Source organism: Benincasa hispida, chromosome 3 (assembly GCF_027475165.1).
Source record: "Benincasa hispida cultivar pf3 chromosome 3, pf3_genome.v1.1, whole genome shotgun sequence".
NCBI lineage: Eukaryota > Viridiplantae > Streptophyta > Magnoliopsida > Cucurbitales > Cucurbitaceae > Benincasa > Benincasa hispida.
The window spans coordinates 74,986,773-75,058,861 of NC_143480.1; the positions used below are offsets into that span (position 1 = coordinate 74,986,773).

Below are 72,089 nucleotides of genomic sequence, written 5' to 3' on the forward strand. Positions count from 1 at the left end.
TGAAGAGAATTCACGAGTAGATAATATCAATTGGAGGTTTCATCAAAGGTTGTTCACTGAAACCCTTTTACTGTTGTTGTAATGAATATGCATGTTTCCTTGCCAAAATTAATATAATTTAGTATTTAAGATCCTAATTGCTTCCGTTGGTTGATAGTTAACTCTATCAGTTGTTTGATCTGAAATCCGAGAAATAGGACAGTTCTCCTACCATGATTATTTTGAATTCCTTCTGCATTTGTTTCACAAAGAGTTCTATCATCTCTTGTGACATCCCTCCAAAGACAATATCATCAACATAAAATTTGAACAATCACAAACTATTCATGAGATTTTTTTTAACAAATAGAGTTTTATAAACTCCATGACTCTACCCTTTGTTTAAAAGAAATTGGGTCAGGTGTTCATACAAGGCTCTCGTCACCAGTTTGAGTCCATAAAGGGCCTTGTTGAGTTTATACACATAATCAAGATGAGAATGATCCACAAATCCTTTGGGTTGTTCAACAAACACTTCCTCATTGAGGCATCCATTCAAGAAAGCAGTTTTTACATCCATTTGATACAGTTTGAACTTCAGAAGACAAGGTATTCCAAGCAGAAGTCTGATACCTCTAATCGAGTGACTGAATCACGGGTTTCATCAAAATCAACACCTTCTATTTGGGTATACTTCTGAGCAAATAATCTAGCTTTATTTCTAGTGACATTTTCATTCTCATTAGACTTGTTCTTGAATATTTATTTTGTGCCAATAATATTAACAGACTCTGACTGAGAGACAAGAGTCTAGATATTATTTCTCATAAATTTCCCAAGCTCTTCTTGACCCAATATTCATCCTTGAGAGCTTCTTTGATATTTCTTAGTTCAACAGAAGAGGGGAAGCAAATATTACTGATCCTCTCCAGATAATTCACTTTATCTTTGTTGTCACTCCTTCTTCAATACTACCAATGATGTTGCTAGAAGGATGATTTTTACGAACTCTACTGGAGGGTGCTTGTCATTTGTTTCATCCTCCTCAAATGCTGACTTGTTTTTCTCCATTCCTGTTTCGAAATGCATGTCAGATGAAATGTTAGATAAGATGCAAGCAACATATGCATTGAGAAGTAGAAGCACATTGGGATCTTCTTCTTCTTCAGTAGTAGAAACTGATAGATCTGCAGCATCATCAATCACAATATTGATTGATTCCACGACACAACGAGTTTGTTTATTATACACACGGTATGCATGACTATTTGTGGAATATCCAAGAAATATGCCTTCATCAGATCTAGAATCACATTTTCGCCTAGCTTCCCTATCAACCAAGATGTAACAAGTACTTTGAAGTGTCCATTGCGTAGAGCTCGGACCAATGATCTCAACGCAATCTAAATCACTCAAATTGAAGTTAAAATGAAGAAGATATGACCGAAACAAACTTAAGAGAAAAATCTCAAGTTGATGACTTGGCAGATTTTTTTTATCAAAGTAGACCAATAGAAAGGTGTCACTTGAAGCATAGGAGGTGACACGTGGTGGGCTTTTGATTTTGGATTGGTGTTAAAAAGAAAATGAATTTAAAAAGAATGTGAATTTAAAATTATTTTATGTTGTTTGTGTCTAATGGTTAGTTGAATACATGGTGGACTTTTATTTTTGTTGGATTTTAAAAGAAAATGATTTTTTCAAAAAATTATATTATGTTTGAGTTTAATGGCTAGTTGAGTTTAAATCTCCACCATTCAATTTTCTTTTACCAACACCCAATGGTTCAAATTGAATTTGGTTTTTACCTATCCACATCTATTTTTAAACTCTTCATCTTCTCCAAGACCATAACAACAATTTTGCTTCTTTTTATAATCCTCCATAATTCATTAAGCCTCCATTGTTGCTCTCTCCAAGCTTCAATTTTCTTATTTTTCATCTTAATGTTGAGAGAGATTTATGTATGGTGAGGATTTATTTGTTGTGAGCTTAAAATTTGTAAATACACTCTTTTAGAGAGTTTCTCAAGTGTGTTCTTTAACCTTTTCAAATATTTTGTAAGAGTTGCTCTTGATCTGAAAAAGAGCAGTTGTAACGATTTGATCCTAATATGTGGAAAGAATTGAGTTTTCTCTTGAACTCACAAAAAAAGTGACGTAGCGGTTTGGCTCTAATCTATGCAAAGAGTCGGTGAGATCCTGATTCAAAATCCCAAGAGGAGCTTGGTGATAACACCATAAAAGTGCTATGATTTCCGGCTTAGCTTTCCATTGTTCGTGTATTTTTATACATTAAATGTTGTATTTTATAGGAAATAATCATCCAAATGGTAAGATAGTCAATTTGGAACAAAAACGGACCAAAAGGAGTTAATTTGCAGCATTGGAGCATCAAATACCAAAAGTCAACAAAATTACTGAAGTGCCACTTACAGCATCGTTACAACGCCATGCACAGTGTAGAGTTACGCTAGAATAAAAAATGATCATTTTAAATGCATCGTCGTTGTTGGGTTGTATGTCATAAAACTCGTAGTTTGTAAACTTAAATATATTCTATTTGCAATAAAAATGTTCTTGAGGTTTTGTTCAATAAAACTGTTATTGAATATGTAAATTGCACTAAATCTAATAAACTAAGATATATATCTATTAAATGGGTACTTGGACTTTATGTGGAGACATAAGAGTGGATCAAGTTTTAGTAGATAGCTAAAATGATCTATAGTTTACGGATAAGGTCGGGTATGCTAGGTTGCGCACAAGGGTTGTGCGAGGGTGTGTGCGAGGCATTAAACGCATGCATGCTGGGTGTGCATTGTAACACGCAACTGTGTTAAAGGGGTGTGCCTTGATACATAAGGTGGTTTGGTGGCTGCATAGCTTAGCAACTTCACCCAAGAAATTTTCTAAGTGTTGAACGCATGAAGGAGGTATGCGTTAAGATGGGAAATGATGTTTTAAATTAAATGTTAAGCTTGTTTAAGAGTAGTCTCCCAAGAGGACTAATAGCATTGACCAAACATATTTATCATTTCCATAGGGTAAATGCCAATAGGGAAGGCTTATCAACCCTGGGAAGAGTTGGGATTGATGTCCTAATTCTCCCGGAGTCTCGTAGTTTGTAAACTGTACACATTGTTATGAATAAAATAAGAGTTATTTTATTTGGAATTTACTCATATCCAATAAACAAAGCTCCATGGTCATTGTATGTAAACTTAAGCATGTATATGAGATATAGAAGTGGATCATGCCTTAAGTGATAACCTTAAAAGATCTGTAGTATAAGGATTAAGAAGAGATATCTGATCCTTGTGGTACTACAGATACGGCCCGCTTTGTAGAGGTTTACAAGTGTTATGAACTACTATAAATGGTAGATCCTGACCATTCATGTGGAGACATGCGAGCGGAGGTGTCCTATACAAAGAGTTTGTATAAAACTAGACCTCGAGGTGATTAGTCTCTTTATATAATGTCGTTGATACTTGAGACTTACATCTCACCTAAACAACCATAGGTGACATGACCTTAATCTTAAGTGTTTTGGGAACTGAGCCTTTGAGGGCAATCCTTTGATTAGTATGGGTGAGAGTTGTCAGATTGCCAACTCAACATGCCTACCTTTTTGGGGATTTGTCTGATTTGGGAGCTGGGAACTCAGTTACACAAGATGGAATTCACTCCTTCCCCGAAGTAGAGGTAAGTAGATAGATTGCTCCCTTAAGGGCTAATTCTGGGTCTTGAACATAGTGGCCATAGCTTCTCTTTGGAAGAGAGGACTCAGTCATAGTAAAACTATGACTTATGTTCATTAGAGGGATCAATGGTACTTAAGGAGTTAGATGTAACTACAGGGGCATAACGATTATTGACCCAGCTGTACTTACGAGCGATCTGTGAAGGGTTATTGCACTGCTGATTGGTTGATATGTACACAAAATATATCTATAGTAAGAAGAGTGCAAATTTGGGTCTTTAGTGAGGTGTCTGGCAGTTAACGGATGGTGGATCCCGTGGCTAAAGAGTTTAGTCAGTTATTCACGTACCGTTGGAGCTTCAAGCTACAGGTTTATAAGGTCCCCTTGGTAGCTTAATGAATTCAAGTTGAGAATCAGTTCTTGGTGTTGATTTGAAATGTTCAAATTGATAAGAGAAAATTCGATTATATATGATATGATCGGTGTGATGTATAAGATATATCGAGTGGATGATTAATGTAAATGAGATTTACATTAAGTACCATAAAATAGAAAAAGTGCTATGGTTTATATGTTTCATGAGATGAAATATTAAAACTATAGGTTATAAATATAATATGGTAAGTTGGTTATCATATATATTTATAATATTAATTATTGAATAATTATCTCTTTTTCTCTAATAACCAATTGAGTGGGAGGTTATTGGTGGTTTCATGGTAACTGTGAGATAAAAAGGGAAAATGTTTTCCTAAATTTAGTAAATTTTGCAAGAGTTGCTATTCTCGAAAATAACTCACGGTTTGCTGTCAAGTGAATTGGATTCACTAAACGATGACTGAAAGAGAGACTAAACGATCGTGGAGTAACACTATACGATAGTTCACTCAGCTGGTCATAGTTAAACGATCGTGGATCATTTTCTATACGATCACGGAGCATTTGCTATACGATTGAGCATTTGCTATACTTGGAGTGACTTGTGAAGACTTGCCAAGATGCTTGGAAGCAAGTGTTGCCAAGAGGGGGCAACCATGCGTTGGAGGTAGTCCAATTGAGGAGAGTGCATCACACCTTAAGCTAGATTAGTAGGCCATGTGGTATAATGAACAAGGGAATACAAGAGATGGTTTGCCAATCTAATTAAAAGCAAGGAAAAGTCATCCATGCGTTGAAAGCATGGACAAGAGAGAGTTTAACGCATAAGTAGGAATCAAAGAGTTCGAGAGTGCAGAAGGCCATCTTTGGAGCATAGGCAAAGCATGAAACAACCACTTGAAAAGGAGTTACACCAAGAAACACCAAGGAAGGCCAAATGGATGCATACCCTAAGGAAAATAGCCTACTTGGACGAAAAACACAATGAAAAACACAAGAACTATGCTTTGAACTCAAGTAGAGGAACCATGCTTTAACGAGGAGTTTAAAAACTAAGGAAGGAGGAAAAAAGGGGAAGTTGAACGCATAGCAAGGGATATCATGCGTCCAAAGAAGTCCTAGGAAGGTTAAAATTAATGTACCATGCGTTGAATAAAGGATACCCAAGAAGTAAGACCAAGTCGAACATGTAAGACACCCCAAACAAGCTCCATGTGTTGGAAGTTAGGTAATAACCATGTGTAGATGGCTACCATGCATTGAAGAACCAAGGAAATAAGTTATGAAGTAAGGGATGCTCATTTTGAAGAGCTGGACTTAAGGAAGAAGCAAGCCATGTATTTGAATGGCTTGCCAAAGGAATTAAGTTGGCATAGAGACAAGGCATCCATTGAAGAGCTTCAAACATAGTGATGCGTTGAGAGCAAAGGAATATCTATGCACTGAAGCAAGCCCCTATGTGTTGGAAGTAAAGTTTTGGGCAGTCAAAGACACCTAATATAGCTGAAGCATGAGGTGGATTCATGAGACTGAGCTAAATTTGAGGAAAAGTCTAGCTAGGGAGGTTACATGGCAAAGTATGAAGGCTGGGAATTCATGCAGAGTTTTCTATATATATATGAGCTGATAAGAAGAGATCAGTTTGGCTCTTTTTACTCAGCCAAATTAGGATATTCCACGAAATTTGAAAGCTGAATGAGAGAGGATGAATATATGAGGCTTCTGAAAAGCAACTCCCACGAAATGATGCTGAAAATCAAAGAAGATTCAAGGTAGTGTAGATTCTGAGTTCAATCGAGCAGTCTGTGATTTTTGGTGAATTCTGGGCGATTTAAGAAGAGTTAAGAGCTTAAATTTTTAGGTAAGATAAATTTCTTACAAGGAAGTTTTATAAATTTCATACAAGAAATTTTTGAATTTTAAGGAATATATTTCGAGTCATATGTTCTTAAAGTTGAATCTGGAATATAGGTGATGAAGAAGCAAGTAGCTGACTTAGGGTTGAAAGAAGCAAATGGTGTGAGCATTTCACTTGTGCTAAGAAGGATATTTTCAACTATGTTGAATATCTTTGAGTGTAGAATATAAATCTGGGCTTCCATGACAAGATTTGGCCAGAAAGATGCCCAAATGTGAAGGGAACCCGATGAAGGTCAGAATTCAAAGCCTCCAAAGCAGATCGAGGTATTTGAAGCATTATGAGCCCAGGCTCAAATTTGGATGTAAGCTTCTTGAGATAACTATTAACAAATTTCATGAAGGAATTTTTGTCTAATTTGAGCTGTAAATGATGCTATAATTGTTAGAAAATGAAGGGAAGCAGAAAGGGTTGGCATTGAGGCAGCAGTGGCTGCAAGATTGAACATCAACTTCTACCATGCGACCAACTACGTCACAGAATGAAGGAAGTATGTTTTGGCCTAAGGATACTCAAGGCTTAAAAGACTATGAAGGGAGCTAACTATGTGTGAGTGCCTTCTAACTCTTGAAGTATTTCAACATAATGCTTTTACTAGTTTTCAAGTCATAGCATGTTTGAAAATGACTAAGTATACTATGTAAATTTTTCAAAAGCATGCTTTAAATGAATTAGTACTCAAACATGTTCAAGTTTTCTTAAAGGCTGGAGTTAAACGTAAAAGAGTTTTATAAAGAATAAGTTCATAGAATGTTTTATCTTATGAGCCCAATGCATATATTGCTAAGTTTTAAAGATGTTTTACTTTTAAGAGGTTTCATGTGTGAGCTTTAGTTTATGATGACTTTTCTAAGTAAACATGATTTCTTCAAGCTCTATTTGAATGCATGATAAGGCACTTATGAACGCATGGCATAAGATTTTCTAACTCTAGTTCATGAAGCATGTGTCGTTTAGCATTCCTTTATTTCATGCTAGTTATTACAATAAATGCTTTTAAGGCTTTTTTTAGTAGAATGCTTGATGTTTTAAATTGAATGATCTTCCTAGAAATTTAACTAGTATGATGTGATGAGGAAGCCAATACTGAAGGACTATGAGAAGGTATCTAGCTTATGATGAGGAAACTAATACAAAAGGAATATGAGAAGGTATCTAGCCCCCTAGTACCTAAGGTACGACGGTACCCAGAATATTACCTCGTGAACGTAGGTATAATTTGATGTTGGTTGTATCGAGATTACTTCACACCAACTAGGAATTTTGACGTTGAGTGATTGAGCAAAATGGGCTCTCCTCAACTAGGTTATGAGATGATGAACTCTATTTGAGATTTTCAGGGCTTTACGCATTATGATGATTTACATGTTTTATGGCATAAGTTTTTTAAAAAAACGTTGGGCTTTAGAAGACTTATATGGTTTTCAAAAGGAAAGATATGCTTTGAGCTATTTGAGTTATTTGAGTCATTTGAATATGGATTTCATAGTTGTTTGAAAACATATATTTTTATGGTAAACGCATATGTTTTTAAGTATGCCACTCACTAGGCTTCTTAGCTCACGTTTTCCAATATTTTTGTTTTCCCTCAGGTAGTAGAAGAGTTCCAAGATTCCAGGGTTGCGGGCTGTTTGACAAAGATGGTTTAGTCTGCCACTGATGTAAAAGAGTTTGATAGTCAGGTGTAAATCTAGTAGTGTCCATAATTAGTTAGGCTCTACAGGATTTGAGCCGGGGTTGATCTATAATAAATTATCTTTAAGTGATGATCTGGAAATAATATAAAGTGATGATAATTTATGTTGAGTTTTGGAATGGTTATGATGTTTTACAAGTTCAGTTGGCAGAAGATGTCATAAGAGGGTTGTCATCTGCTGTCTTCACATCTCCTCTCGGATTAAACAGGTAATTCGAGAAGGGGTGTGACACTCTCTTGGCTCGAAAATGGTTCAGTTTTAGTTGGATTATGACTAATTGTTCACAAGAGAGATTAGTGGTACTTAAGATGTTAGAACGACATGGGTAAAATAGTAATTTTGACCCAGGTGTACTTATGAGAAATTTATGAAAGGTCAACGCACTATTGATTGCTTATATCAAATGGATACAGGAATATATCTACAATGCAAAGAATGTAGCTGTCGGACTTTAGTGAAGTGACTGACAGTTAAAGAGGATTAATTTAATTAAAGAGTTTAATTAATTAATCTCTTACCATTGAAGCTTCAATCTGTAGGTTCATAAGGTTCTCTTGTTAACTCAATAAAGATAAGTGAGAATCAAATTAATTTTGGTTTAATTTAATTTGTTCAAATTAATTGTATATGATACAATTAATATAATATACGTGATATATCAGAATATAAAGTTTCAATGAGAGAAATAAGTATTTGAATATGATTCAAATATTAATTATTTAAATATAATTTATATAAAAACTAAAGTTAAAATTAATATGAATATGATTCATATTAATATTATAGGCTATATGAGAGCATTATAAATTATAGGTTATATTATATTATATAATATAAACCGTAGCTTATATGTTATATGTGATATAACATATGATTTAATATTAGTATATATTAAAGTAGTTAATATGTATTTAAAAAATCAAAATTTTGAATTTTGAAAATTAACTCCCAAGGGGAGTTAATTTCAATTAAGGGAGGGAGTTATTTTGATAATTCTCTCAACCCCCTGTCATATACATGGAAGACAAAGAAAGGGATTTAGCAATTGAACATGAAATTGGTTTCACAGATCCCACTCAATCTTCTTCTCCGCTACATTTCTCTCAAAGAAATGGTGTCCTCATTGTGATGTTTGAGTTTCTATAGTGTTGCTGCATTGGTGGTGCTGAGATCGAGAGAAGTGACTGATTGATTTGTGATCTACTCACCAAAGAGGAAACACGAAGAATTAGTTCTCCAATGGTTTGTTTCGATTTCCCTTTCCTCTCTATTTTCCAGTAGAAGCATGCTTAGTTTTAATTTTGTTTATCCTATTTCCATCGCCTTTGTAATTTTCAAGTTATATAAAATGAAATTTGAGACATAAGGCATTTATTTGCTTCCGCTACGGGAATTCCAATCCCTTCAATTAGTATCAAAGTCAAATCATGTCTCTGAAATTCGTTTTCTAACTTAATTGAAAAAAATTTGGTAGGTATTTTGTTCATTCTGCATTGTGAATGTATGATGGTTTGCACATGGATGTTTCAGAAATTAGCATAGATTTACTCTTTAAAAGGGTTTCAAGTTGTAAAGGTCCGGTGTTTTGGACATTTAATTTTCACTATCAAGTCTGTAAGACCATGTCTATGCATTTGCTTGGGTGCTGAAGAGTTTAGTGGCCATTGGAGCAAGAACAGGCTGCAGAACGAAACAAAGCAAAGCATTCTCTCTAGAGCGTAAGATGCAACGTAGTGACACTATGCGTTACACTGTAAGGCATAATGCCTAGTGTAGCTACCCTCGGCAGCAGCATTGCGATGCTAATGTAGAGTGTAGTAACATTGCATGCAGCATAAGGCTACGTTACGACAAAGCAAAAGTCAACATAACGACACTAGTGTCGAGCGTCGTTACGCTCCGAGGACAGACGCACGCATGCCAGATTGTTGTTGTTCGTGGGTTCGAGTCTTTCTGCGACAGTTTGAAGCAATTTTTTGCTTTTATTTGTATTAATTTGTAATTATTTTTAATTTAATTTTTTCAATCAATTAAATTAATATAAAATTTATATTAATTTAATTAATTGTTTAAGATGCCAATTTTTTGTCCAATGTTGTTGTTTAATATGTTATACATGTGATGTATGTTCTAATTTATTACATTGCATAATGTATGTCGTATAGTATAATCATAAAAACATGCACCGTTTTAATATAAGTGTTATATTATATAGTTGCATGATTTAACTAAGCATGCTCATGCATCATATTCAATATAATTGTTATAATATATGATTGCATGTATATATAACATGTCCATGCATCATTTTATATTATAATTGTTATAATATATAGTTTGGATGATGGATGTATGTTATAGTTTTCATTACTTTATAATAGGGAAGGTTTTAGATGTAATAAAAAGCCCAAAATATTTACGTGAATAACAAAAGTTGAACCCAGCCCAAAACGAATTAAATAAATGGAAGAAAAGTCCAGCCCATAGTAGTGAAATACCAAAAATGTCCCCAACCCACAAAAAAACACGTGGAAAACCCACAACCTGGCCGATTAATTATTACTAATCAGATTACCCATCAACTGGTCTGATATCCATGCACACGCACGCGTCTTCTTCTTCCCACGTCTTCTTCCAATGACTTCTTCTTCATCAAATAGTGCACGATAACTATTTATCGGAATCTAGCTCGCTTCTTCTTTTTCTGCTGCTGCTTCATCTCCATTTTCATCTTCTTCTTCTTCCTCTATCGCTACTGCTCAATCTTCTTTTCAAGTTGTTGTTGAATCTTCCGCTGCTTCTCCTCCAAGGTTACAATCTATCATCAAATCGACTCTTCAAGGTTATGATCATTCTCTTTTCTTTTCATTTCATCAACTCTTCCATTTAATCATAGTTATTAAACCTTATTAAACCTAATTTTGTTTAAATATATGGTAATCAAAAAATAAAAAGTGGTCAAAGTTGAATCATCAGCAAGCAAAGGAATCAAAGGAAAAGGAAAGAAAAATAATGAAAGTTGAATCATCAATAAGCAGAGGAAAATGAAACAAAATAAAATCTGAAGAGAAAAAGAAGGTAAAACTAAAGTAGTTGTGATAGAGAGTGATAGTGTTCTATCACTGTCTATCACAAATAGATAGTAAAAAACCATTAAACATTGTGTTGATTATTGATTTTTGTCAGTAAATAGTGTTAATGGTTTTCACTCTCTAAATATTTTTTTGTTGGTAGACAATATTATGTTTTGTTCATTGTCTACCTCCGTGTATTTATAGAACTTTAACATCAATACATACTTGTCTATCTAAGATAGAAAGAGATAGAATACTATCTTTATCTATCTGAGATAGGCAAAGATAGAGTTTTATCATTGTCTATCTGAGATAGATAGAGATAAAGTACTTGTTAGTGAGATAGAGAGTGATAGAGTTATATCATTGTCTATCTCAGATAGACAATGATAGACTTCAATGATAAATATTATATCAGTTTGCATATGGTTTGCACTTTATATTTTTTTGTTATTGATATTGTTATTTTCTATTCATTGTCTTGTTGTGCATCGAGGCTTATTTAATAATAATGTACTTGTTGGTACATAGTTGTCTATCTTAGTCTATCTATTAATACATGATGTTAAATTCATATAACTATCTATCTTAGGAACTTTAGCAACTATAGAAAAACTTTGACATCATAGGAGGTGTTCCGTAAATTATCAACTTAAATACCTCCAGCCTTAGACATGATTATAGACCGGTTGAGTTTGTAACCAAAGTTATACAAGATAACGACCTATTTTAACTAAAAACAAGTTGTTATTTGTTAACCCTAGGTGAGCATGCATCTTATCTTTGTTATAGATTTTAAATGTCTAATCCATTTTTATAACAACTTATAAAACTATTGACATGTTTTTCATCCATAATATACATCAAGAATTTCAGAATTTAATATAACACTTTATATTAAACACTTGAAACCCTAACGCATGCATAATATACATTATAACTATTTATAATATACTTTCAATGCATGTTGCATGCTTCCTATGGTGGGACTTTAAATCTATATGGCATAATATATGCATACAAAGGATTTATTTAATTATAACATACATTCACAATGCATAAATAATTAAACACACACTGATATGGACTAGTTTTGGCATTCTAAGTAAGAAAATAGCCTAAATTATAACAATAATAATTAAAAACATCTTCAAACTGCGTCTGGACTTCACGAACCAACCCAAACCACTCAAATCAAACCTCTAAGGCTCCAAAATTGGTTGAACCAGCCAAAATCGGGTTGAACCGGTCCTTCAAGACCCGAACCGATTCACTTGAATTGTCAGCCGAGTCATGCACGCGTCTTCTGGGCTAGGATGAGCAGCGTTGCAACGCTTCATCCCAGCATTGCAATGCCACAGGCTGTCTGAAGAACACCGTTGCAATGCTGCAAGACAGAAGCTTCAATTCTAGGTTTCTTCTACTGACCTTCCTTGCTTCTTTCTTCAAATAGAACCTAATTGAAACTCTAATAACTCTAACAAATTTACAGGCACTTAATCACACATTAAGGCCCAAAAACAAAGAGTCAATTACGACAATTATTACTGGATTGAAGCGAATTTAAATGCCAAAACTAAAATTATCCAATTACAACAAGTGAACCGGGTCTTGAACCGTTCGGGCCAAAAACGCATCTCCTTGATCGTGTAACAAATCCTTGTGATTGCCTAGCTACGCTATATGAGCATAAACGACGGTTTAGTAATGATCGTGTACCTTTGACTATGCGATGAAGCATGAAGGTCACGCGATCGTGCAGCGCGCATCGTGCAACGCAAGCCTTAAACGATCAAGTAAATGACAACGATGCAGTGAAGCATAATCATCTAAACGATCGTTGAGCAAGCATAAGGTATCGTATACCAGGTGATCGTGTAGTCAGTGACTATGTGATGAAGCATGCTGAACTACATAATCGTTTAGTGCACGCGCCTTTTATTAAACAACGAGAATCAAATACTCTATGCGATCGTTTACCTCAAGCGTCCACGCGATCGAGCAACCAACACCACACGATAAAGTAAACTCTTTACCCCATCATTTAGCATTAGCTAAACGATCGTTTAGTAAATACTACACGATCGGGCAGAACTTTTCTACACAATCGTTTAGCCAAATCTCAACGATCGTTTAGCTTGGGCTACACGATACGAAAAACCTTTTATCTTCTTCCTCGATGAGAACTGCATCTCCATGCTTCGAAACTTCATCACGAACGACTAAAAAAAAACTTCAAAAACTTTAAATACAGACTTGATTGCTTGTTAATTATGTCCAAAACCGCAGTGGCCCTTACAAATTAACACTTTGTAAACTTAAAGAAAGCTTTAAACAGAGGCAACCATCCCGTAAATATTCATCAACACATCCATAAAACATTTAACTCTTAAACGCATTGCAGAATACTTAAAACCCACCACGACTGTAAAAGAAGTTCAATACAACAATAGAATTTGGAATATCAGAACAACCTAGCTCTGATACCAATTAAAGGAAATCACAAACAGAGATCTCCATGAGCAGCGGAAGTGGATCATTCCAAACTCTATTTCGAATAAACACAATCAATCACAATCTTAAAATGGAAACTAACAGGTCATGTATAATCCGACATTACAGCATGCTATAACAGATTCAAGGGATAGAATATGCGTACCTTTGAAGAACCATTCTTCAAGTATCCCCCGATCAGTGTCCAATGCGTCCAACAATTCAATCGAACGCAACGACTGGAACAGCCAACAACACGAATACGAACATAAACTCCACGAACGTCTAAATGCTCCTCAAACCCAATCAAGTCCAACTTGATTCACGAACGGAGTAAGAACACCACCACAAGTGTTACCTTGGTATTCTCAGTGTGAGAATCCAGGAGTTGTGGGCTCTATATGATCCTGGCTTGAGGAAGAGAGGAGGTATGTGATCGAGTAGACGATCGAGTAAGTGGGAGATAAGAACACTGTCTATCACATAGACGATGTACTCGATCGTTTAGTAAACTGAAGCCTATCGTATAGACTTTTCTACTCTATCGTGTAGCAACAAACAGCTGAGTAACTATCGTATAGTTAACTCTTAAACGATCGTGTATGCTCTCAACGGCTATCGCTTAGTAAAAACAATTTTCACTTGATAGCCTATCCGTGAGAATTATCCGAATGGATTAACTACTAATTTTGGAAAACAATTTTTCTTTTATCTCACGGTTACCATAAAACTTCGAATAACCTCCCACTCAATCGGTTATTAGAGAAAAAGAAATAATTAACATATTATAAATAAATATGATAATCAACTTATCATATTATATTTATAACCTATGGTTTTAATATTTCATCATATGAAACATATAAACCACAGTTCTTTTTCTATTTTATGGTACTTAATATAAATTATATTTATATTAATTCCTCCATTTAATGTATCTAATACATCACACCAATTAATCACATATAATTGAATTTCCCCTTGTTAATTTGAACACTTCAAATTAATCCCATAATCTGATTCTCAACTTCAACCTATTGAGCTACAAAAGGGACCTTATGGACCTGTAGTTTAAAGCTCTAACGGTACGTGAATAACTGACCAAACTCTTTAGTCACGACATCCACCATTCGTTAACTGTTATAAAGACCGACAGTTGCACTCTTCTCACTACAGAAATATTGTTGTGTCCATATAACCAATCAACAATGCAATAACCCTTCACAAATCATTCATAAGTACAGTTGGGCCAATTTACTATTTTTCCCCTATAGTTACATCTAACTCCTTAAGTACTACTGATTCCTCTAATGAACAATAAGTCATGGTTCTACTAAGACTGAGTCCTCTCTTCCAAAGAGAGGGTGTGGCCACTATGTTCAAGACTCGGAATCATCTCTTAAGGGAGCAATTTATCTACTTACCCCTGCTTTGGGGAATGAGTGAATTCCATCTTGTGTAACTGAGTTCCCAGCTCCTCAATCAGATAAATCCCTAAAAAGGTAGGTTTGTTGAGTTGGCAATCTAGCCACTCTCACCCATACTAATCAAAGAACCGCCCTCATAAGCAAGAATTCCCAAAACACTCAGGATTAATGTCATGTCACCTATGGTCATTTTAGTGAAATGTAAGTCTCAATTATCAATGGAATTATATAAAGAGACTGATCATCTCGTGGTCCGGTCTTATACAAACTCTTTGTATAAGACACTCCCGCTCGCATGTCTCCACATGAATGGTCAAGATCAGACAATTTGTAGCACTTTACAACACTTGTAAATATCTACAAAGAGGGTCGTATTCATAGTGTCACCAAGATAAGGTATCCCTCCTTTATCCTTATACTACAGACCATTTAGGTTATTACTCAAGGGATGATCCACTTGTATGTCTCACATACATGCTTAAGTTACATAAAATAACCACGGATCTTTGTTTATTGGAAATGAGTAAATGCAAATAAAATAACATTTATTTTATTCATAACAGTGTGTATAAAAAGTTTACAAACTACGAGACTCCGCGAGAATTAGGACACCAATCCCAACAATCTCCCACTTTTCCTAATGCCTCGGGAGACTAATGTACAATACGAAAATAATATAATATACAATAAATTAGGGCATACTCTATACCCCAGTATCATCTCCCACTTGCCCTAGACAATGTGTCGCATGTCCCATTGAATCAGACTCTCCAAATGACCCTCGAACACTTGAGCCGTGAGAGTCTTTGTAAACGGATCAGCAACGTTGTGCTCCGACGCGATCTTCATGACTATCACATCACCGCGATGCACAATCTCCCTGATCAAATGAAACTTCCGTTCAATATGCTTGCCTCTACGGTTACTCTGAGGTTCCTTATAATTTTCCACAGCCCCGTTGTTATCACAATAGAGAGTGATCGGCAAAGACATATTTGGAAAAACTTCCAAATCTGTAATGTACTTCCTAAGCGAAATAGCCTCTTTAGAAACTTCATAAGTGGCTATGAATTAGGCTTCCATAGTGGAGCCCGAGATGCATCCTTGTTTGATGCTTCGCCTAACTACAACCCTCCCATTCAGAGTGAACACTGACCCTAATGTCGATTTTCGAGAATCTCTATCAGTCTGAAAGTCAGAGTCTGTGTATCCTGTAAGGATCAAATCCTTATCTCCATACACGAACATATAATCCCTCGTTCTCTGAAGATATTTGAGAATTTAATCCTGGATTGGACTGATATCGACTGGCAATCCTTACTGAATAGCAAATGTTAGGTCTAGTACATAACATTCATACATAAGGCTTCCAACAGCCGAAGCATTGGGAATCTGTCTCATTTCCTCAACCTCTTGAGGTGTCTTAGGACGTTGATCCTTAGACAAAACAATTCCAAGCTTGAAGGGTAATAAACCCCTCTTGAAATTCTTCATCAAGTACCTGATCAACATCTTGTCAACATACGATGCCTGAGACAATACTAACCTCTTGTTTTTACGATCTCGAATGATCTGGATCCCTAGAACATACTGCACCTCTCCCAAATCTTTCATGTAGAATTGGCAGCTAGCCACTTTTTAATGTCAGTCAGAAAACTTACATCATTCCCAATGAAGAGGATATCATCCACATACAGTACCAAGAAAGCTACTGAGTTGTTGATGATTTTCTTGTAAACATAAGGTTCATCAACATTTTGATCAAAGCCAAATGATTTGATCGCACTATCAAATCTAATATTCCACGATCTAGACGTCTGTTTCAGCACATAAATGGACACATTAAGCTTGCAAACCCTTTGCTCTTGATCTAGAACAATGTGCCCCTCTGGTTGAGCCATGTAGATGGTCTCCTCAAGATTACCATTCAGAAAGGCAGTCTTGACGTCCATTTTTCATATCTCATAATCATAAAATGTGGCTATGGACAGAAGAATCCTGATAGACTTCAACATAACAACAGGTGAGAAAGTTTCCTCTTCCGTATCTCATAATCATAATCCACTCCCTCGATCTGAGTATAACCCTTTGCCATGATTCGAGCCTTAAAGGTCTGCACCTTTCCATCTACACCTCGTTTTCTCTTGTAGATCCACTTACACCCTACAGATTTTACCCCCAGGTTAATCCACAAGTTCCCAGAGAGAATTGATGTATAGACTTCATCTCTTGATTCATGGCTTTAATCCATTCATCTTTGTCAACATCCTCCATTGCTTGCTTATAAGACAATGGATCCTCGACTCCATCATCAGACATGATGTTTTAGGCTTCAGTCAAGCCCATGTAACGTTTGGTGGGTTTACAACCCTCCCACTACGTCGAGGCAGTCTCAACTCTTGAGATGGTTGACTAGATGAACCGACATCAACAACTCTTGTTGATCTATCAGTCTGTTCAACAACTCTTGTTGAATTCTCAGTAGTCTCATTAGAAATCTCATATAAAAAAAGCTTGCTTCGTGGTTTATGATCCCTAATGTGGTCTTCTTCCAAGAAGATAGCATCGGTAGCCTACAAAGGGGCAAACTTTCGAACGCGGTTCCAACTTTTTAGGGTTAGCCACCAGCACATGGGCCGAACATCCCAAAATCATGAAGTGGCGTAAACTACTTTTACAGCCTCTCCACCGCTCAAAAGGCATTTCAGAAACACTCTTTGAGGGAACGTTGTTCAAAATATAACATGCGGTCTCCACTACAAATCCCCAAAAAGAGTCTGGAAGATGAGCATAACTCATCATAGATTGAACCATGTCTAATAGGGTTCTGTTTCTCCTTTTTGATACACCATTCTGCTGAGGTGTATCTGGGACCGAGAGTTGGGACATGATTCCATGTTCTATCATATAGTTTTGGAATTCTAAGTCCATATACTCTCTACCACGATCAAATCGTAGTATTTTTATCTTCTTACTTAACAAGTTTTCAACTTCAGCCTTATGCTCCTTGAACTTGTCAAGAGCGTCAGACTTATGTTGCATTAGGTATAGATACCCATATCTTGAATAATCATCTATGAAAAAGATGAAATATTCATACCCACCTTGAGCTCTAACACTCATTGGACCACAGAGGTCTGAATATATAAGCTCCAAAGTTTCATTCGCTCTATAACCTTTTCCAGTAAAAGGTTGTTTGGTCATCTTGCCGTCAAGGTATGATTCACATATCGGTAAGGAGTTTTCTTTTAAACCATTTAGAAGTCCACATTTCACCAACTTTTCAATCCTATTGAGGTTGATGTGACCTAACCTTAGATGCCAAAGATTGGCGTTTTCCTTAGGAGAAACCTTTGGTTTTTTTGCAGTTGTCGTTATTTTGAACATTTCAGTATTAAGCAAGGCTTTTATGTCTAACAGTTTTAGTACATACGAGTTATTTTCTATTGAACCAAAAAATAAACATTTTACTCTCAGAAAAGGGGACGATATAACCTTGTTCAATCAAACAAGAAACTGAAATTAAGTTTCTCTTGATATGAGAAACTACGAAAACATTATCCAATAACAGATAACATTTCTTGTCCAAAAATAACTTCAGTCTGCCTACAGCAACAACTGAAACAACCTCACCAGTACCGACTCGAAGAGTCAACTCTCCATCTTCCAATGTTTTCCAGGAACTAAATCCTTGATAGGAAGAACTTACATGATTAGTAGCACATGAATCAAGTATCCCGGCAAAATCATCATTCTCTACCAAACACATCTCCAAGACGAATAAATCACATTTACTGTCTTTAGACTTCTTCCTCTTCTAGAGAGTAGTGGGATCAATATCAGAACCTAAATAAGCTCCAAGTTCCATTTCAGAGAACAATTCTCGTCGATGAACTTTTCCAGAGTCAACAATACTTGCTTTCTCTGTTAGTCCCTTAACATTCAAGAAAGACTGGAGGTTATCTTAGGAACTGACACTACTGGTTTCTTTGTCATCCATTCTTTTGTGCTAAAAAAATGAGAACTGGCGTTCAAACAATTCTTGCAATGAGTCCATGATCTGACGTACAATGACCATGTTCTCAACTCTTTTGGCCAATGCATCAGGTATGCTGGCCAAAATGTGAAGTCGGGCCATCGAATTAGCCTTCATCCACACCTTATATGCATTACGAACATTTCACAGTGCATCAAGGGTCGGGATTTGAAGACACTCCTCAACCATGACAAACACGAGGTCATTTACCACGAAATATGTTTTAAGAGACTCTTTCCAATGTATGTAATCCATCAAATTAAAATAGGCAAATAACGAAAAACCATACATGTTGAAAAAACAAACATATTGATCTACATTAGATTTTAGCAATGGTTTAGCAAAATCTAAATGAACCTCGTGTGACATCTAGTTTTGCAATGACGCTTCAGTGGTTTATGACATCTAATTTTGCAAGAACACATGATCATCACATATACAATTAATGTATACTGCATATTCAACAGATTAACGCATGATCAGCGCATGACCATCAACGCAAATCCATTAACGCAATTAAAATTTCCTCACCATCCGATTTTTGGTGCCATCTTTTCAATTATTTTCAAAACCACACCTTAGTTTTTTTTTCATTTTTTTTTTTTTGTTGGGGAGGGGGAGCGTGGTTTGATCCTTATAATTTTTTTTTTTCTTTCCATGGGCATGTGTGAAATATATTTATAAGTGAGCTAATTACTTTCAAATATGTACGAGAAGTAAATACATAGCATATATAATTAATTGTTAATACAAATGAGAAAAAATGACTAGAAAATGACAGAATATATGACGAATGAGAAAGCGTTGCATAACTATGAATAATATTATTTTAAATTAATGCATAATTAAACATTAAAATATCTTGAAATTTTATTCTTGGCACTTTTTCTTACTTTGAAATTTCAAATCACTTGATATCATTGGAGAATCGCAACAAATACAAAGAAAAAATAAATAAATAAGAAAAAAATAATAAAATAAAACTTGACGGGGAATAAGCTCTAAACTGAATCTCTAAATCCCAATTTAGAAAATTTTGGAAACGGAGTCTCCTGGTGGAGGTAAGCTTTAAAATTAGAATGACCCATTCTCATCATTTTAAGAGCTTTCAAACCTTGAAAATAGAGATTACAACACGAGACCTGCTTAAAATTAGAATGATTTCAGAAACTTTTGGCCAAGGGCAATAGCCTAACAAATCTCTTTCATATGAAGTAATCTCAGGTCAATATGTGGATGAGTTGGAAAACAAGTCAGAAGTAAAGAAGCTTTTATGGCACCACTGAGTGGGTTACAAAATAACTTATTTACCCAAATACCACTCTCTTCAAGAAGAAATCCAATGCCTCCCATTTGCATATCAACAATCATTGCTTCCAGAAAAACTTCCCTTGGAGAGAATTAATCCAAACATAAATTAGTCACCTGAAAAAAGCAGGGATACTAAAAATTCACATTGGTATAAGCATTACGAATGCAACTCAGTTCTTTTCTAACACATCATGTCAGAACATCCATTTCTCAATGATCTTTCCTGAGCAGAAAGTTATAACCAATTCTCAAGGTCACAAAAAATATGGCTTTATCTAATCCAGGGATCAGACTAACCATGTTTCAAATGCCCATCCCTTGTGGAACCTCCCTCAAAAGTCATTCCTTGTCATTTATTTTACTAAACCCCTATTGGTGTTGCAACTCTTTCCCTTTATATGTCTCAATTTATTTGAGAACTTGGGTATTGTAATGTATTCCAGTGCCGAAATTTACGAGCATGCATTTTCTGTTTCGATAATTTTGTCTTTTAACATTACATCTTAGAGCGCCTTAAATAGATCAATACACCAATGCTTGTTAGAACAATGGCAGCAGCAAATGCACCAGAATATGAAGGCAACGGTCCACGTTTCTGGTCTATTGTTGCATCAATTTCAGGTTCTCTTTGCTGGATCGACTCAGGAAAATCCAAATGCAACCTTAACACCTGCAAGTGGTTTTCGAAGAATAAGAAGAAATTAGAGAGCAAGCACCAGTATCAAATATTAAATTCAGCAGTCCACTAGATATAAAAAAATCCCTTCGATTTCAGCATGAACATAAAGGGTTCTAAAATTTAGGGGTGGTCATTCAAACCATGAAAACCAAACCGATTGTGAAACCAAATCCAAACTGAACCAAATTAGGCTAGAAACCAAATTATGCAGTTCTATTCGATTTCGTATAATTTTCAAACTGAATGTAAAACCGAACAAAACCCCTTAGTTTTTAAAAAATATATATAAATATAAATATCAAATTTGGCCATTTAGAGATAAGTTACCACCAACCCCTCCCCCCAAAACTTCGTCATCGACCGTCAAATCTCCTTTCCATCCGACATCCCCTTCCAGTTTTCCTCTTGATCTCGTGACCTTGCCGCTCGTCTGAGACTCAGAACTCTCCGCCATCTCCGGTCGCCCCCACTCCTAGATCTCTCACCAGTCACTCAACAGTCGACCCAACGCTCATCAGATTTCTTCCTTTGTTATCTACTTTTCACCAATAGTTTAAAAAATCAAGCCAAATTTTGGGAACTAAAAAAAAGTAGCTTTCAAAAAGTTATTCTTGTTTTTGGAATTTGGTTAAGAATTCAACCATTGTACTTAAGAAAGATGTCAATCATTATAAGAAATATGGATGAAATAGGTTTAATTTTCAAAAACAAAAATAAACAACCAAATGGGGTACCAAACAGGGTCTAAATTTTTGGAAGAATTTGAGATTTGAAAACAAAAAGGGAAAGGAAAATGTATATATGAAAATTTAAATATATCTGTGCGTGTGCATGGTTTAGGGGTCAAAGAATGGAAAAAAGAATAAAAAGGAAAGGTCAATGCTCGCAACCCTAGGATTTTCCATCTTGTTCTCAATTTGCACAATATAGAGAGAGAAAACACACTACATTTTGGGCACCCACGCGCATCTGCCCATTGATCTCTCTCCCTCTCTCTCATCTAGCCACTTGCGACAACCCAATCGAAGGAGCTTCCGTCACCGTCAACCTGCAGTTTGCCGCCACGTTGTGTTTCGTCATCGCAACTGATGTGTGAGCCAGGCGATATAGACTGAATGATAATGTTTGTTTTGTTCGGATAATATTCAGAAGCATAACAAGTTATGTGAATAAAGTTTTACGAGCATGAAGTTATTTGCATGTGACCGAACGAATGTGTGACCCTGAGACATGTAGTTTGCCGCCACGTTGTGTTTCGTCATCGCAACTGATGTGTGAGCCAGGCGATATAGACTGAATGATAATGTTTGTTTTGTTCGGATAATATTCAGAAGCATAACAAGTTATGTGAATAAAGTTTTACGAGCATGAAGTTATTTGCATGTGACCGAACGAATATGTGTGACCCTGAGACATGTACCATGAGTGATGTTGTGAATGTTATTGATAATATGTTAAATGCTACGGTAAGAAAGTGACCAGTGTGCCCACCCAACACTATTACATTTTGCAGCTCCGTGGGCCGATGAGTTCATTATTATATTACAACTCCATGGATCGATGGGTTCACCATTGTATTAAAGTTCCGTGGATCGACAGGTTCACTACTATGTTATAGTTCCATGGACCAATGGGTTCACTTTCATGTTATTATGCAAGTCTTCAAGCCACCAGATATGTGGTAGGACGAGATAAACCATTCACTAGATGGCCATCTATGAATGGTTGAATTATGCATGTCCCACAAGCATGTTTGCGTTTATTGGACATAAATGCATAGCCTGACCCCAATAGTAAGGTTACTTATTGAGTACTTTTATACTCACCCTTTCTTATGATATGTTTTTCAGGTAAGGGCAAGGACATATCGATGAAAGACAAGAAGAATCCGTAACCATACCATTGGAACCAGACAAAAGCTTTCATAATTCTATGTTTAAAACGAGTCTTAGTATTTGAAATTCTAGAATCTTTTATGTTAAAACATTTAAATTCTTAACTATTTTCTAGTTTTATCTTATGTTTCTAGGGGGACCCTGAGCAAATGTTTTAAACTGTTCTAGTGATATTTTATTATTTCTATTTGATATATGAAATCCTTTTATCTTGTCTGAGCAAAGAGTAAAAATGTTTATTCGAGATTTATGCATGTATGTAATAATGTCCTAGTAAATATTAGAAAAGTCGTTACGGTCGGTATCAGAGCCTAAGCTTTTTGTAAACTAACTTACAATGTAAGTCCAGATTATTCCTTTTGGTCAATAGTGGATTCTTCGCCATCACCAGGTATGTTCCTTAAGAAAATGTTCCTAAAATAATATGCACAAGACCTTGTCGGATTTAATGCCATAATTGACATGTTTTCTTGACTGAGAATTGATATAGGTTGATAATGTATGGCTAGGAAATGGCACATACAGTCAGTAGAAGAGGTAGTCGGGGTAGAAATGCTAGAGAGGGATGAAATCCAGAACTTCGAGACCCACAAGTCCAAAACCCCTAGGTCTAAGACCCTCTTGCACTAGAAGGTCTCCTTCTGCCTCGTGACCCTTCTGGGTCAAGGGGAACAAGGAGTTTAAACGGGAAGTCAGACCCAGAATGCTACTACATGGGTGGTTGGGTCAAAGGCTTGCACCAAACCTCGCACCGCATCTAACTCCCTGAACAAATCTTTCTGCTATTTCCGACTCTATAGTGACCATCTTAGGAGCAAAGCGGGATAACTTATCGAACTCCTAGTCATACTCTTCTACGGCCATGACGCCTTGCTTCAAATCTAGAAATTCTCTTTGTTTGTTGTATCTCAGGTTAGCGGAGAAATATTTTTCGTAGAAGCATTCCTTGAATTGCTCCCACATTACCGGTCCACTACTAGTATCTATCATCCTCTCTGCTGATTGCCACACAATTTTGACACTATCTGTAAGCATGAAAATGACACACTGAAGCTTCTGGTCATCCGAATACTTTATATAACGGAAAATTCTCTATTGAAGACAACCATAGTTCTGCCTTGGTAGGGTCCTTCAATGACCCACTGAATGTACGAGAATTATATTTTCTGAAATCCTGCAAATGCTTTGCTTCTAGTGACAAGTCTTGAAAGTTTTGATTCTGAGTTTGAAACTGTGGCACTGGAACCTATTGGGGTAGTACTTGCTGAGACTGGGCATGCTGAGCTATCTGATCAACCACTATGTCCTTTATTTTCCCCATCACGACTATTGTAACAACTAATCCTATCTGCGCGGCCAATGCAGCATAATCGCATGGAAAGACAAGTGGAGTGCATGTCTGCAAAGGCACAGGTACATTCTGGGACTGACTTCCTGATGCAACTTCTTATTCCTCTAAACCTAAAGGATCACATGGCTGAGGAGGATCTTGCAATGCAAAAGGGTCTCGAACTTGAGAATCTTGTACTTGTGAGTTTTGTACTCCCCCTCTAACATTCCTACCTCATCTGTCTCTTCTTCTGACTCACTCGTGGTGCCATCTCCTAACAACCATGCATACCTAACCTATATCAAATTCTCAGTCAAGGGAAACATGCTCTATGAATGCATCAAGTCAATAAACCGTTAATGGGTCATACTTGACGAGGACAAAGAATCTGTTAATGGGTCATAAGGATATTCTGGACTTATATTGAAGTAATGTAGGATATTCTGGACTTGATTTACATTACTTACAATCTTAGACTCTGATACTAACTGTAACAACCCAACTTTTCTAAAATACTCAAATATCTTAAAATGTTTGCCCGAGGTCCCTAGAAAGAATAGATAAAATTAGAAAATATTTTTTAAAAAAATTGTTTGGACGAATCAAAGTGACGAAGGGTTGAATCTCAATTATTTTAAAAAGAATGTTGAAATGCAACAATAAAGATTCTAAAATTCGAACACTTAGACTTGTTTCAAAACATGAAAATACTAAGCGGAAGCTTTAAACTGGTCCCATGGCACAATCACAGATTCTTCTTGCCATGCTTTTCTTGAAAACATATACAATGAATGTTAAGCAAGGAAGCATGAACATGTCACTTTGGGCAAAGTGTCAATGTCGGACACCAGTCGGACACGGATAAGTCGGAAACGCTTCTAACGTGTCAGACAAACAAAAATCCATGTTCCCTTTTATTTATCATTTTTTTTTTTTTTGGACAAGTGAGAAGGTGTGGTACACATAGACAAAAGAAGAAAAAAAAAGGAAAGAAAAAAACTAAACCTATAAAAACAACCAGCAGCATTGGAGAGGGGTAGTCAGCGGAGGACGGTCGAATAACTTGGACGACAGTAGAGAGAGGTGGTCAACATACAACTTCGACACCGGGAGAAGGGAGTGAAGAATCAAAGAGGAGGGTGGAGGAGGGCAGCTATACATGGGAAGAAAGAATAGTGCAAGAATGAAAAAAGAAATATTATTTAGGTTTAGGGTTTTTGCTTTGGGCTTTGGGCCTTATTACATCCCATTCATGTGATGTAGCCATAGGATTTTTTTCCCTCAAATAGGCTCGGGGTTATTTTCTCTTTTAAATGACCTTTTCTTTCCTTTATTAATTTTTAAAAAAAAATGTTATTTGTAATAACTAATAAAGAAAGTAGTACTAGTGCTTAATAAAAAATAATATTTTAAATACTTAATAAAAAAATATTATTTTTAATAATTATATACATAATTATTAAAAATAATTAAAGAATAGTGTCCCCAACGTGTCGTGTCCTACATTTTCAGAGATCGACATGTTATCGTGTCACGTATCTCGCGTCCATGTTCATGCTTCCTAGATGGTGAGTATAAAAATACTCAGTAAGTAACCTCATTATCAGGGTAATAAATGCAATCATACTTGCAGGCAGGCATACATCAACTAATCGTTAATGGTTATCTGGGTGAATAATTCAATTTGTCCTAGCACAGGTGAGATGTACCCATAAATCTAGTGAATCTCAAAGGAAACACAAACCTCTATCTGGTGATCCCGAAGGAGCTCAAAGTCTCTAGTGAACCTGAAGGATCACAACCTCTAGTGAACCCAAAAGAACATAACCTCCAGTGAGCCCGAAGAATTACAACCTCTAGTGAACCCGAAGGAATACGCTAGTGAACTCAGAGGATCACAACCTCTAGTGAACTCAAAGGGTAACAAACCTCTAACAGAATATCCAAACTATTGGTTGGAGGGCAATTATCACTAACATATCTCACTTGCAACATATTTCGGGGTCCCACACATAATAATATGATGTCAAATACAAATTTTATCATGCTCATATAACTTCTGTAATGATGTAACATAACAATCTTCTCTATATCTACTAGGAAAAACCAATCACTATTATACTATCTGTGTCGTCTGGCTTAAAGACGATTCCAGTAGTAAGATTACCTACCTTGAAATTAAGGCTAAGTAACAAGAAACATAATTTTCCTCTTGGCTCAAAGTGCTCTTAGATCAAAGCCACTAACACAAAACAAAAACAAACTTAACTTCAAACTTTAGGACCTCATTCCAAAAGATAGGTTTAACTTATAAAAACTTCAAATTACTTATCCAACACGTGGTTTGATCCAAAACCACTTCAAAACTTCAATCCGATAGCCCAACCTGAACATGAACCACATCTATTAACACTCCAGATGGCCATGAAAGCACGAATACTTACCAAAATCTTGCAAAAATTGGCCTCCAACTTGCTGGACAGCACGTGTTCGACTTCAAAACTCCTCCAAAACTTGAATCGAAAGTTGAAACACAATGGACATCAACCAATTGGGCCATAAGTTAGTGGGTATTCAAGAATCTTCAAGAAAATCCTCAAACACCTACCAAAATACCAAAACCTTACCTAAATCCAAGATTCCGACAAAACCCACCGAAACAGCAACGACAAAGGGTTGGGCAGTGGTTGTCAGCATCAACAGAGGTCTGGGCGACCTAGAGGGGACTCAAACCAGCAATGAACGACTGTTGCAGTGGCGACTCGCAGATGGCGCCCTACTCGACAATGGTTGTTTGGCAGAGATGCACGGCAGCTATTGTTGGAGGTGGCCAACAAGCAGAGGCTGAAGCAGCATGAAGGACAACAGCAAAGAGCCCCTTCCCATTGCAACTCGGTCGCAAATGGCTTGTGAGGTTAAGAGGGAGGGAGACAGTGTGTAGGTGAGAGGGAAAGGAAGAAGAAGATGGCTTACTCGAGCTGCATGCGGCTAAGGTAGGTGGCTCCTCTTATCTTTTCTTTTTTTCCTTCAACACACACACACACACATATTTGTAACCCCAAGTGAAAACCCTACTTTGATTACTAACAAATACTTATTTTCCTTTTCCTTTTCCTTTTCCCCCTTAACTCACAATCTTATAATTCAAATTGAATTATCTTAACACAACAATTAAATTTAAACCCTTTTTTTACTCCTTACCTTCAGTTAAGGGTATCTTTTTCTCTTTTAGTACATTGATTTATCAGTGCAATTGTGTCTCGTATTAAAAAAATGTCCTTTAATATAATGAACAATTTGACATATACCAGTAATGTCGCACAAATAAAACTGCAAAAAACATTTGGGGAACCAAGAAATCTTAAGAATAACAAGAAAAACATGAAAGTTAAATACTTGAAAAAAAAAAAAAAAAAAAGAGTAAGAACATGAAAGTATACTTTTACTAAATTAACTACCTTTAGTCCTATGGACCTGGCATGGTTTACAGCACTGGAGAGATCGCCATCAGCAGCAAGAACTACTTTATCACCTTCATCATCTTCATACTTGTAAAAGAAACAAAACTCTTGACTTACACAATAAACTTTGAAAAAAATGCAGTCGGAAAAAGTTGCAAGAAACATACCAAAAGCAAGGGATGACTAGCACTATTAGTAGCACCAACCCTTTGCATCACAGTCGATACCAACTCATCCAAGGTCTCAGTGCCTAAGAGAACAATTATCAATAATTAGTTCCACTAAATAGAATCTAGTAATCTACCCTATAATTTCTATTCTTTAGGAGAAGATTAAAAACGATCTTTGCAAATCCACCATCCGTAGTGCTCACTATATATTTTTCTTACCAATATATTATTAGGATACTTCCTAACTAGAATAAGATCTGAATATATTGAAATATGATGATGAAGAAATACAAGATAAACCAAGTTCAAGGTACTTGGAAACCTCCCTCTTGAGCATACTAACTCAAGCCTTTAACCACTCTCAACTAACGTCTACCTTCACTCACTTGCCCTCCTCCTATTTATAAGAACATTCAATAACTTCCCATCTCGTTAAAGTAAATTTGGGGTTATGGCCTATTTAGTATTTTCCTTTATCTTTCTTGTATTCTTTAGTTGTTATTTATTCGCCCATGCACCTTTTTACTATATTCTAATTAAGTTGATTATTCAATATGATATACAAAATTAACATGGTACCAAAGCCTAGAATTTTGTCATATTGCTCAATGTTTTCAAAGCGCAAGGCACAGCTCAAGGCGACAAGTCTCTTGATCGCCTCCAAGCAAAAAGCAAAAAGAAGGAATCCCCTGAGTGAAGTGAGTCGCAATAAATAAATAAATAAATAATATATTTATAGAGAACATAAATTTATATAAATATAGTCACATAAATTGTTAAAGCCTTAAAAGTTAATCCTAAATAGTAAAAACATCCAAATGTCAATAACATCTGATAATAATAAAGTCGTTAAGAATGAACAATGAACAAAAACTTACTTAGAAACTAAATAAAAAATCATCTAGATAAAATAAAAGAATAGAAACTAAAGTACTAACCTTAAGAAAAAATCACCTAGATGCTACTGCCAAAGAAGTAACATGGAAAACAGTTTTAATATAATGTTTCAAATAATTTTATAATATTGAAACTAGAAACTAAACTTAAGAAATATCTCACCCCATCCACCGGAACTGAATAAAATAATATATAACATAATACTATAATATAGTTTTATAATTGAGAATTTTCTCAAGAATTCAGAATCACCCATGCCAAAGAAGATAATTTTATTATTTAAAGACTTACTTAGAAATCAAAATCAAACCCATGCAAATGTACACAAAAGCCCACACAAAGAAGAACCCAAGGAAGCTATTCGCAGAAGAGAAGCAGAAGTCATAAAGGAGAAGAGAAGATCTACTGAACCAGATGTCGAGAAAGAAGAATAAATCGAAAAAGATGAATCAGTCGAAGTTGAACCAGCCGTCGAAAGGTTTAATGTGTGCTTTGCTGATTAAGCTTCGTGCGTATCTAATATATTAAAAAAAAAAAAAAAAAAGGTTATATTCATGAGGCACTCACCTAGCACCTCCTTGAAGTAGCTCGCCCAGGCACTACAAGAAGCGCACTGACCCCATTTCGTTGTGCCCTTTTATCTTAGGCGAGCGCCTGGGGTCGCCTCAAGAACAATTGAACTCTAGCCTCCTCTGCCGCTGTCGACGGTCGTCGATGGAGGCAGATTCGAGCAAATCTGTCCCTTGCCACAAGTCCTACTCTCGCTGTCCAGATCTGTATAGCACCTTGGTCAATCAAATCCACTCAACCCACACCGCCGCCTTCCCAAGCTCCACATTGTCCTGCCCAAACCCGGCCATTCACGATTAGATCCACCGCATCTGTTCCAAACCCATCCACATCCTATCACCATTGATGGTTGGCCACCTTGCCCAACTCGAGCCGCCGTTCCAGCCAGCCTACCTCAATCGTTTGCCCAGATCTTAGCTCATGGGTCTCATAAATTCTCCCCTCGTCGACTTGCAACCCCATCACCCATGAAATCAGCCACCACGGATTCATCGCGCATAGGCCATCAATCTTAGATCCATCTTGCAAATTATCTCATCGACCATGGATCTGGCGCCTCAAACCACACACACTCGGATCCACCTCAAATTCTCATTCGCCTCAGTTCTACCTCCTTAGATTCACGTCCACTCAAATCTGCTGCTCAAATCCACGGAATTTGCTTCCAATTCGCTCGTGGGTTTTAGTATCATGACCCGGTTTTATGTTTTCACTCATATCGATGGGTTCAGATAGACCGGTTCAGTTTCAGTCGAACCAATTTGGTTCAGATAAACCTGTTCAATTTAGTTCATCTGCTTAATTGGTTACACGGTTTAGTTTTTGTTTTTCAGCCTCTGTTTTGCATTAGGTCTCTGTTTTCATATCTTTAGGGGTCTCTGTTCTGTTTTCAATTCGGTCTTTTCGTGGGTTCTGTTTTTAGATTTTTATCAATTCCAACCTAGAAGTTCGTGGGCCTTTGTTTCCAGCCCAGATCTACCGTGATTTGATTTGGAAGTTCACTTTAGTTTTTGTCATCTACCACCTTGATTTTCATCTAGCCGCTTCAATCATCACTTCACAAACTCAAGTAGTTTCTTCTACTGACTTGAGTTTGAGGGAGGGTGTTAAAATAAACCCTAATTAGTATTTTCTTTTTTAGTATTTTCCTTTATTAGATTTTCCTTTCTTGCATTCTTTGTTATTTATTCTCCCATGCACCTTTGTACTGTATTCTAATTAAGTTGATTATTCTAACATAATATACAAAACTAATACATCTAACTACCTGTATACCCCTTACTAATACTATACTAATATTCTTATCTAGGTACCTTACATATATTTTTTACCCCTGCTTGTTTAACGACTAACACCAAGGGTTAATGCCACCATACTCAATGGAAAGAAAGAGCGAGCCAGAGGAAGTAGGTGAAGGTATGAGCACAGGAGTTGCAGCACGTCCAAGATCAAGTTATTCCAATAACCTTGAATGTAAGCTACTAGTCGTTGGTGGTAGTTAATAGAGGTTTTGAGGTCTCTAGCTTCCTTTTCCTGAAGATTTTCAGGACTTATACAGGACAATCTTTGTTGAATCAATTTCAGTCAGAAAAGCAGCATTCTTTGACACGAGGTCAGGCTCTAGTGTCAAAGGTGGAAGTAGGGTTGGAACATTACAAAATAATTATTCTCAATCAAGCAAAAATTCATTTTTTATTGCCTCAATTTTGAGTCCACTGCTGAAGTTATTGTACTTGTAGCCATCATATCATGGGTTGATCTAGTGGAAAAAAAAGTTCATAGGTTTAATAAAGGACTTAGAGAGAATAGGTTTAATCTATGAAAGTCTACCTACTTAGGATTTAATGTCCTACGAGTTTCTTTATCATCCGAATATTGTAGTGTCTAGGTAGGTTTTTATGTGAGATTAGTCGAGGTACACGTAAACTAGTCTGCCTCATGATATCTAAAATCAAAGTTATTTTATCTATAACTGTCTCTTTTTCACTTTTTCCAACTAGAAAGTTTACACTACTTGGTTTCGAGGCTTTCCTCTCTTTGTATATTTCAGTTTCTCAATAAAATGGTTTCTTAAAGAAAACGCATTAAACCACCAGCACACTTGGTCTACATCTTGTTAACAATACATCAAACACACACATGTATATGCATACATATACGTAATAAAATTCTTCAAAAGCATAGCTCTAAAAAACCATCAACACTCACAGCAATTAACGCGATGTACCCGACCCTTCAGATCCTCAAATTTAAAAGCAAATGAGTTTCCAAGACCTAGAGATGGATAGTTTAGAGTCCCTTCAGAAGCCATGAAAGCAGACATTTCACTGCAAAATTCTCAAAAAGGCTTACTACAATCAGATAACCGCAGTCTGCAGAGCATCATAATTACTAAAGATAACTCATACCTATGAGTATCAAGATCATCAGGTGGTTCTAAAGCAAGGGCTGAATCCCAAAATTTTTGCATCATTGTGCTTGCCACATCATTAACAGAACCAGAACCACTCTCAACCTTGAATGACAAAAAACTTTATTAGCAATTGATATTCAATATCTCCTGATAAGAAAAGTAATTATCACAATTAAGGTGGAAGCTTTTTCAACGATTATAACTTTATGCAAAAATATAGAATATTTATGCATGAATGTTGCATACAGCTTCGCAAGATAATATTGCTGATCGACTTGGGAACAAAGGTTATACGAAACAGTTTAAATTTACAAAGCATCAGCAATGATTCAGAACTTTGCAGTTTAACAAAACCAGACTAATCAGTTTCAAAAATCATAATAGCCAACAGAATATTCCAAATCACCCCCAATTCAAGAGATGAGACCCTTTACCTTCACCCAACCACCTCCTCTCCCAAAGAGATCCCCTCATGAATATGTTCAAAATAAAATAGTCTCCTCTTTGTATTATAATATCCCCAATTGAAAAATAAAACAAAATAAAATAATAAAAATTGAACTCCTGTTTTTTTTTCTTTTAATAATTCAAAGCAGATGCAGTTACCGGGCTATGGGTTTTAGGGGGCTATTTTAAAGTTAGTCAAATAAAAATGACAAACTCCTAAGAAACGATTTTAATTTTGAACTTAGTCATATTTCGATAATAAGAAAGAAAAAAACAATTATTTTGAACTTAAATAGATCCATGAATTTGTGAACTTTTAATTTTTTTTTTTTTTTTTTTTTTTAAGGATAGTACGATGATTAAGATCATTTGAAGTTTGTAATGGATATTAGTGATGTTTGTGGATATTTCATATTTGATGTTTTGCCGACTTAATGTAGAAAAATAAATATTTTTTAAATAAATAATATTTAAACCAAATCCAGCATCATACTCCACATTCTCTGGCTTTAGAAATTTGCACCTCAAACAGAATTTGTCAAGACCCAAGCTCCGGTTTCCCTCAGACTAATGAAACTTGCAGCCCAAAATTCAACCTCTTAAAATTTGCACCTCAAACATAACTTCCCTAAACTTCAAGTGCTCGAAACATATACCACATTTAAATATTTAGTTCATCTTTTAATTTTGCATGTACACACACAGTGACACAGATATACAAATATTGTCTAAATCTTTAGTAAATTATTTTTTTAAAAAAATAATTGGATATAAAAAGTCCATTCTATTTCTAAAAAATCTTGTTAAATATTTAAAGTTCAATGATTTTGCAAATATATTTATGCAGATAATTTTATAATGATTTATCACAACTTTGTAATTAATATTAGAGAAATTTTTAATTTACACCCCCAAAAACTTTGGGGGTTGAATTAATTTAAATTTGAACTAATAATAGTATCAATTTAAACCCTGAACTTCCACAAGTATATTAATTAACACCTTCCATTATGTTCTATTTGGATAAACATTGAGTAAGACTTATAATTTTATCAACTAAACCCCTAAACTTTCATAAGCAAATCAATTTAGAGTCTTTATAAAAATTTCCTTTGAAAATTGTCCATACATCAATTTTAATTGTTCATTTTATTTGTTTTCAAATATAGGAAAATGAACCAAAATATTTACAACTAATAGTAAAATATCACAGTCTATTTGTGATAGACCGCAATAGACTCGGTGTCTATCTGTAAAATGTTTACAATTATACACAGATAGCAGTCTATAGTCGTCTATCGCGGTCTATCACAGATAGACTAATATTTTGCTATTAGTTGTAAATATTTTTTTTTTGGCAGTTTTGTCATTTAAAATATTTTCCCTTTTATTAATCTGACATTTGAAGAAGTCTACATGTATGTAAGAATTGAATGCATGGATGTTTTCAAACATAATCTTAATAAAGAGTGTGAATTAATTCACTTATAACACTTACTAAGTCTGAAGGAGGTGTCAATTGATATATTTATGAAAGTTTAAGGTTTAAATCGTTACAATTATTAGCTCATGGTTTAAATTGATACAACTCCTAAAGTTAACTATTAATCATGTATCCAATAGGTCTTATCATATTCGAAACTTTTAAAATTTACTTTTCTATCAAACATAAAAAATAATTTTATATCTAATTAGACCCTCAACTTTCAATTTTGCATCTGTTTGATACATGAATGTTATTGAAGGGCCTATTATACATAAAATTAAAATATTTTAGGGACATTAAACGTGAAATTAAACATTTAGGCTTATCAGATGCTTTATAAACTTTAGAATCCTATTAAAACAAAATTTAAAGTTTTGGGTCACCTATTTCTTCTTCCTCTTTTAATGATTTTTTTATTTTATTTTTTCATGCTTTGTATTGGTGTAAACATTATTAACCTTATTCTGAGTTTTTTTAAAACGGAAAAGTATTGATATGATGAAAAAAGTCAAAATCTAGACCTCAAAAATACAAGATACCAAGAACAACAAAGTGAACAAAGATACGAATCAAGTAAAACAAAGACATCAATTAAACTGAAGAAATAAAAGCATTCCAATTCAAATTAATGTCCTGAATGGAATAATTTGCAAAACTTTAGATTGAGAACACCATGATGAGGCAAGAAGACAAGTTGAGCACAACCAATCTGACCAATCAAGTGATTTTTCGTGAAAAACCCTATGACGTTCGAACCAAATCTTATATATTAGAGCCTTGACTATGTTGGACCATAATATTTGAGATTTAGAGGATAATAAGGGGCCAACCAAGATCTGAGTGATATTCTTCCAAAAAGAGCTTCCGAAGATCCAATGAAGATTAAAATATGATAATAAACGCCACCAACATGAACAAGAAAACAAGCAGTCAAAAAATAAGTGTTGTAATCTTCACTGCTCGCCATACATAATGGACAAATAGAAGGAGAAAGGTAATGTGCCGAGAGCTTATGTTGTAGAGTAGTGGAACAATGCAATGTTCCAAAAATCATTATCCACACCAGAATATTAATACCCTTAGGGCTCTAGTATTTGGATAAGGAGCTAACAGTAAATTTCCCTGAAAAATCCAATGACCACCGCCTGGTATTTGGTGATTGAGATAAATGCTTGTATGTGTGACCATTCCAAGTGACAGTCCATTCAAAATGGGTCCCTAGCTTTTTCGTATTGCTTCACTACCAAATGGTAATATTTGTAACCATTGGGATCCAGATACTTGGTCATGGAATTTGCTTTATCAAAAACAGATAAAAGATGAAGAAATTTTTTAATTTCAGCAGCTAATGAGTAGTTTATTGGGCAAAAGTCTCTCTTGAACCTGATTCTAAGCATTGGTCTTTGGACTCCTCTGGAAAATTTTCAGTGAAGTCTTTGTCAAAGCACTTGGTTTCATCATCTCCTCTTGATAAAGAGATTTTTCAAGCATTCTGGAAATCAAAAAGCCCTAAACAAATTAATATCCTTGTGTGGATTTTGATTTTTGGCTGTCCTAATTGCTCGGCCACCTTGCAGCATAAGCTCCAGTCTCACTACCTATCTCCTTCCATTTGTCCTCTATGTTTGGCTAATGGTGAAGATTTGCAACATTCGATTTATTGCTCGTTCCCAAGCCGCTGTTGATGGAAACTATTTTCTTATCTTAACCTCCATTGGGTATTTGGGCAATCTTTCCATGCGAATTGGATCACTACTACCCTCTACAGGAAAATGCAGTCAATGCCCTGATATCAAAGATTTGGTTCAAGCATAATCAGCGTGTTTTTCATGACAAGTATATAAATAGGTCTAATTGGTTGGGCTCAACTCGTTTTGTATCTGGCCTCTTCATGGTGTTCTCATATCCAAATTATTACTTTACCGTGGATATTACAGCGTGTGTGATCTGTAGAACATCTACACAAGCAACAACGAACCCATCTGCATAATAAATATTATCATTAAAGATCACTTCGATATTAGGGATTTTATTATTAAACATCTGGGATTTCAAAATATGGGTTTTAAATGTCTGAGATAATTATGTTTATGTCTAGATATGCAGGATAATTGATGTTTGAAAGTTAAATATATGTGTTCAATTTATCAATTTAGTATATGCAAACCAAAATTAAATAATTACTTAATTAAATGCAAGACCAATTTATGTATTCATGAATTAAATTTAAAATTACTCAATTATTTCAAGTGGGAAAACTGCTGAAAAAATTTACAATTGTAGCAAAATTTCATAATCAATCAATGATAGATACTGAGACACACCGATAGACCAGTGTCCATCAATGTCACTGATAGACATCGATACAAGTCTATCAATATCTATCAATGTCTATCATTGATAGATTCCGAAATGTTACTATATTTGTGAATATTTTGGTTCATTTTGCTATATTTGAAAACAACCCCTAAAAATAAATTAATACTTTTATATTAAATATTTATTAAACATAATTTAATTTTTTAAATTACTTACTAAAAAGGATTAAATTTATATAAATTAATTAGAATATTGATAATTAATAATAATAATTAAATTTATTAAGTCTAAATAAAATATTTATATTTAATAATTAATTCAAATGAATAGTAATGAATAATTGATATTAATGTATTAATTACTGAAGCTATATATTGTTCCATCTCCTAGGCATAAAAATCTCATCATTATGTAGGGTATGAAAAACGCATGTCAAATTCCCTGGTTAATAATATCTTGGGTTCGAAAACTTGTGAAACAAGCAGACCCTTTCTCACCTCTATCTAAAACCGGAAGATGCAAAAATTTCCCATCGTGCATTATGTGCAATGCATCAAGGATTGTCGTCTCTACGGTTGCACACTCAGGATTTGGGGTCATTACCTTGAGAATTGGGAGATTGGAAAAGATATCAAATACCCCTAGGATAAGTAAACACAAAATAGTACAACTTTTGAAGATTCAGCATTCGAAGAATAGAGAGAAATAAGAAAAAATAATAATTTTTCAAAAGCAAACCTTTTCCACCAGAGTCAACTCAGGAGAAAGATTATGTGCCACTACACGCATGAGAATATCCTTTGAACTGCAGTACAATTGCAGAAAACAGCCATAAGCAAATACACTAACATAACAACAAAGTAAATAAATATACAGGCCGATTAAAAAAATAGTATTAAATTTAAAACCTTCTGAATCATGATGTATCAACACAAATGCTAAAGTTCTGTACCAACATGCACATTAGACCAAGAGCCAAACAATCAATACAAATACATAAAGGATACGGTATAAAAAAACTGCTTATATCTGGAATTTAATATGTTGGAAACGAATGACCTGAACTGAATTCAAATCCTGGATTTTTAGAAGAGAACACCAAGAAAGCATAGTAGAGGCCCGCCAAAAGTATATCAACCAAAGAAGCTATGAACAACTTGTCTATGCATAGATGGCAGCTAGGGAGAGATAACCCGCATGACTAAAATATCATGATTTCTTTAAGAGGAATGGCATGAATAAAATATCAAACAGAGAGATTCTCATTATCTAGAAGCTATTGCCATTGTGGTCCAGCACGTGGAAGAGATATGAAATGTTCTAAATTTTAGTGCCTCCAGTCCAGCTTCAGTTTCTGATTTCTTTAAGGATATTCCTTCTGTTATCATGTCTCTTTTGAGGATTGGTTAGTACATTTTTGCTATTTACCATGAGTAACCAGTGTCGTGTTATTTTAATTCTTTGTGGCTTACTGGCTTGTAGATGTAGGGAGAATTAGGGAAGATCGGGTTAATCTTGGAAACCGAGGCATATATTTGATCGTCACCAAAGTTTGAACACTTCCATCTGTCATAAACCCATAAAAGATGTTGATCCCTTTACATTCAAGCTCAATCAGAGTTGTAATCAGAAGGTAATTCATCCAAAAATCACATGTAGAAGAAAACCCCTCGAAACTCTTCATGTAAGATGGTCTTCGGCAATGTGAAATTGTTAATAAACAAGGGCCTAGGGCATGCAAGTTGAGCAAAACAAATTAAAGACGACTTTTGTGCTTCTCGTTGGGTTAGGTCACTTCGATCTACATTGGAAAAAAACATACTCCATGTCTGAAAGGTATGGATCATGCAGGCTGGGTAGAATGGGTTGGGTCAAGAAGTTGTGGCTGTCGTCTTTTTCCCCATGCATGATGGCTGTCATTTTTTTCCCCATGCACGACTTCCTCATGCATGACACTGCTTAGGGTTCTAAGGGATTTCAAATTTGTCGTGCGTGCTTCTTCTTTGAATGCAGCTAGGGTCTCATCTTCTGTCACCCCCAATCATACATCAGTACAAGAGAAGAGGTAGCAAGGAAATTGAGGAAGGGAGTTAGTTATTTTGTGGAAGTGAGGGAGGGACCATTGTGAGCGTGGTGAGCATCTTCTAGGGAGGTTTTATATCTTAGTACGGGAGGTATTTCATTTTCAGCTTTAAGTTTAGTAGAGAACACTCATAGAGAGAGAGGAGTGTACTGCCTAAGGGCTTTTTTCATTCAATAACATCATAGTGTAACTGTTGACATACGTTGAATTAGCCCTAAGGGCATTTTTGTATTTTTACTATATTTGCTAAATTAGGGTTTCATCTCATTCTATTTATATCTGAGATTGGGTCTATTGTAAATATGACATAAAATAATAAGTCCTTTTCTACCGTGGTTTTTCTTCCCTGAATTAGGGTTTTCCACGTAAACTCCTTGTGTCGTCTTCTTTTTCTACTTCAATAGTGACTTATAAGGGTTACCTAACATATTGATATCAGAGCATTTCATTCTAGGCAATTCGAAGAAGATGGAGAAGAAATTTGAAGAACGTGTTGATGCAATCGACCAGGAGATTGAAGTGATCAAAGGAGTCAAGAAGATATTGGAAGTTTAAAGATCGTTAGCAAACCTAACCAAGAATATGGAGAAGTTGAGTATTCAAGTAGAACAACAACAGAAAAACTTCGACAAGACTATGAACCTTTTAGCAAAGTTGACGTAGAGCTTACGATGTTCCGGTGAAGTAGAGAGTCGACTATGGGTAAGGAAACAACACTGCAATCGAAGTTGGAAGGAGGAGAAGAGATATCACAACGGGTGGATGAAATCCTAAAATCGGCGATTAAGGAGAAGCTAGAAGGAGAAACGAATCATAGATAATTCAAGAAAGCAAAGATGCTCATGTTTAAGGGAGAGGATCCGTACTTGTGGCTCTTTCGCGCCAACAAGTATTTTCATATCCATAAGCTCTCTGATACTGAAAACTCAGTGTATCTGTGATTAGCTTCAACAGTGTAGCTCTCGACTAGTACTAATCGAAGGAGGAGAGGGAATCGTTAGCTGATTGAAGAGATCTTAAGATAGAGGTTGTTGGCACATTTCCAATCGGCAAGAACGGGAGCGGTGTGCGGTCAGCTTTTGAGAATCAAGCAAGAGACTACAGTGGAGGTTACTAGAATTTGTTCGATACATTGGTAGCTCCCATGACACAGCTCACAAATGAAGTATCGGAGGAGACATTCCTCAAAGGGCTTAATATGGTGATTTAGGCCGAGTTAGATGTGTTGGAACCGATTGGGTTGCCCAAATGATGCGTTTGGCCCAGAAAATAGAAGACCAGGAATTGGTTCGGTAGGAAGAAGGTAAAAGCCCAAAATGGGGGAAAAGCTCAAGGATAGATCCCAAAAGCAAACTCACGACGATCAAGCATGAAGTGTCGAAGCTGACTGAAACATTTCCGATGAGGATGATTACATTGTGATCTTCGGCTGCCAAAAGTGCTAAGAAAGAGGGACCTAGCCGCCGATTACTAGATGTGGAGTTCCAAGCGCGTAAAGAAAGAGGATAATGTTTTCGTTGCGATTAGAACTTTACTTCCGGGCATCGTTGTAAGTCTAAGGATATGCAGGAGAGTGCATCCAAACACCATGAATCAGAATTGTTCGTAAGATGAGTGAAGGAAACACCCTAAATTATAGATAGCGATAGTGACAACTGTCGAGGAGGTGGAAAATCTTGTAGGGTTGTCCTTAAATTCAATGGTTGGTTTATCGAATCCAAGCACCATGAAGTTGCGAGGTACTATTAATGAACGAATGGTGACCATTCTGATTGATTGCGCACAACGCACAACTTTATTGCTCAACATGTTGTGGACGAACTAGGATTGCCTTTGTTTGAAACCACGAACTATGGAGTTATTTTGAGTATGGACACAGTCGTAAAGATCAAGGGGGTTTGTAAGGGAGTTATGCTAAAGGTATGAGACCTTACAATTGTGGAAAGCTTTTTTGCCACTACGGTTGCAAGGGGTGGAAGTATGCAGTGGTTGTTTACCTTAGGAGTGACAAAGGTGGATTGGAGAGGACTCGCAATGAGTGTGAGATGGGTGATTCGACAGTGGTATTGAAAGGGGATCCCAATTTGACCAAAAGACAAAGTAACATTAAAGCATATGGCAAAGACCTCGAAGAGTGAGGATCAAGGATTCCTCGTTGAATTTGTGCTTTGAATGTGGAAATGCAAGGCGATGAGGAACACGGGGAGGAACTTGGGGAAAATGTAGCAAATAGAGATCTAATTCCTCAAGTGCACCCGGGTCTAGGAAATTTGTCACAAGAGTTTCGACAAGTCTTTTCTTATAAGAACAACTTTCATTGAGAAAAAATGAAAAAGAATACACGGGCATACAAAAACCAAGCCCACAAAAAAGAGGGGTCTCCCTCTACAGGAAGGGACTCCAACTATACAAAATCACGTCTAAAAGGATAGTTACAAAAAGCCTTCAAAATCAAAGGCCAATGAGAAACATGAAAACGAACAAGTGACCATATTTCTCTAGCCTTCCTCTCAACCCCCCAAATACCCTGCTATTCCTCTCACCCACAACACCCAAATAATAGCACAAACACTAGCACGCCAGAGAAAACAGCCTCTCTCCCCAAACGGCGGATTGAGGAGGAACTTCTCGAGCATATCCTAACATCTCTATGATGAGCATACATCATGCCAAACATCTGGAAAAAAGAATCCCAGACAAACCTCGCAAAATCACAATGCCAAAGAATATGGTCCAAGTCTTCCTCTGCCTTCCAACAAAGAATACAGCAGGGCATCTTTCTCACAAGCCTATTCAACATACTAATACAATTGTGAAAAACCTGTCAAGTGAAGAATCTCACCTTTCTAGGAACCTTAACCCTCCACAACGACGAAAAGCCCAATTCACTCAGAAGAGAAGGGTTAACCAAGCACTGGAAAAAAGATTTGATTGAGAACCCATCCAAAAGACTAGGGCTTCAAACTCTCATATCTCTCCTCCCCAGACAAAAAGGGTGACTCTCAAGAAGAGAAAGGAGAGCCACCACGTCCACCATTTCCCAATCGAAAAGAGCACGATGAAACCCGAAGGCTAACGTACAAGAGCTCCCTATCCACACAAAAAAATCAATCCCAAAATAATCTTTAAAAGAAGATAAATGATACAACCGGGGAAATAACCCGCAGAGGTGTCTCTTCCCCGACCAGTGATCTTCCTAGAAATCTCTCCCCCTTCCCCCACCACACACTGGACTCAAAGAACAAAGGCAGGGAGCTCTCCCAAGACATCTTTTCAAAGATTCCGATAGGTGCCTTTAATCCCTTTAGCCAACCATTCGAAAAGATGGAGGCCATGTTTTTTCACAATAATCCTACAGACAATTGGACTCGGCGGAAAAATGTCACAGCCATTTGGCTAAAAGAGCTTTGTTACAAGTCCTAAGGTTCACGGACATTTGGCTGAAGGGTGGCGCTTTTGAGAAAAGTTGAGTCTCTTCAGTCAATCTACACCAATCCAACTCAGAATTAATGCCCCACTTTTTTCCAACTGTTGGCCCCACCTTTCTTCTTGGCTCTATAGTCTTCCATAACCTCGTTAGCAACTAGAACCAGATCTAGGAACTTTCGTCCACTTAGAAATATACATGGAGTATTGGAAATTAGACTTGGCATGATTTGCTTAATACAAGAGTCAAAGAAAGAAGATTAACGTTGTGAGACAAGTGTAAGCTATCGGTTGCTGAAATTCTCAAAGGAGGATATTCACTTTCAGTTAAGTGCATTACAGTGTGCAAGAAGACATGTTAGGTTACAAAGGTGTATGGGCCAAATGTAAGGAGAGAAAATATGTTTGGCCAGAATTGCTTTCCCTCTTAGCGTATTGTCTAGAAGCATGATGCATTGGAGGAGATTTCAACATCACTAGATGGGCTCATGAACGTTTTCCTTTTGGTAGAGTCATCAAAGGTATGAGGAAGTTTAATAATTTTATTGATCAATCTAAACTCTTGAAAGTTCCTCTTTCCAAGAGGCAGGTACACTTGGTCCCAAGAAGGTAGTTCTGCTGCAACGTCACTAATTGACCGGTTTTTTGTTACTAAAGATTGGGATGAAGAGTTTGAAAATACTAGAGTTAGCCCACAAGCTCGATTATTTTCTAATCATTTCCCTCTGATACTTGAAATTGGATCCTCCAATTGGAGTCCTTCCCCTTTTCGATTCTGCAATTAATGGTTGCAAAATAAAGAATGCTCCAAGATCATTGAAAGGGCTTGGAAAAGCTGTAGCTCTGTTGGATGGGCTGGTTTTGCTCTTAGTACTAAAATGAGAAAGGTGAAAAGTGCAGTTAAAGCCTGGTTTGCTGAATATTAGGAGCTGCAAAAAAGAAAAGAAGAGGAGTTGTTAAAAGAAATTGAAAAATGGGATGCTTTGGCTGAAACAGTCAATTTTTCTGATCTGGAAAATGATTATAGAACATCTTTGAAGGCTTGAATTGATGTCTTTATACAGGATAGAGGAGCTAAGCTTATTGCAAAAGAGTAAGCTGAATTTGATAAGGTTGGGAGATGAAAATACAAGCTTTTTTCATCGGTTTCTAGCAGCTAAAAAGAGAAGGAATTTAATTACTGAATTGGTAAATGGTCAAGGGGAACCAACCAAGTCATTTCAGATTGAAAGTCTAATCTTGGGATTCTACGAGCACTTATACACTAGAATTCCCGGAATTCAACACATGCCCTTGAACTTTGATTGGCCGTGTATTACTTCAAATCAGAATGCTATTTTTACGGCAGTTTTTCAGAGGTAGAAATGAAGTCAGCATTGAAGGCACTCGGTAAGAGTAAAGCTCCAGGCCCAGAGGGATTCACAGTTGAATTTCTCCTAAAGTCTTGGGACTTAGTAAAGCCAAACTTCCATTCTTTATTTGAAGATTTTTACAAGAATGGCAAACTAAATGCATGCATTCAAGAAAATTTTATTTGCCTAATTCAGAAGAAAGAGAATGCTACTGCTGTTAAGGACTTCCAACCTATTAGTCTCACTACTTTAACTTACAAGGTTATTGCTAAGGTTCTTGCTAAGAGGTTGAAAAAAGTTATGCCTTCCATTTTTGCTCCAACACAAAGTATCGTCATAGAAGGAAGGCAAATCTTGGACCCAATTTTGATATCAAATGAGGTGGTGGAAGAGTATCGAACTAAAAAGAAGAAAGGATGGATTATGAAACTAGACCTTGAGAAAGCATTCGACCGTGTTGATTGGTGTTTTCTTAAGAAGATTTTGTTGAATAAAAAGTTTGATAAAAATGGATCAAGTGGATATTGGGATGTGTCAAGAATCGTAGACACTCAGTTTTCATTAACGATAGACCAAGAGGAAGAATCTTTGCATCAAGAGGAATTAGGCAAGGCGACCCCTTCTTTTTCTTCTTGTTAGTGAAGTCGTGGGAGCTCTGGTGGAAAACCTTCATCAAAATGGGCTATTTGAAGGTTTTGTGGTGGGCAAGAACAGGGTTCATGTCTCCATACTTCAATTTGCAGACAACGCATTAATTTATTGCAAGTTTGATAGTAATTTTTTGCAATTCGGTAATAATATGCTTGAAAAACTAAAGCAAGCTATTGATTTGTTTGAATGGTGTTCAGGTCAAAAGGTAAACTAGGAAAAATCAGCCTTGTGTGGAGTGAATGTGGATGATAATGAGCTGCTGTCTACAGCTACAAGGTTAAATTGTAAAGCTGAACTTTACCTATCCTGTATCATGGTTTACCATTGGAAGGATATCCTGTATCTAGAGAAGGGAGAGAGTTACCTTGTGTAAGTCAGTTTTATCCAGTCTTCACACTTGTGTAAGTCAGTTTTATCCAATCTTCACACATTATATGTCAACTTCCTTAATGCTAAAAACTGTCATCTCAACTTTGGAAAGAATTTTGAGGAATTTCTTTTGGGAAGGCCATAATGGTAGTAAGATCAATCATTTGGTGAAATGGGACCTTGTTACAAGGTCTCAAGTAGAAGGAGGCCTCAGCTTGGGGGGTCTTAAGGCAAAAAATCTGGCCCTCTTAGCCAAGTGGGGCTGGAGATATATTGAAGAGGAAGACTCTCTGGTATCAGGTAGTTAGAAGCATCCATGGTATAGACTCTTACAATTGACACACGATGGGTAGAGATGGAAGGAGCTTGAGAAGTCCTTCGATTAGCATCTCCAGAACTTGGCTGAAGATGGATGCTTTGGCTACCTTACTTGGAAATGGTAGACGGATTGCTTTTTGGTCAGATAATTGGAAGGTACAACTCCTTTTTGCATCCAATTTCCAAGACTTTATAAAGTAGCATTAGTTCCAAAAGGATCAGTAGCGAACCATTGGGATAATTCTTTGGCCACTTGGTCAGTCACCTTCCGACGTTCCACGGAGGAGGAAATTGTGGAGTTTCAAGGATTGATTGGCCAGCTTGCAAATAGGAGAGTGACAGATGCCTTTGATAGAAGATCGTGGTCATTAGAAGGTAACAGGATTTTTTTCAGTAAAATCTCTCTCAAAACATTTATCTCCCTCCTCCCCGTTGGACAAATTGACTTACAAAGTCTTATGGAAGTCCAATTGCCCAAGGCATGTCGACATTCTTGTGTGGATAATGATATTTGGCCACCTAAATGTTTCTTCAATAATGCAACATAAGCAGCTTGCTAGTTATCTTTCTCCATCCATGTGTTCATTATGTAAACAGCATGGAGAAGACCCACAACACCTCTTTTTCACTTCTCCTTACTCTGAACACAGTTGGTGGAAATTGTTCAACTTATCATGGGCTTCTAGTAATGACTTCAAAGGAAACTTGCAGCAGCTCCTTATTGGTTCACATTTAAATAGAAATTCCAGATTGATTAGGACCAATGCGGTCAAGGATTTGTTGAATGAAATATGGTTTGAAAGAAATCAAAGAATGTTTCATGATAGGTCCCTTTGTTGGTTGGATCGGTTTGAAGTTGCCCGTAGGAATGCCTCTTCGTGGTGCAAAACGTCGAAGCAATTTGAAGACTATTCTATTCAGGATTTCTGCTTAAATTGGCCAGCTTTTATTTTTCCAGCCCAATAATGGAGTCATGTATCGAATTAAGTTGTTTTCTGCTTTTTGTGGCTTTTTGTTTGTAGTATTTTGCTTGGAAGCTGTTTTTCTTGTTTGTAGTATTTTGCTTGGAAGCTGTCTTTCTTTTTGTTGGTAAGGGCTGAGTTTTAGCCTGGGATTCTTTTCCTTTTAAGTTTCAGCTGTAGGATATGATGAGGGCGCTAAAGGGGTGTCAACTTAGTTGAGATGCCTACGTGCAACTCCTGATCCATACGATTCATATTTCACTCTCTTTGTATAACTCTCTTGTACTTTAAGCATTAGTCTCACTTTATTAACATAATAAAGAGACATGTTTCCTTTAAAAAAAAAAAAGAAGAAGAAGAAGAAGAAGAGTTTTGTGGTTGTTATTCAGAAGAGGTTGGTTTTAACTATTTTGGCTCTGTTTTGTGATTGGGGTTTGATTCATTGAGGTTGATTATCTACACAGAAGAGTTTGGAGTTTGAAAAATTCTGGGCAGTTTTTGGTTAAATCATTTTCCAAGAAATTGACTGCATCTTCATCCATGGATACAAAGTTGTTTAAAACCTTGTGGAAATCAAGTTGTCCTAGAAGAGTAAATATTCAATTTGGGTGATGATATTTGGAGCTGTTAATTGTTCTCAAAGATTGCATCATGCTTAGTGGGCTCATCAATCTCAAGTTCAACATTTGAAAGATATTGCGGTGGAAGCTTTTCTTCTATTTGTTTCAGGCTTTTTCGAGTTTAAGTCTTCTAGATTTTGGGTTTCTCTTGAATGATGTGTTTAATTGGATTGTTTTATTTTCTCTCCAGAGTTTATCTCTATGATGTAATTTGGTCCTAGCCTTGTACTGGCATGCTTGAAGTTTTTTCTTTGTTTCCTCTCATGTATTTTGAGCATTACACTCTTTCATTATATCAATGAATAGTCTCGTTTCCATTTCAAAAAAAAAAAAAAAAAAATCAAACCCTTTTCCCAAGGGTGCCCTTTTTCACCCTCTATTTTTATAATATATCTAGTTTTTATAAAAGAAGAATTTTATTAGTTAAAAATTATAAGGAACAAGAATCAAGAAACATTGTCATAGAATAAATATTAGATAGAAATGTCATACGTGAGGATCCCCTGAATCTTGGTTCCCATTGTCATGACAACAGAATTAACTCGCAACTCCCGCATTTTTTTAGCAGCAACATATATAGGATCCGATGCCGAGACAATTGCAGGTCTGGAAACATATAAAGCTACAAAACTTGGTAATCATCCAAAGGTGTATTACATATCTTCTTCAACTTACAGAGAAATGAGAAGGCTAGACAAAGTACTTTGTATTTTCAGAAAGGATGGTTGATAAGGAAGGTTTAAACATCCGCTCCCTCAACGTCTCTATAAAAGCATAAGGAGCTGAAATGATGATTAGAAAATTTTAGTGAAAATTAAACCTAATATGAAAATGATTTGTTAAAGAACATAAAATAATATGGATTTGTAAGTGGTATTGTAATGACCGCCAAGTGAATGCAAAGGGCTTTTACTTCTACAATGAACATATTAAGCATCATGCGTATCCCACTAATTGTAGTCAAAGTCATTGTAAATAAATTAGTCTTCATTATAATATAAAGTTTTATAATCATAGAGTGGATTAATCAATAATGGATGAATGAACAATTCCATAATAGAAAGTTTATTATTATGCATCACAAACTAGGGAATTCAAAATAGTAAGACAATTGCTGACATTTTATGAAATTGAAATATATTCAATATTCAAGCAAATATAGGGAAGTTGAAATCCACCAATGTACACAAGTTGACGATGTATAGCTTTCACCAAACAAACAAGTAATTCCTCATGAATTAGAAAATGAATCACTCATTTCAAATTATGTTTATATAAATGTTCACTAGCAACAATGCTTTCTCCAGTTCATGTAAATTTTAGATAAACATCCTTCTATCTTTAGAAATCAAGTAGAGATAGCAACAATATAACTTTTAATCACTCATCTAATTCTGAGTTACATTCTTGGTGAACATAGATAAATATCCTTTTGTCATTAGAAGTTGAATAGAGAGAGATGCGATTTTCACTTCTACATTCAATAGTAAAATCATACATGTTTAGACCTCCAGTTGGATCTAACATCAATATCATTCGCAGCATTGCATAGCAATAATTACTATCAGACATTAAAATTTACTTCAATTGAGCCAATCCCTGATCATATCTAAGGATCCATGCATATCCTTCCCTTAACATTCATGAGAATGCTATTTCAAGCTATGGGACATTTAAAAATTTGATTGAATCCACCACCATAACACCAGTCAAAAAAAGGAAAAATAAGGAAAGACAAACGAAAAAGAAAAACACATCCAGACACAACAAGATCCACCCAGAGAAGCACCTAACAGGCACAACATACCAGAAAAATCACTTCCCCACTGGCGTTCCACTCCTTCAACAGCAGCAGCAATGGCGCTACCCTGTTCTGCAGCCTTCTCCATTCTCGATATGGCATCATAGAGGCACTTTGTAATATCCAACAAAGCAATAACTTCGCCATTTTCAACGACAGGAAGATGCCTGAATTTTCCTATTGAAAACGAAGGGTAAAGATGTAGGATGCTTAAGTGATCAGGTTCAAATATTTAATCAAAGAGGAAAGAACCCATTATGAACAAATACTAAGAAGGAGTTTGGGGTAAGGAGTTGGTTATTATAATCCTAAGTTATTATAGTTGGGTTATAATAGTTTGTGTCTGGGGTGTAAATTATTTTAGTTTAATAGTATGTGTTTGAGGTGTAAAATATTTTAGTTTGAGAAGGAAATAGTAAAGACTATAGCAAAGAATAAAAAAATGATAAACGTAAAATAGTAAAAACTGTAGCAAATGGTAAATATTGTAGCAAATGAGGATTTTAAAATAGTGTTGAGTGTCGCTAATTGGGAAATACAAAATAGTATTTACTATAGCACGAGATGGTTATTATAGTCTAGGATAGTCCTTGCCCCAAACACGCCCTAAATGATTAAAAATAGTCCAAAATACAACTACAATAGGAGTTCTTAGATGAATTATAGCTTGAACTTCAACTAATTACAGTTATTTCCCTACACCCTCCACTTATCTAGGTAATTTGCCATGAGTCATTAAGACAAAAGGAAGTCCTTGTAGACATTCGAGTATATGACGACAAAGAATGAATATACGGAAAACAAACCCTGGACCATTTTCTGAAGGGCTTCAATAGCAAGTGAATCTGAAGTAACAAAAATGGGATTCCGTGTCATAATTTTCGATACAACAGTCTGCTCTGGCCTCAGCCCCTCCGCTATAACCCTGGTAGCAACATCCTGCGAGCATCATGACCATAAACCAACTTAAAACACTACGATTAAATCAAAATACAGGAGAAAACAGGGAATGAGTAACAACATAACAACAACAACGTCCCAGAACAAACCTTGTCGGTAAGAATACCCGAAAGTAAAGCATTCGCATCCGTCAGCAGCACAGCATCAACACGACGAGCAGCCATCCTTCTACACGCTTCAGAAACCGTAGTCCCCTCAGGAATCGTAAGCGCTTTTGACAACCTCAGCTTCTTCACTGTCCTTTCCCCAACAGCAGCAGATCTAAATAAATAAACGAACCCCACCAAAGTCATTTCCGCCATAACATCATCAAAATTCAAAACAACAACGCATAAACAATGCAAAGAAAATAAATAAAAGGCGACTCACGTCAACTGAGGAGGAGAATCCGGTTTGGGAACATTGCCATTACTAGTGGTACCATTATCGGCGGCAACAGACTTCCTGGTAGAGGTAGAAGGAGCGCGTTTCTGAGCGAGAGAGTTCCTCCTTCCCGTAGGAACGAGTTGAGTAGTCATGTTGAAGGAAACAGTGAAACTAGGGCTCAATTTGGTTGAGAAACGATTCGGATATGGGATTTAAACATGAAGAAAGGGTTAATGGAAGTAGAATTGGGATTGAAAAGGTTGATTTGGGAGGAAGAAAGCGACCAAAGAGAGAGATTAGAGGTTTGAATGAAGGCTACGGTGGTTCTCTAATCTCTCCCGACCGTCGCAACCGTGAACCGCCGCGACCTTTTCTTCTTCCTCTTCCACCTCCGTTCCTCGCCTGATGTGATATTTGAAAATTACGTAACTCTCCATTTACTTATCTATGTTTTTTCTTTAATTTATGAAAATGGTTGGGTCAAGGATATGCGAATAAAACAAAAGCGAAGGGTTGGCTGACAAACAGCCGCATAGGATTTTTGTTTTGTTTTGTTTCTACAAAGCTACATACATTTTTTCAAAGTTGAGCAAAGGGACGATATAATGGTTAAATTAAGGTCACCTACCAAACCATAATAAAAATGAGTATAACCTCGATGGAATTCTATTGATGGATTAATTACAAAGAATTTGACTGGAAAATGTAATTGAATTACTTTTAATCGTGTTTATTTAAAATTATGAATTTTGTCACATATATTATTATCGTTATCGTTACCTCTGATGATCAAACGGCAATGATAACGGTAACAGTAAAAGTGTTAAAATTCATAATTTTTTCTTTAGGATAGTAACAATAATAGTAAAAGTAACGATAACGATACGACGTAATTTTCAAACGTAATTGGATTGAGCACGCTCCACTCGTCAATTAGTTTATGTTTTTCTATCACAAATCCCCAAGTGTCAGTGCGATGCATATCATAAGTAAATGTAACAACTCAACTTTCTAGGACTAGTATTGGACCGTTTCTACATTCATGTATAAATCTCAAAACTGACTCTTTCACAAAACATGACTAAAATAAAAAGAATTTCATAAAATAAATTACTTTTATAAAAATCTAAATAACTGAAAATTGTTGATTGGGATCCCCTAAAATGTAAATTCAAATAAGAACCATAATTTTAAAACTCCAAACATATGAAAACATAAAAAACATGTCCAGAAGTTTCTATCTGGTCCCATTGGCGCGGTTACAGATTCTTCTTGTCGTTTGACGGTTTGTCCTTATCCTTACCTGAAAAATATATCATAAGAAAAAGTGGGTATAAAAAATTCTTAGTAAATGACCCATTATTAGGCTCCCTAAATAATCGTTAAGTCTTTCTATCAAGACACGGGTGTACATCACATACCATAGGCATAAGCATAAGAGGTGAACCCAAATGTACGCTTTCATAGGTAGTGATCAAAATTTTTGGATACACAAGTCTTATCAACATTTTTATCAAAGCCATAAGATTTTATTGTAGTATCAAACCTTATGTTCCAAGATTGAGAAGCTTGCTTTAGTCCATAAATGGATCGATTAAGCTTGCAAATCTTTTGTTCTTGACCTTGGGTTTTGAATCCCTCGGGCTACTCCATAGGCATAAGCATAAGAGGTGAACCCAAAGGCACGCTTTCATAGGTAGTGATCAAAATTTTTGGATACACAAGTCTTATCAACATTTTTATCAAAGCCATAAGATTTTATTGTAGTATCAAACCTTATGTTCCAAGATTGAGAAGCTTGCTTTAGTCCATAAATGGATCGATTAAGCTTGCAAATCTTTTGTTCTTGACCTTGGGTTTTGAATCCCTCGGGCTACTCCATGTAAATGGTCTCCTCAAGATTTTCATTCAAAGGCAGTCTTGACTTCCATCTGCCAAATCTCATAGTCATAATATGAAGCAATGGACAAGAGTATTCTGATAGATTTAAGCATGGCAATGAAGGAAAATTTCGGAAAAAAACATTTGAGCGAAAGCAAAGATCTCTCAAATTCTATTTTTATTGAATATAAAGTTTTACAGTAAAACAACAACGAGATATGCATTTACTTAAAATTACAACATGTTTTAAAAAATTACAAAAGAGTTTCAGAAATCCCTTACCTTTGAAGAACCATTTCTTCAAGAAATCTCTCATACAAGTTACGAACTGAACTCCTTCTCCACGTGAATCTCCTTCTTCACAAAGACACCACCACTCGAGAACCCTCTGTATTCTCTTTGGGATAAAGGATTCAAGCAAGAGTTGTGAGCTTTTCTTGAATCCTTGGAAGAGGGAAGGATATGGAGAGGAGTAGAGGGATCAGAAGAACTTTTCTTCTTTGTATGTCTTCTTCCTTAGAGAGAACACTTCTTCTCTTAGAGAATTAAGGAAGAAGATGATTCCACAATTTCTTGAATCTCACGTTAGTCACTGAGAGAATAAAGGGAAAGAGTTATAACTCCTATTATTTTTCATAATATATATATATATATATATATATATATATATATATATATATATATATTATAACTACTTTATTATATATATATATATATATACACTATATGTTATATCAAATATAACATGTAGTCTACAGTTTTGTATTGCATCAAATACAACATAAACTATAGATTTTATTATCTCTCAACTATACATGGCATTTAAAATAAATCACATTTATATTAAATTCACTTATATGAATCTCATCCATATAAATGATATTTTGATCATATCCAAAGATTTAACTCCTCTCAATATAAATCATATTTATATTTAATTACATGAATCTCATTCATATAATTGGTATTTAAATCATATTCAAATTCCTATCATATATAATGTATCAAATACATTATAATTAATTATATCATATATAATAAATTCCCTCAATTAATTTGAACACTTCAAATTAATCCAAAGATTAAGTCATTATTGGGTTACATTGGGGACCTTATGGACCTGTAGATTGAAGCTTCAACGGTACTTAGATAATTAATTAAACTCTTTAATTAAATTACCCAACATCTGTTAATTGCTTGTTACTCCATTAAAGACCGACAACTGCACTCTTCGCGCTACAGATAAATTTCTGTGTCCATTGAATATAATCAATCAATAGTGCGATGACCCTTCATAAATTGTTTGTAAGTACAGTTGGGCCAAAATACCGTTTTGCCTATGTAGTTATATCTAACTTCTTAAGTACCACTGATTCCTCTAATGAACAATAAGTCATGGTCTCACTATGACCAAGTCTCTCTCGAGCCAAAAGAGGGTGTGGCCACTATGTTCAAGACCCGGAATCAACCTTTAAGTGAATTTATCTACTTGCCCCTGCCTCGGGGAATAAGTGAATTTTGTCTTATGTAACTGAGTTTCCAACTCCTCAGTCAGACGAATCCCCAAAATGGTAGGCTTGTTGGGTTGGCAATCTGACCACTCTCACTCATACAAATCAAAAGACCGACTTCATGAGCAGAAGTTCACAACTTACTCAGAATTCAGGTCATGTCACCTATGGTCATCCTAGTGAAACGTAAGTCTCTATTATTAACAGCATTATATAAAGAGACTGATCATTTTGTAGTTCGATCTTATACATGAAGGATCTCATACCGAGAGTTCCATGAGCGGGTTTAGATCGCTCCGATTTTGCAGTGACCGATACATAAACGATATACATTCCATACAAACAGTTAAGCATATTAAACTCATAATCGGCATGCTCATAATACAATACAACACAAGAAAAGGATTCATACCAGATGAAGACACTCTTCGAATGACTGAACCCAAAGAAGCGGAAACCTCCTACCGATCTACCAGCACCCGGCAACTCTGTCGACTGCAACAGCACGATCCAAATGTACACGAACAATGTTGCGGGGACGACACCACCATAAGAGAAACCCGGGTATCCTCGGCATCAAAAACCCAAAGAGTGGGCTCTGGTGATGTTTGGTAGAGGACGGAGGAGAAGGCGTCGTGTAGACAATAAGCAAGTGGGAGATGAACTCTGCTATCGTATAGCGGAAATGCTTATCGTATAGTAGAGCTACACGATCGTTTAGGAAAAATTGAACGATCGTTTAGAAAAGATGTATACGATCGTTTAGAGAACGCGTGAAGTAGATGATCGTTTAGACAAATGAGCTTCTATCGTATAGGCTCTCGCGATCGCTCTTTCATGGATTCTTTTGGGCGCTTGCGATACGAAATGCACGATTGAATAATTAAATGTAAACTATTTTCATTGCTTTAACCCGCTAGTTACCATAACCTTCGCAACCCCACTTACCACGTCCGAACGTGCATTAATCGGTTAATTATCAAATATTTAATAAATTAATTTAATTAATAAAAATAATCATATTATATTTATATCCTATAATTTGATATCATATATCTACCATAGTATTTTCTCCTCTACTTGATATAAATCATATTTATATCTAATTTCCTCCAAAATAATGTATCTCATACATTTAGCCAATTATATCATATATAATTGAACTTCCTCTTGTCAATTTGAACATTTCAAATTAACCTAAACACTGGTTCTCGACTTTATCAAAGCTACCCAGGTGACCTAATGAACCTGTGACTCGAAGCTCCAACGGTACGTGAATAGCTGACTAAACTCTTTAGCCACGATATTCACCATCCATTAACTATCAGTGATTCCACTAAAGACCAACAGCTGAATTCTTCTTACCACAGATATATATTTGTGTCCATCGGATATACCAATCATGAGTACAATGACCCTTCACAGATGCTCGTAAGTACAGCTAGGCCAATTTACCGTTTTACCCCTGTAGTTACATCTCACTTCTTAAGTACCACTGATTCCTCTAATGAACAGTACAACATAGTCCAACTATGTGTGAATACCTCTCGGGCCAAGAGAAGGTGTGTGGCGCCACATCGTTCAAGCCCTGGAATTAGCTCATAAGGGAGCCATCTATCTACTTACCTCTGCCTCGGGGAAGGAGTGAATTCCATCTTGTGTAGCTGAGTTCCCAACTCCAAAATCAGACGAATCCCCAAGATGGTAGGTTTGAATCGACGACTTGACCACTCGCACCCATATAAATAAAAGGATCGCCCTAAATAGCAGGAGTTCCCAACTCACTCAGGATTAAGGTCATGCTACTTATGGTCATCCAAGATCAGACCATTTGTGACAAGTCACAACACTTGTGACCATTCCACAAAGTGGGCCGCGTCCGTAGCATTACCCGGATAAGATTTCCTTCCTTTATTCATTTACTACAGACCATTTTGGTTATCACTCAAGACATGATCCACTTGTATGTCACCACATACATGCTAGAGTCACATACAGATAACCAGGGATTTTATGTTTATTGGTTTGTGGTAAAGCAAATAAAACAAGTAGTTGAGTAAAACAACAAGATGTGAAGTAAATATCATATATTAACAATACAGATGTTCGTATATATTGTTTACAAACTACAGGACACGAGACTTTAGGGTATCAACCCCAACAATCTTCCACTAGTCCTAAAGAGAAGTGGGATGTACAAAATACTTAGTACAAAACAATAAACTAGGGCATAAAAGCCCAATACAATAAAATCTCCCACTTGCCCTAGTTCAGCCGCAGGCTATCCTGTACACTCGTGCTCCGTAGGTGACCCTCAAACACTGTAGCCACGAGAGCCTTCGTAAACGGGTCAGAAACATTAAAATGGCCTGGGTTAGACTGAACTGTCTCATCTCCTCAACCTCTTGAGGCGTCTTAGGACACACTTCCTTAGACTAAGTGACTACATGCCTGAACAACAATAGGCCCCTTCTGGAGTCCTGCATCGAGTACTTGACCAACATCTTGTCAATGTACGATGCATGAGACAGTGCTAGCATTTTGTTCTTACGATCCCGAAAGATCTATATACCTAGAACAAACTGAGCCTCTCCTAAATCTTTCATTTGGAATTGGGTCGCTAGCTAGTTCTTAACTGCAGTCAGTAGACCTACATCATTTATAATGAGTAGGATATCGTCTACATACAACACTAAGAAGACTACTAAAGCGTTGATGATCTTCTTGTAGACACAAGGTTCATCAACATTTTGGTCAAAGCCATATGACTTGATCGCAGCATCAAATCGTATGTTCCAAGATCAAGATGCCTGTTTCAAACCATAAATGGAACGATTCAGTTTGCAAACCTTTTACTCTTAACCTTGGGCTATGAATCCCTCGGGCTGCACCATATAAATGGTCTCCTCAAGATTGCCATTCAGAAAGGCCGTTTTGACGTCCATTTGTGAGATCTTATAATTATAATAAGTTGCAATGGACAGGAGGATATGGATCGACTTTAACATGGCAACAAGTGAGAAAGTCTCCTCTTAGTCGACTTCCTCTACCTGGGTATAACCCTTTGCTACCAGTCGAGCCTTGAAGGTCTGTACCTTTCCATCAGCACCCCGTTTATGCTTGTAAATCCACTTATAACCTATAAGGCGACCCCTATCAAGCGGATCTACAAGATCCTATACTGAGTTGAAGTACGTCGACTCTATATCGAGATCCATGGCCTTGACCCGTTTATCCCGGTCAATATCCTCCATTGCCTTCTTATATGACAACGGATCCTCAAAGTCGCCATCTGCTACCATAGCAAGGATTTCTGTGAAACCCAGATAGCGAACGGGTGGGTTCACAACCCTCCCACTACGTCGAGGTTCCCTCAACTCTTGAGGTGGAACGAACCTACTGGATGAACTCCCATCAAAAACTCTTGTTGATGTAGCAGGCGCTTCAACAACTCTTGTTGAAGTTTCAGTAGTTTCATTGGAAAGCTCACGCAACACGACTTTGCTTCGTGGACTGTGCTCCCTTATATGATCCTCTGGAAAGTAGCATTTGTTGAAACAAACACCCTATTTTCCATCGGATCATAAAAATAACCCCCTCGTGCACCTTTGGGGTAGCCTACAAAGAGGTATAACCTCGACCATGGTTCCAACTTCTTGGGATTAGCCTCAAGCACATGTGCAGGGCAACCCCAAATGCAGAAGTGACGTAAACTAGCTTTACGCCCGTTCCACAGCTCCGGAGGTGTTCTTGTAACACTCTTGAAGGGAACACAGTTGAGTATGTACATTGCAGTCTCCACTACGAAACCCCAAAATGAGTCCGGTAAGGAAGCGTAATTGATCATCGAACGAACCATGTCTAACAAGGTCCTATTTCTCCTCTTCGCTACACCATTCTGTTGAGGTGTACCCGACGCTGAGAGTTGAAAAATTTCCATGTTCTATCAAATAGTCTTGGAATGCGGAGTCCAAAAACTCTCCACCTTGATCCGATCGAAGTGTTTTAATTCGTCTATCTAATGTGTTTTCAACTTTAGCCTTGAACTCTTTGAACTTTTCAAAAGATTCAGATTTCCGTTGCAAAAGATAAACATACCCGTACCTGGAGTAATCATCAGTAAAACTGATAAAATACTCATAGCCACCTCGGGCTCGCACATTCATAGGACCACAAAGGTCAGAATGTACTAACTCAAGAGGCTCCTTGGCTCTAAAACCTTTTCCAGTAAAAGGTCGTTTAGTCATCTTACCCTTAAGGCAAGATTCCCACATAGATAAAGAATTTTCTTCTAACTCACTTAGAAGTCCATTCTTCATCAATCTCTCAATCCTATTGAGATTGATGTGCCCTAAACGTAGGTGCCAAAGTTGGGCATTTTCTTTTGGAGAAATTCGTTGACGTTTTGATTGAGTTACGGCAGTTTTGAACATTTCAGTATTATGGAGGGAATTATTGGCTAATGGCCTTAGCCCATATAAATTCGATTCCAGATTTGCTGTGCAAATAAAGACACCATCTTTATGAATAAACGCTTTACTCAAATTGAAAGAAACAGTGTATTTTACATTGTAATAAACACTTTACAAAAATAAGGTTCCTTTTTTAGTTCAGGAATAATATATACATCATTTAAAATTAGAAACCTATTATGTAAAGTCAACTAGAGTCCTCCCACAGCCACAACTGAGACAACATGCCCGGTACCTACTCGCATTGTCATCTCACCAGCCTCCAATTGTCACCAATATCTAATCCCCTGAAAAGAAGAACAAACATGGTTAGTGGCGCCTGAATCAATTATCCAGGCAGAATCATCATTCTCCACTAAACAAATTTCGAGCACAAGTAAATCACATTTACCTTTATCCGCCTTGGCTGCTTTCTTCTCCTTCAGATATCGAGGACAGTTCCTCTTCCAATGTCCATCTTGGTTGGTATGGAAACACTTTCCCTTAGCAACTTATGGATGCCTCCTCAGGATGACAAGCGGTGGGTTAGCAGGTGCCTTCCTTTTTTTCCCTTACCACCCTTCTTCTTCTTCCCCTTTGCAGAGTTAAAAGTAGAAGGTACAAACTTCGTTCCTGAGGTCAAACCTCTATGGAACGTCCTGGACGATGAAGCAACATTTGCCTCACCCTCTGCCTCTCCTTACTGTTCAGTAAAGATTGATACGTCTGCAACTCGTTAAAGAGAGTTGTAAGGTATATTTCACTTTGTTAAGAATCACATTGCTAACAAAGTGCAAGAAGCTCTCCGGCAAAGAATGCAGGATTATACTAACCTGGCTGCTCTCATCGATGGTAGACCCATTCAACTCCGCCATTTTAAACTGGACCATCATGTTTAGCACATGTTCCCGAACAGAGGTGCCTTCTTTTATTTTGGAGTTGAATATGTATTTAAGAGCCTCGTGCATAAGTTGTTCAGACGATTGTCCAAACATCCCCCGCAAGGACTCCATTATCTCACGGGCTGAGATTATAGGCTCATGCTTCTTGGCCAAGATGTCAAAAAGTCTTGCCAAGATATAGGCTCGGGCCTTCTAATTCGCCCTTGTCCATCGCTCGTATGCCTCCCGAACATTTCGAGCGGCATTTGGAGTTGGAATAGGAGGACAAGCCTCCATGAGAGCGAATATGAGATCCTCGATGATTAGGATCGTCGTGATCATATGTTTCCATGTTGAAAAATTGTCCCCAATTAATTTTTCGATGCTTAGCAACGATAAAGTGGTTGTAGCCATTTGAAAAAGTTGCTGAAAATACGAACAAATCTTTATTAGATTTTGCTAAACCACTTTTCAAGTACTCTAAGTTATAGACTTCTATTTTGCAATGATGCCCCAGTGAGTCAGGACATACACCACCAGTGGGGTGATCAGTTGTCCCTTCACTGGGATGAGACATTCTCAACCATTAGGCAGAACCAACTCTTGGAACTGAACATAACAGCCACCATTTTTCGGTTCAAAATCGTTAACCATTAACTATTTCGTGTAAGTTTAACACCTTATTTTCGATGCCAGAGTCTTGCCCTAATGGGCTTACCATAGGGAAAAGACAGATTAGGACAAAAGACTAAATTACCTTATCCTCTTACGGGAGATCAAATAAAGAAATGCGCAAAACTGCCATTCTTTAAGGGAACACTCCCAGGATGCCTCGAGGCGATGCGTAGTAACTTTATTCAACATAACGAGGGAGATCGAGGGATATGCTGTTGCACTTCCCGCTCCCACTTACTATGAACATTCTCTCCATCCACCTTGATTTTGATCTACCCAAACACCATCCGTTGGGGGGACACGCCAAAGGTGCCGCGAGGCTGAGGATAGATCTCACGATGTGGACTATTTAGGAGAAAAGTGAAAGGTTTAAGTGAAACATCTCATGCCTCAAATACCTCCCACTGGATGTTCTACCTAGGGATTCATTAACCTAGACAATCCGGCTACTGATTTTAGTCTAAGTCATCTTTTTGAACTCTGCTCATAAACAACGATTGTCAATGAAATATGAACAAGTTCACGTAGTCACATTTAAACACTTTAATGGACTGTCCTTAACTTGCATGCATACATCAAATCTATCTAATTTACCTTTCTAGGCAAGTTCCCAGGTAGGGGTGTTACGTTTCCGTCAACTTAAATACCCCAGCCTAGACAGAACCCACCTTAGACAAAAGGTCCCTTATAGATAGATTTGCTACACTTTAACCTTTTATTAGCCAATTTAATCCTATTAAACTGATTAAAAGATTAAAGTCTTAGGGTTGTTAATCATATTAGAATCGTGATCTTAGGTCTATGTGATCCAAGTTTTATACATTTTAAAACCATGAATTAAACCTAAGTGAGCATACATGTCTTTCTTATTTCTTTTAGTTCGAATATCTATTTAACTCTTAAAAAGAAACAACTAAAAAGCATATTGCATATGACGAGGCGTTTATAACATTTATAAAGTAACCTATGTGTCATGTTTCATGCAATGCCCGGTCATTACTATAAACTTTTATATAATGTGTAATAACCAAGCAAACATGTTATCATTCACCCTTATACTATAACACTTATAATATAAAGATGATGCATGTCAATGCTTTTTATGCATGCATAAATATAACTCTTATATTATATGATGCATGAGCATGCTCTTACCTAATTAAATCATGCTTCTCTAAATTATAACAATTACAATAAAGAGATGATGCATGATTATTGCATAACCTAAGGTGGGATTTACTATATGTGCATACCATATGACACATAAAACATACATCGCATGTATTAATCAAAGAGATTAATGGATCGGGATGAGCCTTTAAACTAAAAAAATCGGAATGAAAAACCATATCTATTACATTTTTCATCGAGCAAACCGGTTCACATGCGAACCGGGTCTTGAACCGCCAGGAGGTCTTCATCGTGTAGCAATCTCCAACAGGTAAACGATCGTTCAGCGCGCACTAGACGATAGGTTCATATGTAAACGGTCGCGTAGACGACGACGAGGCTGCAAAGCCTGATCATCTATGCGATCGTGTAGCGCGTGATGGCAGGTAAACGATTTACCTTGAATTACTAAGCGATCGTTTAGTCAGTTTCTAAGTGATGAAGCTTGCTGACCTAAACGATCGTCTAGCGTGCGCTTTAAACAATACGCGAACGTCTCATTGTCTACACGATGCGTGCAAATTAGTAAACAATTTACCTTGCGATGCTTAGCGATCGTCTAGTCAGTTACTAAGCGATAAAGCTTGCTGACCTAAACGATCGTCTAGCTCGCGCACGCATCAAACGATACTCAAGGAACGCGTACCCGATCGTCAACACGATACGATTAAATCCTGATCGCATACCCCATCGTTTAAACGATGCGTTCAACACAATCGCATATTCTTTCATCTTCACGATGCGATGGACAACAATCGCATAGAACCTTTTCTGCATGATGCGATCAACCCTAGATCATCTCCTTCCTCGAAGAGCCACAACCTTTGTCCAGAACTTTGACGAACGACCCAAGACTCCAAACATTTTGAATACAGACTCGATTAGGGTTATTTATGCACAAAAACGCAGGGGCCTTTACAAACAACCACAAATGTAAAAGGAATTAAACAAACTGAGGCAATTCATCCTGAAAACATCCATTAATCTGGCACATCCACAGCAGAATTAACATTTAAAACAGAGTAAAAATGCACCCACCATCAATGTATACATTATTTCGTTGCAATAGATGAAATCGGAGTATCAGTAACCTGGCTCTGATACCAATTGAGGGATTTCATACCGAGAGTTCCATGAGTGGGATTAGATCGCTCCGATTTCATAGTGACCGATACATAAACGATATACATTCCATACAAATAGTTATGCATATTAAACTCATAATCGGCATGCTCAAAATACAATACAACACAAGAAAATGGTTCATACAAGAGGAAGACACTCTTCGAACGACTAAACCCAAAGCAGCGGAAAACCTCCTACCGATCTACCAGCACTCGACGAGTCTATCGACTGCAACAGCACGATCCGATCGTACATGAACAATGTTGCAGGGACGACACCACCACAAGAGAAACCCGAGTATCCTCGGCGTCAAAAACCCAAAGAGTGGGCTTTGGTGAGTTTGGTAGAGGGCGGAGGAGAAGACGTCGTGTAGACGATAAGCAAGTGGGAGATGAAGTCTGCTATCGTATAGCGGAAATGCTTATCATATAGCAGAACTACATGATCGTTTAGGAAAAACTGAACGATCGTTTAGAAAAGATGTATATGATCGTTTAGAGAACGCGTGAAGTAGACGATCGTTTAGATGAATGAGCTTCTATCGTATAGGCTCTCGCGATAGCTCTTTCACGGATTCTTTTGGGCACTTGCGATACGAAATGCACGATTGAATAATTAAATGAAAACTATTTTCATCACTTTAACCCGCCGGTTACCATAACCTTCGCAACCCCACTTACCACGTCCGAACGTGCATTAATCGGTTAATTATCAAATAATTAATCAATTAATTTAATTAATAAATATAATCATATTATATTTATATCCTATAGTTTGATGTCATATATCTACTATAGTATTTTATCCTCTACTTGATATAAATCATATTTATATCTAATTTCTTCCAAAATAATGTATCTTATACATTTAGCCAATTATATCATATATAATTAACCAGTTCAATTATATCATATATAATTGAACTTCCTCTTATCAATTTGAACATTTCAAATTAACTCAAACACTGGTTCTCGACTTTATCCAAGCTACCTAGGTGACCTAATGGATTTGTGGCTCAAACGGTACGTGAATAGCTGACTAAACTCTTTAGCCACGAGATTCACCATCCGTTAACTATCAGTAAATACACTAAAGACCAACAGCTGAACTCTTCTTACCACAGATATATTTCTGTGTCTATTGGATATAACTAATCATGAGTACGATGACCCTTCACAGATGCTCATAAGTACAGCTAGGCCAATTTACTGTTTTGCCCCTGTAGTTACATCTCACTTCTTAAGTACCACTGATTCCTCTAATGAACAATACAACATAGTCCAACTATGTGTGAACGCCTCTCAGGCCAAGAGAAGGTGTGTGGCGCCACATTGTTCAAGCCCTAGAATCAGCCCTTAAGGGAGCCATCTATCTACTTACCCCTGCCTCGGGGAAGGAGTGAATTCCATCTTATGTAGCTGAGTTCCCAGCTCCCAAATCAGACGAATCCCAAAAATGGTAGGTTTGAATCGATGACTTAGCCACTTGCACCCATACAAATAAAAGGACCGCCCAACTCACTTAGGATTGAGGTCATGTTTCCTATGGTCATCCTAGTGAAATGAAGTCTCTGTCATGAACGATGTTATATAACGAGACGTTAACAATTTGTGGTCAGGTCTTATACAAACTCTTTGTATAGGATGCCCTTGCTCGCATGTCCCTAACATGAATGACCAGGAGTAGACCATCTGTGACAAGTCACAACACTTGTGACCATTCTACAAAGCGGGTCGCGTCCGTAGCGTTACCATGATAAGGTTTCCCTCCTTTATCTATTTACTACAGACCATTTTGGTTATCACTCAAGACATGATCCACTTGTATGTCACCACATACATGCTAGAGTCACATACAGATAACCAGGGATTTTATGTTTATTGGATTGTGGTAAAGCAAATAAAACAAGTAACTGAGCAAAACAACAAGATGCGAAGTAAATATCATATATTAACAACACAGGTATTCGTATATACTGTTTACAAACTACAGGACACGAGACTTTAGGGCATGAACCCCAACAACATGAATGAAATAGACATGCCCTAGTTTATTGTATATTGTACATGTTTTTATATTGTATTGTACATTAGTCTCCTGAGGCATTAGGATAAGTGCGAGATTGTTGGGAATGGTGTCCTAATTCTCCCGGAGTCTCGTTGTTTGTAATATATACATATTGTTTATGAATAAAATAAGTGTTATTTTATTTCTTTCTAGTATTTACTCATGTCCAATAAACAAAGCTCCATGATTATCGTACGTAAACTTAAGCATGTATATGAGATATATAAGTGGATCATGCCTTAAGTGATAACCTAAATAGGTCTGTAGTATAAGGATTAAGGAGGGATACCTGATCCTAGTGACACTACGGATACGACCCGCTTTATAGAGGTTTGCAAGTGTTGTGAACTACTATAGATGGTAGATCCTTACCATTCATGTGGAGACATACGAGTGAGGGGTGTCCTATACAAAGAGTTTGTATAAAACCGAACCACGAGATGATTCATTTCTGTATATAACGCCGTTGATACTGGAGACTTACATCTCACCTAACAACCATATGTGACATGACCTCAATCCTGGGTATTTTTGAAACTCTTGCTTTTGAGGGCGGTTCTTTGATTAGTATGGGTCAGAGTGGCCAGATTGCCAACTCAACATATCTATCTTTTTGGGGACTTGTCTAATTTGGGAGTCGGGAACTCAGTTACAAAGGATGGAATTCACTCATTCCCTGAAGTAGGGGTAAGTAGATAGATTGCTCCCTTAAAGGCTGATTCCGGGGCTTAATCATTGTGGCCACAACTTCTCTTTGGAAGAGAGGACTCAGTCATAGTAGGACTATGACTTATGTTCATTAGAGAGATCAGTAGTACTTAAGGAGTTAGATGTAACTACAAGGGCATAACGGTTATTGGCCCAGTTGTATTTACGAGCGATCTGTGAAGGGTTGTCACACTGCTGATTGGTTAAGATGGACACATAATATATGTGTGGTGAGGAGAGGTCAGCTGTCGGTCTTTAGTGGAGTGCCTGACAGTTAACAGATGGTGGATCCCGTGACTAAAGAGTTTAGTCAGTTATTCACATACCATTGGAGCTTCGAGCTACAAGTCCATAAGGTCCCCTTGGTAGCTCAATGGATTCAAGTTGAGGATCAGTTCTTGGTGTTGATTTGAAATGTTCAAATTGACAAGAGGTAATTCGATCATATATGATATGATCGGTATGGTGTATGAGATACATCAAGTGGAGGGTTAATGTAAATGAGATTTACATTAAGTGCCATGGAATAGAAAAAGAGCTATGGTTAATTTGTTTCATGAGATGAAATATCAAAACTATAGGTTAGAAATATAGTATGGTAAGTTGGTTATCATATATATTTATAATAATATTAATTATTGGATAATTATCTATTTTTCTCTAATAACCAATTGAGTGGGAAGTTATTGGTGGTTTCATGGTAATTGTCAGATAAAAGGAAAAATGTTTTCCTAAATTTAGTTTTTAATTTGAGATTTCCATTCTCAGAAATTACTCACAGAAAGGTTGTCAAGTAAATACAATTGACTAAACGATAGCTTGGAGAGACTAGATGATTGTGGAGTGTTTCTATACGACAAACACTAAGTTGGTCGATTAGCTAAACGATCGTGCAACTTTTGCTAAACGATCGTATCGAGTTTGTTAAATGATTGGGCATCGTCTATATGATAGACACTATCATCTCCCTTGCTCAATCGTATACATGATTGTTGTAAACCCCGTACATTTTTCCTATATAAGTGAGTAACAAGCGTGTTAAGTAAAATTGTGAAAGGAGGCAAAGAAGGTAGGCTGATGGAGGAAGAAAATTCTAAGTGTTAGAAATATTTAGTCAAGGGTGAGTTTTAGATAATATAAGAAGTGAAAATTTGCTAAGTATGGAAGCAAAATATAGGCATGCGTTGATGGAGAAGTGTGGACGCATGGGGTTGCGTGTGTAGTAACCAAGGCTTGTAGAGGTCAAGTCCAAAGTCTAGAGAAAAGTTTTAGGTGTTTGTTCTGTAAATGTCTGTACATATGTGTTGCTCATAATTTTTACGGATTCTGTCATCTCAGCAAGTCTGACGAAACAGTCGTGATTAATATTGACATAATACAAGTAAGTGGATCGATCAAGTAGCCCAACTCTAGGGACTAGTAAAGTATATTGGGACCCGTTGAACTCTGATGTGTTAATATGATGTAATTATGTTGTTGTTGATCCCTGATATTCTGAGGTTATTTTTAAAGTTTCATTAGTTTGGTGAATGCTATATATGTATTCCAGGGATCTAAGCAAGTTAAGGATGTTAGGCAGTAAGTGCCACAAAAGAGTTGGTAACTACTGTCGTCACATTCACTTCTGGATTAAGAAGGGTAATCTGGGAGGGGGTGTGATAATTATTCTCCTTTGATCTCGTCCTCTAACCAAGTCCACACAAAGCCACACTTATGGATTCTCACACCAAGAATACCAAGGTAGCCATTGTGGTGGTGTCATACTCAACTCGACACAAGTTGATGGTTATGTAGAGGTTGTAGAGGTTGTTTGTTGCATTTGTTGTGTTTGTGATCTGGGTGATCGTTGTGTTCGAGATCGCTGTGATCGTGCAGTGTAACGGTCGAAATGTTCGAGCGTTCGAGTTGCAGTCTTGCTGGTTGTTTGAGCGTTCGTGATTAAGGGTATTGAAGATGAATCTTCAAAGGTATGTTAGTTTTATCCCTTGATCGTTTAGTAGGGCATGCTGTGATTTCGATTTTGCACATAGCCTATTGTTTCCATTTGTGTACTGTAATTGTTGTTGTTCATATACGATTGAAATTTAGAACGATCCTTCCGTTGCTCATCGAAATCCTCATGTTTGATTTCCTTCAACTTCCGCTCTATATGTTTGTCACGTTTGTGACTCCTGGGCTCCCTGGAGTTCGCCACAACACCACTATTGTCACAATAGAGGGTGATGGGCCTAGACATGTATGGAACCACTTCCAGATCTGTCAGGAACTCTTGAGCCAAACGACCTCCATAGCAGCTTCACAAGCCGCTACGTACTCGGTCTCCATCGTGGAGTTGGCGATGCACCCCTGCTTAGTGCTTCGCCACACTAATGCTCCTTCGTTGAGAGTAAAAACTGACCCTGAACTGGACTCCCGAGAGTCTTTATCAGTCTGAAAGTCATAATCAGTGTATCCAGTAAGGATCAAATCCCTAGTTTCATACACGAGCATGTAGTCCCTCGTTCTCCGAAGATACTTGAGGATGTTCTTAACTGTGGTCAGTGACCCTGGCTTGCGTTAAACTGATACCCACTGACTATTCCCACAACATAGGGGATGTTAGGTCTAGTATAGAGCATCACATACATTAAACTGCCAACGACAGAAGCATATGGGACCCGTCTCATCTCCTCAACCTCTTGAGGCGAAGACACATTTCCTTAAACAAAGTAACTCCATGCCTGAACAGTAGTAGGCCCATTTTGGAGTTCTGCATCGAGTACTTGAGCAACATCTTGTCAATGTACGATTCCTGAGACAACGCTAGCACTTTATTCTTATGATCCTGAAAGATCTATATACCATGAAAAAACTAAGCCTCTCCCAAATCTTTCATTTGGAATTGGGTCGCTAGCAATTCTTAACTGCAGTTAGTAGTCCTACATCATTCCCAATGAATAGGATATCATCTACATATGACACTAGGAAAACTATTGAACCGTTGAAAGTTTCTTGTAGACACAAGGCTCATCAACGTTTTGGTCAAAGCCGTTCGATTTGATCACAGTATCAAACCGAATGTTCCAAGATCGAGACGCCCATTTCAACCCATAAATGGACCGATTCAGTTTGTAAACTTTTTGTTCTTGACCTTGGGCAATGAATCCTTCGGGCTACACTATATAAATGGTCTCCTGATTGTCATTCAGAAAGGCAGTCTTGATGTCCATTTGAAAAATCTCATAATCATAATAAACGACAATGGATAGGAGGATGTGAATCGACTTGAACATGGCAACAGGTGAGAAAGTCTCCTCATAGTCGACTCCCTCCACCTGGGTATAACCCTTTGCCACAAGTCGAGCCTTGAAGGTTTGCACCTTCCCATCGGCACCGTGTTTCCTCTTGTAGATCCATTTATGACCTATAGGTCTTAACTTATCAGGCTGATCTACAAGATTCCACACTGAGTTGAAGTTCATCGACTCCATCTCGAGATCAATGGCTTTGACCTATTCATCCCAATCAACATCCTCCATTGCCTTCTGGTAAGACAATAGATCCTCAACGTTGCCATCAGCTACCATAGCCAGGATTTCCGTGAAACCCATATAACGAATAGATGAGTTCGTAACCCTCCCACTACGTCGAGGTTCCCTCAACTCTCGAGGTGAAACCGACCTACCAGATGAAGTATCATCATTATCAACAACTCTTGCTGATGAAGCAGGCCCTTCAACAACTTTTGTTGAAGTATCAGTAGTTTCATTGGAAAGCTCACGTAACACGATCTTACTACTAAAACTGTGTTCCCTAATATGATCCTCCTCTAGGAAAGTAGCGTTCATAGATACAAACACTCTATTTTCCGATGGATCATGAAAGCAACCCCGTCGTGTACCTTTGGGGTAGCCTACAAAGAGGCACAACCTCGACCGTGGTTCTAATTTCTTTGGGTTAGCCTCAAGCACATGTGCTGAGCAACCGCATATGCGGAAGTGACGTAAACTAGTTTTATGCTCATTCCACAACTCTAAAGGTGTTCTTGCAACACTCTTGAAAGGAACACAATTGAGTATATACATTGCAGTCTCCACTTCAAAACCCCAAAATGAGTCCGATAAGGAAGCGAAGCTCATCATCGATCGAACCATGTCCAACAAAGTTCTGTTTCTCCTTTCCGCTACACCATTCTGCTGAGGTGTACTTGGCGCTGAGAGTGGGGAAACGATTCCATGTTCTATCAAATAGTCCTGGAACCTCGAATCCAAAAACCCTCCACCTCGATTCGATCAAAGTGTCTTAATCCGTTTATCCAATGCATTTTCCACTTCAGCCTTGAACTCTCTGAACTTTTCAAAGGATTCAAACTTCCGTTGTATCAAATAAACATATCCATACCTAGAGTAATCATAAGTAAAAGTGATGAAACACTCATAACCTCCCTTGGCTCACACATTCATAGGACCATAGAGGTCAGAATGCACTAACTCTGGAGGCTCTTTGGCTCGATAACCTTTTCCAGAAAAAGATCTTTTAGTCATCTGACCCTCAAGGCAAGATTCGCACATCAGTAAATAATTTTCTTCTAACTCATCTAAAAAGCCATTCCTTACTAACTTCTCAATCCTATTGAGATTGATGTGTCCTAATCGAAGGTGCCAAAGTTGGGCATTTTCTTTTGGAGAAACTCGTTGAGTTTATTTGAGTTATGGCAGTTTTAAATATCTCTATGTTATGGAAGGAACTCGTTACTAATGGCCTTAGCACATATAAGTTATTTTCCAGTTTTGCTATACAAATTTCTACTCCATCTTTATGAATAAACACTTTATTCAAATTAAATTTAAGAGTATATTTACACTGCAACAAGCACTTTACAAAAATTAAGTTTCTTTTCAACTCAGGAACTACAAATACATCATGTAAAACAAGAAATTTCTTCTGTAAAGTCAATTGGATCCCTCCCACTGCCACAACTGAGACAATATGCCCGGTGCCTACTCATATCATCATCTCACTAGCCTTCAGCTGTTGCCAGGATCTAATCCCCTGAAAAAAAAGAACAAACATGATTAGTAACGCCTAAATCAATAATCTAGGCAGAATCATCATTCTTCACTAAGAAAATTTCCTCTTCCAGTGTTCTTCTTGGTTGCAGTGAAAATAATTTCCCTTGTCAACCGGTGTCAGATGTTTATTCCGGTGGGCGACAGGCTATGGGTTAGGAGACGTCTTCCCCTTCCCTTTACCACCCTTCTTCTTCTTCCACTTTCCTTTTTAAAGAGTAGAAGGTGCAGACTTTGTTCCTGAGGTCGAACCTTTATGAAGACGGGGCAACATTTGCCTCCCCTCCCCTATTCTCCTTACTTTTCAGTAAGGATTGGAATTTCTGCAACTCATTGAGGAGAGTTGTAATGGATAGTCCACGTTGTTAAGAATCGCATTGCTAACAAAGTGTAGGAAGCTATCTGGCAATGAATGCAGGATAATGCTAAACTGGCTGCCCTCATCGATCCTAGACCATTCATCTCTGCCACATTGAAGTGGACCATCATATTAAGCAGTGTTCTCGAATAGAGGTGCCTTCCTCCATTTTAGAGTTGAAGATGCATTTAAGAGCCTCATGCTTGAGCTGTCCAGACGGTTGTCCGAACATCCCCCACAGGGACTCCATGATCTCACGCGCTGAGACCATGGGCTTATGCTTCTTGGCCAACACATCATTAAGACTGGCCAAGATATAGGCTCGGACCTACTCATTTGCCCGTGTCTAACGCTCATAAGCCTCCCAAACATTTTGAGCGGCATTAGAAGGTGGAATAGGAGGACACTCCTCCGTAAGGACGAATCTGAGATCATCGATGATCAGTATTGTTGTGATCATGTGTTTCCAACTAGCATAATTCTAGCCATTTAAAACGTTGTTGAAAAACATAATAAACTTTATAAGTCTATGCTAAACCACATTTTAACACCAATTTTAGTTTTAGCAAAATAGTTATCAAGTACCCTAAGTAAAAAAGACTTCTATTTCGCAATGATGCCCCGCGAGGGAGGACAAACGTCACCAGTGGGGTGATCAGATGCCTCTTCACTGAGATGAGACATTCTCAACCATTAGGCAGAACCAACTCTTGAAACTGCACTTAACAGTCACCATTTGTTTGGTCCAGAACTGTTAACCCTTAACAATTCCGCATCAGTGTAACCCCTCATTTTTGGCCCCAGAGTCACGCCATAATGCACCCACCGTAGGGAAAATGTAGATTAGGACAATAGACTAAACGACCTTATCTTATACAGTCGATCAGATAAAGAAACGTGCAAAATTTCCATCCTATAGGGGGATACTCTCAGGGTGCCTCGAGGCGATGCACGAAAACTTTATCCAACATAACGAGAGAGACCGTGGGATATGTTGTCTCACATCCCGCTCCCACTTACTATGAACATTCTCTCCATCCACCTTAATATTGACCTACCCAAACACCATTCTTTAGGGGGACACTTCTAGGGTGCCACGAGGCCGAGGATAGATCTCACGGTGTGGACAATAAAGGGAGAAATGCGGGAGGTTTAAATGAAGCATTAGATACCCCAAGTACCTCCCACTGAATGTTCTACCAAGGGGTTCATTAACTTAGACCATCCGGCTACTTATTTTAATCTAAGCCAGTTTAATATGCTAAAAAACAACTCTTGTCTTTGAAATTAAACAAGTTCAAGTAGTCACGTTAAACTCTTTAATGCACTATCCTCAAATTTGCATGCATACATTAAATCTATCCAATTCACCTTTCCAGGTAAGTTCCCAAGTAGGGGTATTCTGTTTCCGTCACCTTAAAAACCCTAGCCTAGACAAAACCCGTGTTATAGAAAATGTCCCTTATAGATAGATTTGCTACACTTTAACGTTTTATTAGTTAATTTAATCCTATTAAAGTGATTAAAAGAGTAAAGCCTAGGTTGTTAATCATATTAGAACCGTAATCTTAGGTCTATCTCCACCAAGTTTTAAACTTTTAAAACCATGATTCAAACCTAAGTTCGCATGTATGTCTTTCTTATATATTTTAGTTTTAATTTCCTTATAACCTTTATAAAAGAAACAACTAAAATCATACACATTGCCACACAACTAGGTATTTATAACACTTATAAATTTAACCTATGTGTCATGCTTCATGCAATGTTCATTCATTACTATACATAACTTTTATATACATGTAACGAACCAAGGAAACATGCGTCCATACACCCTTATACTATAACACTTATAATATAAAGATGATGTATGTTTATGCTTTATGCATACATAAAATAACTCTTATATTATATGATGCATGAGCATGCTCTTTTGTAATTTAAATCATGCTTCTCTAAATCATAACACTTATAATAAAGAGATGATGCATGACTAATGCATAACCTAAGGTGAGATTTCTTCTATATAGCATACCATATGACATATAAATAAACATACATCCTATGTACATTCACAAAGATTAATGGACCAGGATGAACCGCCCTAAAACTGAAAATTAAAAAAAAAAACAACTATCTATACATTTTCGATCAAGCAAACCGATTCTCAAGCGAATCGGGTCTTGAACCGCCCGGGCGAAGCTCCTATTATTTTACATGGTCGGGTATACGATCAAGTACCAATAACAATGTGATGATGCATGAGGTACCCGATCGTTTAGCACACAAGACAAAACCCGTGAGTACTAAACGATCGTTTAGACGACCACGTAGCTGTGAAGCACGATCATTTAGATGATCACTTAACAAGCGATAAGTAAACATTTTACTCCATGATCGTGTAGTCAGGAACTAAGTGATGAAGCTTGTTGAGCTACACAATCGTCTAGTACACACACATAAACCTGCTCCAGAGTATCTGATACTCTACGATCGTTTACACGACCCGACCAACACTTAGTCGTCTTCATCCTCAAAGAACAACAACTCCTTGCCTTGAAGCTTCTTCACGAATGACTCACAGACTTAAACACTTTGAAAATACAGACTCGATAGCAAGTTAATATGCCAAAAAACATAGGGGCTCTTACAATTAACTTCAAATGTAAAATAATTTAAACAACCAGAGGCTTCATCCCAGAAAACTCTATTAATCCACATCCACAAACATACGTTTAGTGCTTAAACAGAATGTAGACATGCTTCACCCACCGAGAAAGTAAATGTTATTCTTTGCATCAATGAATTTGGAATATCAGAACCTGGCTCTTATACCAATTGAAGGAACTCTTACCAAAGAGTACCCTTAGTGGAAGCAAGATCATTCCAAACTCATTGTGACAGAATTACCACATTCACAATCTAACAGACTAGTTATGCAATATACAACAAATTACAGGCATGCTTTGAAACTTTAAACAACAAGAGAACGAAATACAGAACCCTTCTTTGCCTTAAATCTCGTTCTCGTCCAAACACTATTCCTCTCACTCTCACTGAGAATGTCCAAGAAATCGTCCACCAAATCGTCTACCCACGAACGGCCTCTTCACGAACTTGGCAGCAAGGAAGACGCTACCACTAGGAACCTTCGGTATTCTCGGTGTGAGAATCTAGGAGGTATGGGCTTTGTTGGATTTAATAGAAGGAAGGAGGAAAGCACAATCATATACCACGATCAAGCAAGTGGGAGATATCAGGTGTCATCATATAGACGATGCTTGATCGTTCAGGAAAAAGCTAGACAATCATTTAGCAAATTCTATGCGATCGTTTAGAAAATTGCACTTGTCTATACGATCATTTAGAAACATTGAGCTATTGGTTAGGCTATCGGTTTGTTATGCGATAGGCAGTATACACCACTCGTGAGCGAATGTCTGATCATTTTGCAAAATGAAAACAATTTTGATTTCATCCTTCAGTTACGAAAATTGAATGCAACCTCCCACTATCATTTGGTTACGGAGAAAAAACCGGGCAACAATTATCCTATAATTGTCAAAATTAAATAATAAATATAATCATATTATATTCATTAACCTATGGTTTAATATCAC

At 37.0% G+C, this 72,089-nt stretch overlaps 1 protein-coding gene across 1 annotated transcript; it reads right to left on the reverse strand.

Moving 5' to 3' along the window:
- Positions 1–20,149: 20,149 nt before the first annotated feature.
- On the reverse strand, positions 20,150–49,165 carry LOC120073243 (CBS domain-containing protein CBSCBSPB3-like). The gene is made up of 14 exons (XM_039025969.2): positions 48,598–49,165; positions 48,318–48,489; positions 48,075–48,207; positions 47,275–47,445; positions 46,171–46,249; positions 45,960–46,073; positions 36,425–36,491; positions 36,184–36,289; positions 35,291–35,349; positions 31,430–31,536; positions 31,230–31,348; positions 27,552–27,634; positions 27,382–27,471; positions 20,150–20,689 (listed from the first exon to the last, which is right to left on the reverse strand). The coding sequence occupies exons 1-14, from the start codon at positions 48,744–48,746 to the stop codon at positions 20,516–20,518; spliced, it is 1,623 nt and encodes a 540-aa protein (XP_038881897.1). The 5' UTR covers positions 48,747–49,165; the 3' UTR covers positions 20,150–20,515.
- Between the last annotated feature and the right edge of the window lie 22,924 nt (positions 49,166–72,089).

What these genes read in the sequence shown, in the direction of transcription:
- LOC120073243 (XM_039025969.2), bottom strand. Translation starts at nt 48,746, where the DNA reads ATGACTACTCAACTCGTTCCTACGGGAAGGAGGAACTCTCTCGCTCAG. An exon ending in AGTTGACTCTGGTGGAAAAG is followed by an intron (nt 36,290 to 36,424) that starts GTTTGCTTTTGA and finishes CCAATTCTCAAG; the next exon opens with GTAATGACCCCAAATCCTGA. An exon ending in GGTACATCGCGTTAATTGCT is followed by an intron (nt 27,635 to 31,229) that starts GTGAGTGTTGAT and finishes TTGTTCTCTTAG; the next exon opens with GCACTGAGACCTTGGATGAG.